The 61,635-nt window shown below is 41.9% G+C and overlaps 1 protein-coding gene, 1 long non-coding RNA gene and 2 pseudogenes across 2 annotated transcripts; 1 reads left to right on the forward strand and 3 right to left on the reverse strand.

Moving 5' to 3' along the window:
• Nucleotides 1-29,020: 29,020 nt before the first annotated feature.
• On the reverse strand, nucleotides 29,021-30,091 carry LOC115178063 (histone H2B-like; annotated as a pseudogene).
• An 81-nt stretch (nucleotides 30,092-30,172) lies between these two features.
• On the reverse strand, nucleotides 30,173-31,179 carry LOC115178064 (histone H4-like; annotated as a pseudogene).
• Nucleotides 31,180-33,964: 2,785 nt separating this feature from the next.
• On the reverse strand, nucleotides 33,965-46,224 carry LOC115178065 (uncharacterized). Its single transcript, XR_003872544.1, has 2 exons — nucleotides 45,669-46,224; nucleotides 33,965-35,469 (listed from the first exon to the last, which is right to left on the reverse strand). It is a non-coding gene; the product is annotated as an uncharacterized LOC115178065 (long non-coding RNA).
• On the forward strand, nucleotides 45,222-60,594 carry LOC115178062 (zinc finger protein OZF). The gene is made up of 2 exons (XM_029739090.1): nucleotides 45,222-45,501; nucleotides 58,581-60,594. The coding sequence occupies exons 1-2, from the start codon at nucleotides 45,336-45,338 to the stop codon at nucleotides 59,906-59,908; spliced, it is 1,494 nt and encodes a 497-aa protein (XP_029594950.1). The 5' UTR covers nucleotides 45,222-45,335; the 3' UTR covers nucleotides 59,909-60,594.
• Nucleotides 60,595-61,635: the final 1,041 nt, after the last annotated feature.

Genomic DNA, 61,635 nt, shown 5'->3' on the forward strand with positions numbered 1-61,635 from the left:
AGACCTAATGGTTCTATCAAAAGTCCTGAAAGAAATTATTCTGGGATCCTAGAGGAAATTACCAGTAGGACATGGACAAAGGAAAATACAGCACACACATAGAGATCAATAGCAAGTACACACAGATTGTAATTGAATCAGAGTTTTATAAATTAAAGCACATAGAATAAAAGAGAGTTTAAGGTTCTCACGAATAATCCTTCTAAAATTCTAGATTGGGAGAAGAAGCAGAATAAATACGAGTGTACTTTAACAACATGGGTAGTAAATCCTCTAAGGAGATCCCGGTATTGACGGGAGATGAATGTTTTATGCTGGGAAAAGATAAGAGGAACATTTTATTTTGGGCCGAAATGGAGGAAGAAATACGATTTTGATGGATGTTTAAATGTTGAAAGATTGGAATTAATGGTAAAACAAATACATAGGGTCTGTGGGGATAAGACAGAAAAGCAGCGCACAGAAGGCCTTGACACTGCTCGTGTTTGGCTGGCAGAAGCTAGGAAGAGAGCGGAGGGGGCCAGGGATAAGGGCGTTGCTAACAATGATTTGGGTAGCCAGGAGCAGACAGAGAGGACTCCCACGGCTCCCACAGAGACACCATCTAAACCCAAATTATACCCCTCCCTGGCTGACCAGGGGTGGCGGGAGAACCCAGATAACGAGGTAGTGGTAGTGAGACGGAGGCTACCACATCAAGTGCCGCCCGTACCAATACCCCCTCCCCCATATGCTGGTCCTCAGGGAGCCGAGGGAGGTAGAGAGGAAGAAACACAGGGAGGAGGACAGGATTTAGCCACTTTATTGAAAAAGTGGATAGAAACGGAGGGAGAGAGAAAGATGAGAACTAGGGGAAGAGAGCTTGTTCGTGGTGCTGCACAACCCAGAGCCCTCAGTAGACTCGTTTACCATAACCAAAGTCCGGATAGGAATAGACAAAAGAAAGGGGGAGATGGATGCTTTAACTGTAACAAACCGGGTCATTTTGCTAGAGAATGTGAGGTTCTGTGTAAACACTGCAATAAAATAGGTTGAAACTGTAAAAAGAGTGAATCGGTTGAGATAGAGCATCTAACAGTAACTGTCGGGGTAACAGAGTACCTGATAGCAACCCTAGGAGAAATAGCGGGGAGGAGCAGAGACTCTGTAGACAGAAGGGGAAAAACAGGGAGACGCACTGACAGAGACGGAGAGAAGCAGTGTTTCAATTGTCACAAGCTAGGACACCTTGCTAGACAGTCTAAAGCACCGTGTAACCGCTGCAGGGAGGGAAACCATTCTGGTAGAGATTGTAACAAACACAGAGACAAGCAAGGCCAGAGAGGGAGTAGAGACACATACAAAGAGAAGAAGGTCAGGCACCCCCAGCCAGACTCGGAGGAGGAGGAGGATGGGGCATGACTAACTATGGAGAGCGGGGGAGCAGACACTAGTGAGGCAAAGGACGATTTTCAGAATTTAGTTATAAACAGCGATTGTGAAGTTCTTGAATTGGCTACAATTGATTTGGCATTACAACAAGAACAGAAACCCTATTTGACACTAACAGTAATGGGAGAGAGAATCCGATTTCTGTGTGATATTGGGGCGTGTCTTGTTTTCGGAGTTTTAATTAAGCACGTGAAATTCTTTTGATAGGGAATGTTCTGGGAACCTGGGATACAAAATGTAGATAAAGTTCTTAGCCTTCATTTGTCTAATGTAGTAAGAAACACGGTTCTGAAAGGGTGGTATGACCTTTGACCCCTCTGGTGACTTTTCCTGTGTGGTCTGATCAGCCACATTGAAAAGCCATTTGGATGGTGAATTTAAGGTCATTGGTGATATTGATTGTAAGGGAATTTGTAGAACTGATAATTATGATGGAGTTAAAGTTCTTAGACACAATTGATAATTTGAACCAATGAGAAGAATAAAAGGGCAAAGCCTTAGACTAAGGGTAGGCTTCCTTAACCTCTTACATCTAGATGTTCCGCTAGCGGAATGTCTGCTCCAATATCCAATGATGGGCGGGGCGCGAAATACAAACTCCTCTAAAATCCGAAAAACTTCCACTTTTCAAACATATGACTATTTTACAGCTATTTAAAGACAAGACTCTCGTTAATCTAACCACACTGTCCGATTTCAAAAAGGCTTTACAGCGAAAGCAAAACATTAGATTATGTCAGCAGAGTACCCAGCCAGAAATAATCAGACACCCATTTTTCAAGCTAGCATATAATGTCACAAAAAACAAAACCACAGCTAAATGCAGCACTAACCTTTTGATGATCTTCATCAGATGACACACCTAGGACATTATGTTATACAATACATGCATGTCTGTTCAATCAAGTTCATATTTATATCAAAAACCAGCTTTTTACATTAGCATGTGACGTTCAGAACTAGCATACCCACCGAAAACATCCGGAAATTTACTAACAATTTACTAAATTACTCACGATAAACGTTCACAAAAAGCATAACAATTATTTTAAGAATTATAGATACAGAACTCCTCTATGCACTCGATATGTCCGATTTTAAAATAGCTTTTCGGATGAAGCACATTTTGCAATATTCTAAGTACATAGCCCGGCATCACAGGGCTAGCTATTTAGACACCCAACCAGTTTAGCCTTCACCAAAATCACATTTCCTATAAGAAAAATGGTCTTACCTTTCCTGTTCTTCGTCAGAATGCACTCCCAGGACTTCTACTTCAATAACAAATGTAGGTTTGGTCCCAAATAATCCATCGTTATGTTCCATCAACGACGTTTTGTTTGTGCGTTCTAGACACTATCCCAATGGTAAATCACGGTCGTGCGAATGGCGCAGAACGTGACAAAAAATGTCTAAATATTCCATTACCGTACTTCGAAGCATGTCAACCGCTGTTTAAAACCAATTTTTATGCAATTTATCTCGTAGAAAAGCGATAATATTCCGACCGGGAATCTGCATGTCTGTAAACTGAGGGAAAAACCGAAAGACGGGGGCGGGACAGGTCGCGAGCCTAAGCAATTCTCCACTGATTGCCCACTTAGCTTTTGCTCTCGTGTGCTTCAGCCAGGGCTTTGAATTACGTCATTCCTGTTTTTCCCGGGCTCTGAGAGCCCATTGGAGACGTGGGAAGTGTCACGTAAGAGCAGAGATCCCTTGTAATAGATAGAGAGAATCAACAAGGGCAAGAAATGTTCAGACAGGGTACTTCCTGAACAGAACCTTCTCAGGTTTTTGCCTGCCATAGGAGTTCTGTTATACTCACAGACACCATTCAAACAGTTTTAGAAACTTTGGAGTGTTTTCTATCCAAAGCTAATACTAGCTAATTACATGCATATTCTAGTTTCTGGGCAGGACTAATAATCAGATTAAATCGGGTACGTTTTTTATCCAGCCGTGAAAATACTGCCCCCTAGTCATAAGAGGTTAAGTCTATTTTCCTAGAACAATAAGGGTACAATAATTTCTCTTGCTGGAGTAAATTAGATTAGTCATTTTGATCTGAATATGTTATTTGAAAATATTTTGACCAGTAGCAGGGGTATTTTTTACATGATCTAGATAAGTTTATTTTCCCTTAGGAAGTCAGCTGTGGTTGAAAGCAGTGTAAGAGATTCAACACAACAAGGCTGTGGAATTGATATAATAGTATTATATTTTTTTGTGAATAAGTTTAATAATGGTAGTCTTAGGTCAAAAGGACAGGGATATATGACATCTGTAGGTGATCTAGGATCATTGAGGGTATTGTGATACATTTAAGTAGATATGCAATATCTAGACAGGTTGATTTTTCGAAAGTTCAGGAGTGCAACCAAGGAGACAATGAGACATTTAGTCAATATTTGGAAACAACCCATATTATGAGAAAAAGCTGGAGACAGATAATAGAAAGGCAGACGGAGAAATTCTCCCCTGCACTGCTGAAACCTTGAGGGTTGGGGAGTAGCAGGAAGAAAGGAGGGGGGCCAGCAGGAGTAGATAGGAAGAGAATTTGGTTCACTTAGCTCTAGGATATTAATTAATGGAGAGACTATCGGCTCCATTGGCAGGCATGTATTTTAGTTTTGATTTTAAGTTTATGTTTGGTAAATTCGCTAGGAGGAGATATGATCATTTTGTTGAAAGTAATTGTTACCCTAACTAAAAGGGCAATGAAAGCTTAGTTGGTTTCAGGTGTTAGACACTGAACCATTGCCCAGACACTATTCTGCACAGTAGGCCGAAATAGTAGCATTGACTAGAACCGGTGAAATAAGAAAGGAGAGAAAAGTTGCTATTTACACAGACAAGCACATAGACATTTAAAACCATACAAAGCAGCATAGATAAATCTTAAAGACGATAAGAAACTTGACAGAGGATTGTTAAATGATAGCCAAGGATGAAGGCCCCAGGGAGAATTGGACATGTGGAAAATGAAAGGGGGCATCCTACAAGAGAAGGTCTGACATAAGGATAATTTACTTATCCTAACAAAGACATTGTATGGATATGCAGCAATATTGATACATAGGCTAAGCAATGTATCAAGGGGAGGGAAGTATAGTAGAGTAGTTAGGAAAGAGTGATGGCCTAGAGGATAATTACTTAAACAAAAAAAATTGTAAGAAGATCCATTCCAACATTTGGAATTGGACTTATTGAAATATTCCGAAATGAGGGGAAGAAGGGGTGTTTAACAATAATAGATAAGTATAGCAAATGTGTAGAAGCGTTCCCAACTTACTTGGTGGACATGATTATGGTAGCTAAAACATGAGGTCAAGATATGATCCCTAGAGTTGGTTTACTAGAAGCCATCTTTTTAAATGATGGATGACATTTTAGCTAATCGGGTTGAATAAATAGAATGCCAGAGTTAGAGATACCAGAACAGGTAGACATAGAAGTTGAAGAAATACTAGCAGAACACATGAGAAGACTGTTTGTTAACCAAACCCGTATGTCCAAGATTTTGTGTCCAACAGGTGAATTACAGGAGAAGGGGATTCACTCGATCCAACCAGGAGACTGGGTGTGGATCCAGTCCCTGAGGAGAAAAGACTGGAAGCAGCCCCGTGGGGAAGGCCCATACCAGGTTCTGTTAAACCACGGCCTTTGCCATTAGAAAAGCTGAAAGAGTAATTTGGGTCCACGTTACCCACTGCAAGAAGGTATGTACACATATGAGCACTGCTGATCACACACAGAGTTAGGAGAAGAACCGAGTACCAACAGGGTCCGGGGGTCACCTCCTTAACGGAGATTTCCTATCCCGACCGTTCATCACTGTGTGTGCTCCTAGAGGTGTGACTATGGGGTGGTACCTAGCAGATCGACTAAGGGCAGGAGAGGATTGGCGGTTTTTGGGAAGAGTAGAGACTGAGCTGCATCATAGTCTAATCTTTCTGATACATTCAGATCCACCACCTTCCGGTACTAATCATACGATACCGTTGTCATTGAGAAGAAGTAGAAGATAAACTATATAATACACTGATGAGTGACTTACAGAATAAGGAGTCAAAGAAGATCAAGATGTAGGATTTAAGGTAAACATTAAACAACTTCCTGGGAAAGCAGACAACTGTACAGGGACTGGGTGGGTCAGATTGAGGTACTCGGCCAACCCACCTAGGTTCACTTAAATTCCTGATGAGCACCAGTGTTATAGATACAAGAATGGCACCGAGAACTTGGATGATTTTAATAGCTGGAAAGTAATTGTTAATGTGACTGACTTAGGTTTGAAAGATGAATAGAAAATTCTTAACCTCACAGCACCTATAACTGATGTAGAGTGGGCTAGTACCAGCAAAGGACGCATATGACAGAAATTACCACAAAGGGTGGTTAGGAACTTGCGCCCTGGGGTTATAGGTCCAACCAGTTCGAGTTAGTCATCAGAGGCCAGTTATAGGAGGCTAAAGTAGGCACAGGAGGAGTTTGGACCAGGATGGGAGTAGCTTTGTCTAGATGGATGCTATTGGCATCCTCAGGGAAGTTCCAGATGAATACAAAGCTATGAATCAAATATGTGAAGGCTTTAACCTCTCTGGCGCATGTGGGACGAACTCGTCCCACCTACGTAACAGCCACTGAAATCCAGTGGCGCGATTTTTGAATCGTTAGAAATACTATTACTTCAATTTCTCAAACATATGACTATTTTACAGCTATTTAAAGACAAGAATCTCGTTAATCTAAACCCACTGTGCGATTTCAAAAAGGCTTTACAACGAAAGCAAAACATTAGATTATGTCAGCAGAGTGCCCAGCCAGAAATAATCAGACACCCATTTTTCAAGCTAGCATATCATGTCACATAAACCCAAACCACAGCTAAATGCAGCACTAACCTTTTATGATCTTCATCAGATGACACACCTAGGACATTGTGTTATACAATACATGCATGTCTGTTCAATCAAGTTCATATTTATATCAAAAAACAGCTTTTTACATTAGCATGTGACGTTCAGAAAAAGCATAACCCCCGGGGAACTTCCGGGGAATTTACTAACAGTTTGCTAAATTACTCACGATAAACGTTCACAAAAAGCATAACAATTATTTTAAGAATTATAGATACATTACTCCTCTATGCACTCGATATGTCCGATTTTAAAATAGCTTTTCGGATGAAGCACATTTTGCAATAATCTAAGTACATAGCCCGGCATCACAGGGCTAGCTATTTAGATACCCACCCAGGTCAGCCTCCACCAAAATCACATTTCCTATAAGAAAAATGTTCTTACCTTGCTTGTTCTTCGTCAGAATTCCATGCCAGGACTTCTACTTCAATAACAAATGTTGGTTTGGTCCCAAATAATCCATCGTTATATCCAAACAGCGACGTTTTGTTCGTGAGTTCTAGACACTATCAGAATGCTTCATCACGGTGTCGCGCATGGCGCATTGGCGTGACAAAAATGTCTAAATATTCCATTACCGTACTTCGAAGCATGTCAACCGCTGTTTAAAACCAATTTTTATGCCATTTATCTCGTAGATAAGTGATAATATTCCGACCGGGAATATGCATTGAGCCTAAACAGCCGAATTAAATTTCTCCTCAGGAGCGAATCGTGCACGCGCCTCATTCAAAGGTCCTCTGAGCCGCCACTTACCAAAGCCGATAATGTGTTTCAGCCTGAGGCTCCCTCGTCAACCTTCAGTTATTTCCCGGGTTCTGAGAGCCTATCGGAGCCCTGGGAATTGTCACGTTACAGCTAAGATCTTTACTTTTCAATAAACAGATGCAAGACGCACGACTCCTTGTCAGACAGGGTACTTCCTGCTTGAAACCTTGTCAGGTTTTTGCCTGCCATAGGAGTTCTCATATACTCAAAGACACCATTCAAACAGTTAAAAATGGGCACATATTTTTTCCAAAATTCTCAATACTGCCCCCTATCCCAAACAGGTTAACACTACATTATTTTGGTGGTTGACAATAAATCAAAATGTGGATGGGATTAATGACATCTTTTATAATCAACAGAGATTCATGAATGAAAACGGGGATGCAGTAAAGAGGTTCTCTGAGCAATTATCCGCCACCTCCCTCATGACCTGGTAAAATAGACTGACTCTCGATATGTTATTGGCAGAAGAGGGCGGCGTAGGTAGAATGATTAGGTTCATCGCTGCACGTACATTCCTGATCACACATCCCATGTTTGGGAAATGGAAAAGGGTTGTAAGAACTGTATTATGGGCTGCTTTTACCTGTATGAGTGTGTTTGTGTTGTGTGGATGTTGTCTCGTTCCATGTGTGAGAGGTTTAATCACCAGGACTCTAGAGAGATCGATGACGCAGCAGATGGTGAGATATGAACCAATTCTGAGCTCCGATCAGTGGGAGGACGAAAGCGGGCCTCCAGGCCAGGAAGATGGCTCCGTTTTATTTTAATCATGAGATGCCAATGTTTGATGAAACAATTTTCAACGTTTAGATTCAATTTTCAACGTTTAGATTGACTGTTCCTTTAATGAAAATGATGATGAAAATCCTGAATCGAAGTGTCATAATTGGAAATAGGCCTAGGACTGTCATTGATGGGTATAGGAGGAATATTCATGTATTGGTATTGTTTAATCCTTGTATCACAATTGTGTTTCCATATAGCGTGTGATTATTTGTGTTTCCATATAGCGTGTGATTATTTGTGTTTGCATATAGCGTGTGATTATGTGTGATTACATAAAGCATGTGATTAGTAGGGTTCTCATATAGCATTTGATCATCATGGTGAATTATTTAATCATTTAAGGGTGGAATTGATAAGAAAATGATCTAATAAAGGTAAATGAATCAATAAACCATGATGAATTATTAGTCATACAGCATGGTTAATGAATAATCAATGTAATGTTCAATGTAGTGATTGATTGGTCTGATTAGTCCCAGAAAGTCCAGGAACCACTGGAGAGGGAAAGAAATGTGTGTATGTAATTAGTGTAGAGAGCAGGGGACAGATGGTAAAGGGAGTAAAACTTCAAAGGGTTCCTAACCTTGAGGGAAAGGAACAGGCTGAGCTAGGTAGTGATGAAGTGTGGGAATGGGGGGTGCAGGTCACCAACAGTTTGTGTGTAAATGCATGTGCGAAAGTAAGCAAGAACTATATAATGACTGTTTTGTTATCCTGACCTCAGAACATTCTCATGAATAAAGCTACAGAAACCTTTTGCAGAAAGCTGAGTCCTTGCCTAATTATTTAACCCATTGTCTTACAAACCTTGGGCATTAGTCAAGGCGAATTGAATATTGATTATTATCATCAAGATATAAAATTCCTTTAACAGATCCGCAGACGGCGAGTGGGAAATCTGCCCTTACCATCAATATTACTTGCCAACGTACAATCATTGGACAATGAATTAGACGAGGTACGATCACGAATATCCTACCAACCGGACATAAAAATCTGTAATATCTTATGTTTCACCAAATCGTGGCTGAATGATGACATGGATAACATTCAGCTGGCGGGATATATGCTGCACCAGCTAGATAGAACAGCACACTCCAGTACGACGAGGGGGGTTGGTCTGTGTTTATTTGTAAACAACAGCTGGTGCACAAAATCTAAGGAAGTCTAGATTTTGCTCGCCTGAAGTAGAGTATCTTACGATAAGCTGTAGACCACACTACTTGCCAAGAGTTTTGATACGTTTTTTTCGTGGCTGTTTATTTACCACCACAGACAGACGCTTGCACTAAGACGGCACTGAGTCAGCTGTATAAGGAAATAAGCAAACAAGAAACTACACACCCAGAGGCAGCACTCCTAGTGGCCGGGACTTTAATGCAGGGAAACTTAAGAAAACCTGCAGTAGGTATATGGTAGTATATAGAAGTTGTACATAGCAGCTGCTCAAAAATATTTAGCTAACTTTTCCCCAAAAAGAAAATATAAAATAGCTTGAGTAGAACAGAAATCTTATTTTCTCATGCGTCTTCCCTCACAGAATGTTAGGGGCAAAGCATCGTATTAGTGGAAACCAAGACTGTTCTGAGGGCAGGCCTGGTTGTAGATAGGTATGAGTTGCTTCGGGCACAATTTTAGCTTTCCCTAACCTTTACCTAATTATCCTAACCTGCCACGTTAATTATCCTAACATGCTGGATTAATTATTGTAATCAGCTACAAAAAGTAACTTCTGCTAGTGAAAACCGGCAGACCTGCCCTGAGAACCATCTTGGTTTCAACTATGCGATACAGCGCTCTTTCTCTCATACACACCACAGACAGTTTAACGCCGCCAACTACAGCAGCATTCGGGTACTACTGTAAAGAAATACAATAAGCCCTTTACAGGAGACTTACAATTAATAACAATATTTTTCTGCATTTTACCCACAATCTACAGCATTAATGCTGTAAAACACATCGAGGTATTTCCCTGTGCATTCTACGGTGTTTTACTGTTGAAATTACAGAAAAGCCTTAGTGTACTCAAACCCATCAGCTCCCCTGTAGACAAAAAAACATGACTACACAGGACTGAGTATGGAATATTTTTATAATAACATTTCACAAAGACACGTGTTTCTGTTTGTATTACAAATAAAAGTGGTAGATTATTAATATTGACATTACCAGTCTATTTGCATGGAACTGTAAGGGACCATATGCTTTCCAAGCATCTCCTCCCCTAGGGTGTTGGCAGTGTGGCAAAGGATGTCACTGTAGGAGTGCGGCTCATTCCTCTCAAAAGCATGGTCCTCATTCCAGGGAGGTAATACTTGCCTTGACCTCATCTAGTCGCTGCAGGACATCCTGGGCATATACCTGTATTAGCCAGCGGTGCTATGGCACAGATGTCATGTCACCGGCAGGGTCATTCAGAGGTCGAGACAGCAGGTGCGGTAGAGAGAGAGAGGGTAAAAAACAGCAAGTCTGGGACAAGGTAGCACGTCCGGGGAACAGGTCAAGGTTCCATAGCCGCAGGCAGAACAGTTGAAACTGGAACAGCAGCACGACCAGGTGGACTAGGGACAGCCAGGAGTCATCAGGCCTGAGTCATGGTCCTAGGGCTGAGATCCTCCGGGAGGGGAGGGACAGAAAGAGAATTAGAGGGATATTACCTAAAATCACACAGAACACCAGATAAGACAGGAGAATTACAACAGATATAACAGACTGACCATAGCCCCCCGACACATAGACTAAATGATTGCCTCGCCTGGTTTACCAACTACTTCTCTGATAGAGTTCAGTGTGTCAAATCGGAGGGCCTGTTGTCCGGACCTCTGGCAATCTCTGGCAATGGGGGTGCCACAGGTTTCAATTCTTGGGCCGACTCTTCTCTGTATACATCAATGACGTCGCTCTTGCTGCTGGTGATTCTCTGGTCAACCTCTACGCAGACACCATTCTGTATACTTCTGGCCCCTCTTTGGACACTGTGTTAACTAACCTCCAGACGAGCTTCAATGCCATACAACTCTCCTTCCGTGGCAACTGCTCTTAAATGCAAGTAAAACTAAATTCATGCTATTCAATCGATCACTGCCCACACCTGCCCGCCCGTCCAGCATCACTACTCTGGACGGCTCTGACTTAGAATACATGGACAACTACTAATACCTAGGTGTCTGGTTAGACTGTAAACTCTCCTTCCAGACTCACATTAAGCATTTCCATTCCAAAATTAAATCTAGAATCGGCTTCCTATTTCGCAACAAAGCATCCTTCACTCATGCTGCCAAACATACCCTCGTAAAACTGACCATCCTACTGATCCTCGACTTCGGCGATGTCATCTATAAAATAGCCTCCAACACTCTACTCAACAAATTGGATGCAGTCTATCACAGTGCCATCCGTTTTGTCACCAAAACCCCATACACTACCCACCACTGCGACCTGTACGCTCTCATTGGTTGGCCATCGCTTCAAACTCGCCGCCAAACACACTGGCTACAGGTTATCTACACGTCTCAGCTAGGTAAAGCCCCGCCTTATCTCAGCTCACTGGTCACCATAGCAGCACCCACTCGTAGCATGCGCTCCAGCAGGTATATCTCACAGGTCACCCCCAAAGCCAATTCCCCCTTTGGTCGCCTTTCCTTCCAGTTCTCTGCTGCCATTGACTGGAACAAACTGCAAAAATCACTGGAGCTGGAGACTCATATCTCCCTCACTAGCTTTAAGCAGCAGCTGTTAGAGCACCTCACAGATCACTGCACCTGTACATAGCCCATCTGTAAACAGCCCATCTATCTACCTCATCCCCATACTGTATTTATTTATTTATCTTGCTCCTTTGCACTCCAGTATCTCTACTTGCACATTCATCTTCTGCACATCTACCATTCCAGTGTTCAATTGCTATATTGTAATTACTTCGCCACCATGGCCTATTTATTGCTTTACCTCCCTCATCTTACCTCATTTGCACTCACTGTATATAGACTTTTTGTTTTCTTTTGTTCTACTGTGTTATTGACTGTATGTTTTGTTTATTCCATGTGTAACTCTGTGTTGTATGTGTCGAATTGCTATGCTTTATCTTGGCCAGGTTGCAGTTGCAAATGAGAACTTGTTCTCAACTAGCCTACTTGGTTAAATAAAGGTGAAATAAATAAAATAAAATAAATAAAGAATCCCCGTGTTGTGCGCAGGCATGCAGGAAACCGGGGTTCAATTCCCCGATGGGGAGGAAAAAGTAGGCTGTCCTTCTAAATAAGAATTTGTTCCTAACTGATTCCGTATGTGTTATTTCATAGTTGTGATGTCTTCACTATTATTGTAGAAAATAGTAAAAATAAAGAAAAACTCTGGAATGAGTAGGTGTGTCCAAACTTTTGAGGCCATCAAGACGTTTTGGCTATAGAAATTGCAGCATACAGTGAATTTGGAAAGTATTCAGACCCCTTGACTTTTCCCACATTTTGTTACGTTATAGCCTTTCTAAAATGGATTAAATAAAACAATTTACTCAGCAATCTACACACAATACACCATAATTACATTGCAAAAACAGGTTTAGAAATTTGTGCAAATTTACTACAAATACATTTAAAAAAAAACGTATTTACATAAGTATTCATACCATTTGCTATGTGGCTCAAAATTAATTCCATCTATCATCCTTGATATGTTTCTACAACTTGGAGTCCACCTGTGGTAAATGTTATTGATTGGACATGATTTGGAAAGGCACACACAGTTGACAGTGCAAGGACCCACAGTTGACAGTGCAAGTCAGAGCAAAAACCAAGTCATGAGGTCGAAGGAATTGTCCGTATAGCTCCGAGACAGGATTGTGCCGAGGCACATATCTGGGGAAGGGTGCCAAAAACATTTCTGCAGCATTGAAGGTCCCCAAGAACACAGTGGCCTCCATCATTCTTAAATTAAAGGAGTTTAGAACCACCAAGACTCTTCCTAGAGCCACCCGGCCAAACTGAACAATTGGGGGAGAAGGGCCTTGGTCAGGGAGGTGACCAAGAAGCCGATGGTCACTCTGACAGAGCTCTAAAGTTCCTCTGTGGAGATGGGAGAACCTTCCAGAAGGACAACCATCTCTGCAGCCTCCACCTGGAGTGGTAAAGCATAGTGGTGGAAGCATCATGCTGTGGGGAAGTTTTTCAGTGGCAGGGACTGGGAGAATAGTCAGGATCCTTGATGAAAACCTGCTCCAGAGTGCTCGGGACCTCAGACTGGGGTGAAGGTTTACCTTCCAACAGGGCAACGACCCTAAGCACACAGCCAAGGCAACGCAGGAATGGCTTCAGGGACAAGTCTCTGAATGTCCTTGAGTGGCCCAGCCAGATCCCGAACTTGAATCCGATCGAACATCTCTGGAGAAACCTGAAAATAGATATGGAGCAACGCTCCCCATTCAACCTGACAGAGCTTGAGAGGATCTGCAGAGAAAAAGTATGGGAGAAACTCCACAAATACAGGTGTGCCAAGCTTGAAATGGAATCGCTGCCAAATGTGCTTCAACAAAGTACTAAGTAAAGGGTCTGAATACTTACGTAAATGTGATATTTCAGTTTTTTGCAAAAATGTCTGAAAACCTGTTTTTGCTTTGTCATTATGGAGTATTGTGTGTAGATTGATGAGAAATAAAAATATTTAATCAATTTTAGAATAAGGCCGTAACTTAACAAAATGTGAAAAAAATCAAGGGGTCTGAATACTTTCCGAAGGCACTGCATAGCGCGTATGTTATCGTGTGTGTGTATGCATGTGTCTGTGCCTATGTTTGTGTTGTTTCACAGTCCTTGATGTTCCATAAGGTGTAAATCTGATTCTACTGCTTGCATCAGTTACCTGATGTGGAATATAGTTCCATGTAGTCATGGCTCTCTGTAGTACTGTGAGACTCCCATAGTCTTTTGGAGACTGTGGAGAGACCTCAGAACAGACAGCTCAGTGCTTTCAATATGTCAATACCTCTCACAAATACAAGTAGTGATGAAGTCAATCTCTCCTCCGCTTTGAGCCATGATAGATTCACATGCATGTTATTGTTTGCTCTCTGTGTACATCCAAGGGCCATCCGTGTTGCCCTGTTCTGAGACAATTGCAATTTGCCTATGTCCCTCTTTGTGGCACCTGACCACACGACTGAACAGTAGTCCAGGTGTGACAAAACTAAAGCCTGTAGGACCTGCCTTTTTGATAGTGCTGTTAAGAAGATAGAGCAGCGTGTTGTTATGGACACACTTCTTCCCATCTTAGCTACTGTTGTATCATGACAGTTTACAATCCAGGGTTACTCCAAGCAGTTTAGTCACCTCAACTTGCTCAATTTCCACATTATTTATTACAGGATTTAGTTTAGGTTTAGGGTTTAGTGAATGATTTGTCCCAAACTAACTGCAGCTCTTTGTTTAGTGTTGCAGTGATTTCACTCATTGTAGTATCTGACATGTATAGCATTGAGTCATCCCCATACATAGACACACTGGCTTTACTCAAAGCACCGTCAGTAAAGATACTTTTTTCTAAGGGGCCTAGACAGCTTCCCTGGGGTATTCCTGATTCTACCTGGATTATTTTGGAGATGCTTCCATCTTGTGTTAGAATTCAACTCTTTATCCACAATATAGATTGGGATGTAAAGCCATAACACATACGTTTTTCCAGCAGCAGACTATGATCGATAATGTCAAAAACCAAACTGAAGTTTAACAAAACAGCCCCCACAATTTTATCATAACTTTCTCTTAGCCAATCATCAGTCATTTGTGTAAGTGCTGTGCTTGTTGAATGTCCTTCCATATAAGCATGCTGAAAGTCTGTTGTCAATTTGTTTACTGTAAAATAGCATTGCATCTGGTTGAAACCCATTTTTTCCAAAGCTTTACTAGGGGTTGGTAACAGGCTGATTGGTCAGCTATTTGAGCCAGTAAAAGAGTGTGGAAATTCTAACTAAGAGGAAGAGAGAGACTGTAGATTCTTCAAACAGCAACTTTATTATAAGTTTTGCAAAAATGGAGCAATCAATAATCTCTCAAATAGTGTAAAGTTAAAAGCCCAACGAACAGAGTTGTCTCTCTGCTTATAGAAAGTACAACCTCTTTGTTAACGTGGCAGTTTAGCAGACGTGTTGAAAAAAGGGCAGAACATAGTGTGTAAAAGGCGATTGGTTTGTCTGTGCAGATTAAGAAAGCCTGAGGTTGATAACATGAGGGCTCCACCATCTAACTGCGTTTTGTCACAGTTCACACTATTATGTGCTCCTTCCTGCAAGATTCCATACAACGGACTTCCTGCAGATAGTAAAACCACGGGATGTCTCACATGCTGCGGTCGCACTCAAACGGATCTTAGTCATAAGACTGGGTGTATAGCTAAGTCACACAAAGACAAGTTTCTATCAGGTTAGAAAAAAACTAGCATATAACAAGAGACAATTCTTTAAGTAGTAAAACACGGGAGAGCATGACTAATTTTGTAAGTTTCCCCAACAGGGGGCTTTGCTATTCTTAGGTAGTGGAATTATTTTTGCTTCCCTCCAGGCCTGAGGGCAGGCACTTACTAGTTGGCTTAAATTGAAGATATTGCAAATAGGAGTGGCAATATCGTTCGCTATTATCCTCAGTAATTTTCTATCCAAGTTGTCAGACCCCGGTCACTTGTCATTGTTGACAGACAATTTTCTCAGCTCTTCCACACTCACTTTATGGAATTCAAAATTACAATTCTTGCCTTTCATAGTTTAGTCAGATATACTTGGATGTGTATTATCAGCATTTGTTGATACCATGTCATGAAAAAAAATCATTAAATTGAGATCCTCAGTTAGGTGGTTAACCAATTAACCTGGGGGCAAAGTGGACACTTGCAAAGTCAATCTGTGGAATCCCATTGCATGACCACGTGAACAATGTTTTGGACACCCAGGCACATTTGGCAAAGTGCATTGCCATCCCTTTGGAAGGTATATGTCTCTCCCTGATATCCAAATACAATATACCCACATGTGAAATAAAGCATTGCTAAATTCCCCAAAGAACAGGTCATCACATATTACATAATACAAACTGTGTAGGCCTATTACATAATTTCAAATGTAAGTCATCAGTATATACGCTTGTGGCGGATGAATCAGAATTAGTTGGGTAACATAGAGAATTAAGATGTTTTATTTGCATAATATGCTTATGTAAGATACTTGTCATATGTGAATGTATCTGTTAAACCATGTGAAGGGATGGCGTGATTAATGGGGAACCAATTACTTGTGTCCACAATGTCTGTGCGCAAGTCACTCCCTCCTTTGGCATTGGGGGAAGGTGTATGGCAGTGCACTTATCTTGGGATAGTGTATGACCTAGAGGCTCACTCCCCTCAGTGAGCTTGTCCAGGAGTGGAGTCAAGAGGGGGTTTACTTGAGATGGGAGTATCTAGAGTTGTCAATTGATTTATGCCATTGGATGAGCTAATGGTTCTGTTCTATATCGTACCAAGGAGAGACGGTTCCAGTTTGGGGTAGGAGGACCAGATACTGGTCTATACAATGAACACTGTTGATACAGCAGTTTCTGTCTGCTATGTTTTATAGATATCTTTCATACAAAACTTAACCTTGTGACCCATTCTATGTATCTGTGGTTCGTCATGTAAGTTGAGAGGGGTGTATCTTGGCTATAAAAGATCTTTGTACTTTTGTGTAATCACAAAAGCTCTTAATTATTAAAGATGTAGTTATAAGTATAACTCTGACTGGTGTGTGAAGTTTGTAACTCTCCTCATTTGGTAATGCAGAAATTAGTCACCACACGCTTCAAACAAACACACATAGAATGAAACTTAGAGGTGGAGCATTGTGAGTACTAAAAGGTAATACACTCACTTGATTCTTTTTACTCCATTGGTCGTGGCACGTCTGACTCCTGTGACTCGTGCTGCTCTACTGCCATAAGGGGATCACCATCATCAGGCTCAGAGGCTGGAAGGGCTGAAAAGTAGAAATTTGAAAGAAATTAGGCTAGAGGGTAGGAGGGATTGATGTTGGGGTTTTGTGACACCTCATGCCCGGTCAAAAATTATATGCAGCAGAGGATACTTTTTAACTTTTAGTAGTTGTGATTGGAATGTCCTTTGTAACAGAGACTTTTTGCTGCCCAAAAACTCTAGCATACAAAAGTGGACACTGGAATAATATTGCTAACATCTGAATGTGGGGAATGATGAGAGATGGTCAATGAAAAACTAATGTCGATTTTGTGATGTCATTAAAAATGTTATAACAAAAATCTTTTAACTTGTATGTCAGGTTTTCATCCTTTGCATTGTGAAGGAAATATCAAAGATGAAGAGAATTATTTTGTTAAGACAGAAAACTAAAATCACATTCCTAATGAGATCATGGTTTTAAGTAAGTAGCCCCGCCCGCGGGAGCTCAGAGAGCGTGTCATCATGATGGAAATGCCCCCTTTTTTACCAGAGTGTATAAAGGATGAGTTGAAAATTAACACATCAGACCAGAAGGACTCAAGCTGCAGCTTAGGTCTCTATTGGTTACAATGCTGAAAATCAACACGAGATGAAGATGACATAGTAGCCTCTCTAACAACAAATGTTGCAGCTGAGTAGCTGTTCTAAGTACTGTATCTAACAAAGTGAATTTAACCTGTTGGGGATAGGGGGCAGTATTTGCACAGCCGGATAAAAAACGTACCCGATTTAATCTGGTTATTACTCCTGCCCAGTAACTAGAATATGCATATAATTGTTTGATTTGGATAGAAAACACCCTAAAGTTTCTAAAACTGTTTGAATGGTGTCTGTGAGTATAACAGAACTCATTTGGCAGGCCAAAACCTGAGAAGATTCCAAACAGGAAGCGCTCTCTCTGACTATTTCTTGGCCTTCTTGATCATCTCTAACCAAAACAGGGGATCTCTGGCATAATGTGACATTTTCTAACGCTCCCATAGGCTCTCAGAAGGCGCCAGAACAATGAATGGTGACTTTGCAGGCCATGGCTGAAAAACAGTAGCGCATTTGGATAGTGGTCGATCTGAGGTCAATGAGACTGAGGCGCGTGCACGAGGCGACACCATGTTTTAATTTTTTCGTCTTTGAACTAAAACAGGGTTTCCCGGTTGGAATATTATCGCTATTTTACGAGAAAAATTGCATAAAAATTGATTTTAAACAGCGTTTGACATGCTTCGAAGCACGGTAATGGAATATTTTGACATTTTTGGGCACGAAACGCGTCAGGCGCGTCACCCTTCTTTACCCTTCGGATAGTGTCTTGAACGCACAAAAAAAACGCCGCTATTTGGATATAACTATGGATTATTTTGAACCAAATCAACATTTGTTATTGAAGTAGAAGTCCTGGGAGTGCATTCTGACAAAGAACAGCAAAGGTAATCCAATTTTTCTTATAGTAAATCTTAGTTTGGTGAGTGACACACTTGGTGGGTGTCAAAATAGCTAGCCTGTGATGCCGGGCTATCTACTCAGAATATTGCAAAATGTGCTTTCACCGAAAAGCTATTTTAAAATCGGACATAGCGATTGCATAAAGGAGTGCTGTATCTATAATTCTTAAAATAATTGTTATGTTTTTTGTGAACGTTTATCATGAGTAATTTAGTAAATTCACCGGAAGTGTTCGGTGGGAATGCTAGTCACATGCTAGTCACATGCTAATGTAAAAAGCTGGTTTTTGATATAAATATGAACTTGATTGAACAAAACATGCATGTATTGTGTAACATAATGTCCTAGGTGTGTCATCTGATGAAGATCATCAAAGGTTAGTGCTGCATTTAGCTGTGGTTTTGTTTTTTGTGACATTATATGCTAGCTTGAAAAATGGGTGTCTGAATATTTCTGGCTGGGTACTCTGCTGACATAATCTAATGTTTTGCTTTCGTTGTAAAGCCTTTTTGAAATCGGACAGTGTGGTTAGATTAACGAGAGTCTTGTCTTTAAAATGGTGTAAAATAGTCATATGTTTGAGAAATTGAAGTAATAGCATTTCTAAGGTATTTGAAAATCGCGCCACGGGATTCCACTGGCTGTTGAGTAGGTTGGACGCTTGCGTCCCACCTAGCCCATAGAGGTTAAGTAGGACCATCCGGTTACTCTTCAAACCATCGTTTACTACACGGCTCTCATCACCCCACTGGGGATCATCGACACAGCTGACTAGCTGTCTTCAGAGCACCACTCTTCCAGATCGAGGGAAAGTAAACACCACCTTGTTAGTCTGCTTCAAACTACAGGACAAGGCATTGAAGCCACGAACAACTAAGAAGGACATCGTGATCTCTTGTGGACACTTAAGAGCTCTGATTAAGACCCAATTTACCCTTTTCACGAAGGCCTGGGTCCAACAGAGATAAACGACGAAGGAAGACATTCAAACACATTATTTCTTACCCCAAATGGGCGGTGGCTTGGGTGCAAAATTATTATGATTACTGTCAGCGTAGTTCCAAGTATAGATGTTGTCTTTCTTTCTCCCTTTTCCCCTCTCTACTCCTCCCCCTTTTGATAAACAAGTAGTCATGTTTGTGTTAGTCCACTAAGGACCTGTTTTCATCATATTAAGTTTCTAATCAGTAACCTATACTGCGTGCGTGTCCTGTATTATCATGTAGTTAGTAAATAAATAATTACATCAATTTGTGTGGTACAGAATGATCAGTAAAGCTGGGGTTTGTGCAGATGCAAGGAGTACGCGACGTTCATAATTATGAGACTGATATGAGGTAATGATTAATAATTGACTGTTATCGATATAAAACTAATATATCTTCTAGAGTTTAATTCGGGATATGGTAACTCGTTTAACAACTTCTTCCGTGGCGGCCCAAATTCTAATGAACTAATTGTTACATGATTAATTTAATCGAGTAACTATTAAACATAGTTAGTTGATTCGATACATAACAGTGATCAGATTAATGAAAGTCATGTCACGACACAAGTAGATTATGTATTTCCAGCATTGTCAGCACTGCTTCATTCCAATCTCCATCAAATACCTAAACAGCAATAAGTAAAGATGAGCACTGTGTTAGTATGCCAATGTGGCTATATGAGAAGTGTACAATGTGTATGATAAGGGTAACATCCAATGTAAACTCAGCAAAAAAAGACACACCCTCTCACTGTTAACTGCATTAATTTTCAGCAAACTTAACATGTGTAAATATTTGTTTGAACATAACAAGATTCAACAGACATAAACTGAACAAGTTCCACAGACATGTGACTAACATAAATGGAATAATGTGTCCCTGAACAAAGGGGGTGTCAAAATCAAAAGTAACAGTCAGTATCTGGTGTGGCCACCAGCTGCATTAAGTACTGCAGTGCATCTCCTCCTCATGGACCACCAGATTTGCCAGTTCCTTTTGTGAGATGTTACCCCCCTCTTCCACCAAGGCACCTGCAAGTTCCCAGACATTTCTGGGGGGAATGGCCCTAGCCCTCACCCTCCGATCCAACAGGTCCCAGACGTGCTCAATGGGATTGAGATCCGGGCTCTTCGCTGGCCATGGCAGAACATTGACATTCATGTCTTGCAGGGAATCACTCACAGAACAAGCAGTGTGGCTGGTGGCATTGTCATGCTGGAGGGTCATGTCAGGATGAGCCTGCAGAAAGGGTACCACATGAGGGAGGAGGATGTCTTCCCTGTAACGCACAGCATCGAGATTGCCTGCAATGACAACAAGCTCAGTCTGATGATGCTGTGACACACTGCCCCAGACCATGACGGACCCTCCACCTCCAAATTGATCCTGCTCCAGAGTACAGGCCTCAGTGTAATGCTCATTCCTTCGACAATAAACACGAATTCGACCATCACCCCCGGTGAGACAAAACCGCGACTCGTCAGTGAAGAGCACTTTTTGCCAGTCCCGTCTGGTCCAGCGATGGTGGGTTTGTGCCCATAGGCAACGTTGTTGCCGGTGATGTCTGGTGAAGACCTGCCTTACAACAGGCCTACAAGTCCAGCCTCTCTCAGCCTATTGTGGACAGTCTGAGCACTGATGGAGGGATTGTGCGTTCCTGGTGTAACTCGGGCAGTTATTGTTGCCATCCTGTACCTGTCCCACAGGTGTGAAGTTCGGATGTACCGATCCTGTGCAGGTGTTGTTACACATGGTCTGCCACTGCGAGGACGATCAGCTGTAAATGTTTACTTTGTCTGAAGGAGTTATAAAGCATGTTTTAACAAAATGTGTCAATACATTTTACCTAATCTTAATCATTATATGTGTAGTGTAGGTCTGTGCTATAATGTCCAACACATGTTGATGGTTTCACTGCCTTGAAAGCATAATCAGTCTTTCATATAAATGGGACAAATTAAAACTAATTGCAAATACATTTTGCATCAATCTTTCATCAACTATGTTCTATAACTAGGCTTAACACCACCAAACAGTAATAGGTTGCTATCAATAAGATGTCACAATAAGGTGTAGAGCATGCAATTTGCCTGCTGTGGGGCAAGGAGACCCCCAGCTCTGCCAAAAACATTAACAACGGTGTGCCTTTTAAGAGATTGCTAAATAAATGTTATAACTATGTGGGTTAAATATCCTCACCTCTTGAAGAGCATAGTCAGAACTACACATTTTAAACAGTGAGTAACTGCATGCTTTTCATGATCAGTAAACATCAATTGATGATGTAATTTCAGATATGTGAGGGTAGCCTTGTCATCCCTCTCAATATTGGCCACCATTAATTTGATGTTTGAGTGATATGAAATAAAAGTGAACTATACCTGACAAGTATTAGTGGTTTAGGTTAATTTCCCCATCCGATGTGGGCTCTGCCTGCCAAGCAGCAGAAGGGTGCATTTGCTATATGTACTGTTAGTTGATAATGATTACTTTCCAAGCTACCAATAGAAACTTTGTACAGTTGGCTAAACATAGTGGTAAGTAGACCTAATGTACTTTTTTTTCTCCAACCAATTTAAGCCTACCTAGTGAAATTAGCTAACAAATCCCATTTCCAACATATATTTTGAAGAGTGTTGAACCACGTTCGCTGCTGATAGGCTACATTGATTGATGGACCATGTCAAATTGGCTAGCTAAGGTTAGTTAATAACAGATTACGTCAATATGGCTAGTTAACAAGCTAACTTTCAGGGGATAAACTAGATTGCTATATCCAAATATTGTTTGATTTGCTTGCCATCTATAGTGGTAGTGACAGTAGTCCAACTGCCAACTTTAACAGGATGAGGACTTGCTGATGTCAAGCTCTTTCCAAAATGCTACTTTCTGATGAAACAAGCTAAATAACACATTGTTTGCTTGGATAGCTAGTTAGCTACATGCCAAATGGATCGCCTACCCTCACGTACCTTAAAATACATGAGGTGCACTGTTCATGAAAAGCTTGCAGTTACTTGCTGTATAACTCTGATAGAGCTAAATGTGGAAAAATTGGAAATGTGTCGTTCTGAATATGCTCTTCAAGAGGGGATGATAATAAAACCAAATATTTATAACATGTATTTAACAATCCCTTGAAAATGGAAAGTAGTTGTCAATGGTGTTAGTAGATCCGGAGATTTGCACGCCAGAAGCCAAATTGAACCATCTGCACCATATTGTGACATTTTATTGATAATGACCTACAATCCAAAATCAGCCAAATTGTAGAGTTTCTAGAAATGAAGTCAAATCAAATTTTATTTGTCACATGCGCCAAATAAAACAGCTGTAGACCTTACAGTGAAATGCTTACTTATAAGCCCTTAATAACCAACAATGCAGTGAAGAAAAAATAGCATCAGAAAAAAGGTTAAAAAAAAAGAAAAAAGTAACAAATAATTAAAGAGCAGCAGAAAAATAACAATAGCGAGGCTATATACATGGGGGACCGGTACAGAGTCAATGTACGGGGGCACCGGTTAGTTGAGGTAATTTAGGTAATACAGTTGAAGTTGGAGGTTTACATACACTTAGGTTGGAGTCATTAAACCTGTTTTTCAAACACTCCACAAATTTCTTGCTAGCAAACTATAGTTTTGGCAAGTCGGTTAGGACATCTACCGTGTGCATGACACAAGTCATTTTTCCAACAATTGTTTACAGACAGATTATTTCACTGTATCACAATTCCAGTGGGTCAGAAGTTTACATACACTAAGTTGACTGCTTTTAAACAGCTTGGAAAATTCCAGAAAATGATGTCATGGCTTTAGAAGCTTCTGATAGGCTTATTGACATCCTTTGAGTCAATTGGAGGTGTACCTGTGGATGTATTTCAAGGCCTACTGTCAAACTCAGTGCCTCTATGCTTGACATCATGGGATAATCAATAGAAAATCAGCCAAGATCTCAGAAACAAATTGTAGACCTCCACAACTCTGATCCATCCTTGGGAGCAATTTCCAAACACCTGCAGGTACCATGTTCATCTGTACAAGCAATAGTACGCAAGTATAAACACCATGGGACCACACAGCCGTCACACCGCTCAGGAAGGAGATGCGTTCTGTCTCCTAGAGATGAACGTACTTTGGTGCGAAAATTGCAAATCAATCCCACGACAACAGCAAAAGACCTTGTGAAGATGCTGGAGGAAACAGGTACAAAAGTATCTATATCCACAGTAAAACAAGTCCTGTATCGACATAACCTGAAAGGCCGCTCAGCAAGGAAGAAGCCACTACTCCAAAACCTCCATAAAAAAGCCAGATTACGGTTTGCAACTGCAAAAAGATTGAACTTTTTGGAGAAATGTCCTCTGGTCTGATGAAACAAAAATAGAACTGTTTGGCCATAATGACCATTGTTGTGTTTGGAGGAAAAGGGGGATGCTTGCAAGCCGAAGAACACCATCCCAACCTTGAAGCACGGGGGTGGCAGCATCATGTTGTGGGGTGCTTTGCTGCAGGAGGGACTGGTGCACTTCACAAAATAGATTGCATCATGAGGAAAGAAAATGATGTGGATATATTGAAGCAACATCTCAAGACATCAGTCAGGAAGTTAAAGCTTGGTCGCAAATGGGTCTTCCAAATGGACAATGACCCCAAGCATATTTCCAAAGTTGTGGCAAAATGGCTTAAGGACAACAAAGTCAAGGTATTGGAGTGGCTATCACAAAGCCCCAACCTCAATCCTATAGACAATTTGTGGGCAGAACTGAAAAAGCATGTGCGAGCAAGGAGGCCTGCAAACCTGACTCGGTTACACCAGCTCTGTCAGGAGGAATGGGCCAAAATTCTCCCAACTTATTTTAGGAAGCTTGTGGAACGTTTGACCCAAGTTAAACAATTTAAAGGCAATACTACCGAATACTAATTGAGTGTACAGTCGTGGCCAAAAGTTTTGAGAATAAAACAAATATTAATTTTCACAAAGTCTGCTGCCTCAGTTTGTATGACGGCAATTTGCATATACTCCAGAATGTTATGAAACGTGATCAGATGAATTGCAATTAATTGCAATGTCCCTCTTTGCCATGCAAATTAACTGAATCCCCAAAAAACATTTGCACTGCATTTCAGCCCTCCCACAAAAGGAGCAGCTGACATCATGTCAGTGATTCTCTCATTAACACAGGTATGAGTGTTGACGAGGACAAGGCTGGAGATCACTCTGTAATGCTGATTGAGTTCAAATAACAGACTGGAAGATTCAAAAGGAGGCTGGTGCTTGGAATCAATGTTCTTCCTCTGTCAACCATGGTTAAATTTAAGGCAACACGTGCCGTCATCATTGCTTTGAACAAAAAGGGCTTCACAGGCAAGGATATTGCTGCCAGTAAGATTGCACCTAAATCAACCATTTATCGGATCAAGAACATCAAGGAGAGCGGTTCAATTGTTGTGAAGAAGGCTTCAGGGCACCCAAGAAAGTCCAGCAAGCGCCAGGAATGGCTCCTAAAGTTGATTCAGCTGCGGGATCGGGGCACCACCAGTACAGAGCTTGCTCAAGAATGGCAGCAGGCAGGTGTGAGTGCATCTGCACGCACAGTGAGGCGTAGACTTTTGGAGGATGGCCTGGTGTCAAGAAGGGCAGCAAAGAAGCCACTTCTCTCCAGGAAAAACATCAGGGACAGACTGATATTCTGCAAAAGGTACAGGGATTGGACTGCTGAGGACTGGGGTAAAGTCATTTTCTCTGATGAATCCCCTTTCCGATTGTTTGGGGCATCCGGAAAAAAGCTTGTCCGGAGAAGACAAGGTGAGCGCTACCATCAGTCCTGTGTCATGCCAACAGTAAAGCATCCTGAGACCATTCATGTGTGAGGTTGCTTCTCAGCCAAGGGACTGGGCTCACTCACAATTTTGCCTAAGAACACAGCCATGAATAAAGAATGGTACCAACACATCCTCCGAGAGCAACTTCTCCCAACCATCCAGGAACAGTTTGGTGACAAACAATGCCTTTTCCAGCATGATGGAGCACCTTGCCATAAAGTAAAAGTGATAACTAAGTGGCTCGGGGAACAAAACATCGATATTTTGGGTCCATGGCTAGGAAACTCCCCAGACCTTAATCCCATTGAGAATTTGTGGTCAATCCTCAAGAGGCAGGTGGACAAACAAAAACCCACAAATTCTGACAAACTCCAAGCATTGATTATGCAAGAATGGGCTGCCATCAGTCAGGATGTGGCCCAGAAGTTAATTGACAGCATGCCAGGGCGGATTGCAGAGGTCTTGAAAAAGAAGGGTCAACACTGCAAATAGGACTCTTTGCATCAGCTTCATGTAATTGTCAATAAAAGCCTTTGACACGTATGAAATGCTTGTATTTATACTTCACTATTCCATAGTAACATCTGACAAAAATATCTAAAGACACTTAAGCAGCAAACTTTGTGGATATTAATATTTGTGTCATTCTCAAAACTTTTGGCCACGACTGTATGTAAACTTCTGACCCACTGGGAATGTGATGAAAGAAGTAAAAGCTCAAATAAATCATTTTCTACTATTATTCTGACATTTCACATTCTTAAAATAAAGTGGTGATCCTAACTGACCTAAGACAGGTAATTTTTACTGGGATTAAATGTCAGGAATTGTGAAAAACTGAGTTTAAATGTATTTGGCTAAGGTGTATGTAAACTTCTGACATCAACTGTATGTGTTGGTTTCTCTTCTAATCATGTCATCTTCAGCTTGACTATCAGTGTCTTCGATGTCATACAGGTCAAACAGATTAGTGAAAATATTTTTGGGTTACAACATCAGCTCACCCAAACTCTCACTCATGATTGTAATACTCTGTGCTCTTGTAGCATCAACACTAATTCCGTTGTGCATGCGATGTGTCGTGCCTAAGAACAGCCCTAAGCCGTGCTATATTCTCCATATACCACACTCCCTCGTTAAGGCAGATAAATCCAAATAATTATACCTAAGATCCGAAACTATTACCAACCATTGGCAAGCTGCAGGCATACCTTATAGCAAGCATAACTTTCAATGCAGACCAGTATTTAGGCTATTTTGATGTGAGAAATACTGGATATAAAAAGGAAAACATACATGACACAGCTCCCATATTTGTTTAGATTATCTGCGCTGTTCATACTTCATTTTGTTATCATTTGTAGTTATCAAAGGCAGAATAATTTGTGTGGCAGTCACAATATGTCTGGTCATAGACAAGAGTATTAGATTGACAATCAAAGCATGTATGCTTAGGTCAGTTAGAATTGATTCCATCAATTAAAGCCATAAAACCTACCAATGGCCAAGTAAAGCAATACATTCTTACAGGTTTCTTTTGGAAGTGCCCTGTAAAGCTATCATAGGCCGATGAAAAAGTTAAGCAGAAAACTGTGAATATTTCAATTAAACTATTCATATATTGTTAAGCAAGATTGTGAGGAGAAAGCTTAATGTTGCAAGCACATGTGCTTAAGTGTAAGCTAATATTGCCCTAGTTATTCCCAGACTGCAGTTAACTGCTGTCATAAATCTTGGTGAATTTAATCATTCAGGTGTAAGTTCAACTCCAAAGTCTATTTATTTGTTTGGAACAAGTATATTAATTTAAGCGTATAGCTTTGATCAGAAAGAAACATGGTTAATCAGCTCAGCTCATAGTGAAGTCGATAGTCTGAATTTAAAGTTATCGTTTACAGTGTGGGCATGGCAAGCAATGCTAAAATGTCTGTCAATGTAATTTGAAGTATTGTTGAATGATATGTCATAATACGTACCATGCCAACAAGTCACTTTAACAGTCTTCACACAGGCCAACGTTTGATATGTGGGACAAGAGGTTGAGAGTCATCTTCGCTGTAGCAATTGGACCGTGACAAAAAAACTGTGACAAGCTAGTGTCAATGGACTACATAAAGGGTAAGTGACATGTGAATGCAGTCAATGTCAACCATATCTTAGGTGCAAAAGTATATTCCATACATTAGTTTGCCAATTGTGTTTAAAAGCCATGAATGTGAAGGGCATTATATCCAATAGTTATAGTTCAGGCTACTTGAAGACAAGCCATGTCAAGCTTATACGAAGGAGTGTGTAAATAAGATCGATAAACACATAAAACGTCATGATGGTGTAGTGATTTCGGGAAAAGCCTATAACCTACCATACTGCGCTATAGCTACCCAGTGAAGTGTGTTGGTTGTCGAGGATTCATTTTATTAGGAAGTGCATTTGTGAAGTAACTTCCATCTCTTTCAGGAAAATGACTTGCACTGTGTATAGTTGTGTCAAATGATGTGAAATTGTAATCTGGTTGGGTGAAAAAGGACGCTATCATGTGTAAAAGTCCCCAAAAAAAGTAAAGTAAATCTTAACTGCAGCCTTCAACCATTTGCACTCTAGAGCTGCATATATACAGGCAGCCCACTTTTCTTTCTTTTTTTTAATGCCATATTAATTAGGTTTTCATGTAGTCCTACCTGAATGATGGCTTTATTCCTGAAACCTAACAATGGTGTGAAATTTCACCGACCAATTTGGGCAAATTTGTGCCCTAATGTGCAGCTTCAAAAGACTACTCATGAAGAGTCAATAGGAAATACATTTGTAACTAAAACAGCAAACTGTTGCAGTCAAGTTGCGGGCAAGTGTTTACTGTGTAGATTAATTACTGTGAAATGGTAGGCTAATTTCACAGTAATTAATCTACACAGTAAACACTTGCCCGCAACTTGACTGCAACAGTTGGCTGTTTTAGTTACAAATGTATTTCCTAGTGACTCTTCATGAGTAGTCTTTTGAAGCTGTTTGAAAATGGGTTTATGTCATGGTGTGTAAACAGAAAATGACATTCCTCCAATGCGATACCATGTCCATGTTTGTCAGGCTACTATTTTCTAAGCATTTGTTCTGTTTACCCAGGTTGGTTAGTATGGGGAATGTTTGATTCTGGGTTTATGGCAATGGTGAGAATCCCGGCAGATGCATGTAGTTCAGAAGGCTCATTGCCGCTTATTTTCTTCCCAATGTAGTTATTGGAAGGGGATTCCACTACTGCTCCAATGACAAGGCCCACTGACTCACTCACTGTGTTCTACTGAGACTTGGGGCCTACACACATTCATATAGGCCTACTCTTATTCTTCTGACACTGGATTATTCATCGCCCTTTTATTCATGCCATTCCTCTTTTCATCATCGGGTAGCATGTTGCATCATTAAGATTGAGTGAATAAATGGGACTCTATCCGTCTCCTACTTATTCAGGAAGTCACCTCAAACAACGGCCATTTCGGCCCTGTCTTCACCCTTTGCCATTTCACATTCCACTCACTTATTCCACTATGGACGGCCTTCAACTGGAATGGAGGCCAACCCTGTTTGTCATGTCATTCAGAGAAACGTCTGTTGCTATCTTACATTCGTCAGACAACGACAGCACGCAAAACCCCTACACTTCAAATGGAAAAGGATACAAAGTAGCCACTCTCCAACCCGGCCCACAGCGCCCATAAACAAGGACACAATGGAACAGTGCTACAATGGACACAGCCTACCTACATACACATTCATTCGGTTGCGATGGAATTGCTTTTTTACTGACAGGGTGGGTGGCTCTTAAAAGAGCCTTTGGGTTAGTAGAGCAGTCCAAATGCGCTGTTTACTTGGAGCTGGTGTACTTGGTTATGGCCTTGCTGCCCTCAGACACTGCGTGCTTGGCCAGCTCACCAGGGAGCAGCAAGCGCACGGCGGTCTGGATCTCCCTGGAGGTGATGGTAGAATTCTTGTTGTAGTGGGCCAGGCGAGAGGACTCTCCGGCGAAACTGTCACGAGAATTTTCAATCCCAATGATGATAACTAAACAATTATTTAAGCTTTGACCAATCCCCGAGGTTTGTAAGACCCTGGGTTGAATAATAATTAGGCAAAGACTCAGCTTCTGCAAAAGGTCCGTAAAGTTTATTCAGAGAACGTTCTAAAGTCAAAAAATGCAAAGACGTCTTTTTATAACTCTCACCCCCACCTACTTCCACGCACACACAGACACACAAACAGTAGGTGGGCTGTATCTTTCCCCACAGTCCGCATTCCTTGTTTATCACTACCAAGCTGGCAGTTCTATCCTCCCGAGATTAGAGGGACCTTGACAGGACTCCCTTTCCTGTCGTAAGTTTCTTAGAGTTCCAACCAGGTCAGGTCATGAATAGTTTAATTGTCCTCTGTATTTTCTTAGTCACACACTTCTCACCCTTAACTTGTCTCGACCAAACCTTATTGGACTTTAGTCTAATCACATTTATTCATTTTACTTTACATAGTCTAATAATTACGTTAGTCTAATTATTCATAATACATGTTACATAATCTAATAATTACATTTCAGGGTGGAATTCTTTAGTCATTACCTTAAACATATACATTTCCTTATCAGATACGCTCGAAGATGTCGTTCACGAACGAGTTCCTGATTCCCATGGCCTTGGAGGAGATGCCTGTGTCGGAGTGGACCTGCTTCAAGACTGTACACGTAAATGGCGTAGCTCTCCTTCCTGGACTTTCGGCACTTCTTGCCGCCCTTCCCTGCGGTCTTGGTGACAGCTTTCTTGGAGTCCTTCTTGGGCGCAGACTTTGCTGGCTCGGGCATGATGCTGATGTCTCATTGCTTCTCAGAAATGAATAACATTTACATTACATTTTAGTCATTTAGCAGACTCTTATCCAGAGTCACTTACAGTAGTGAATGCATACATTTCATTTCATTTCACGCATTTTTTGTTTGTTTGTACTCAACCCTGTACACAACCCTGGCGTTGCACACACCATGCTGGCGTTGCAAACACCATGCTCTACCAACTGAGCCACAGGGAAGCAGGGGTGGAGGGCGCTTACTCGTCTTATGAAGAGGAAGCTAACCAAATTCAGCGGCCGTGGACACCCCTGCTTTCTCATAGGACCAGTGGAGCTCTTAGCACTCAAAAGAGCCTTCCCCTCAGAGGCGGGCTTCCCGAACAAAGACAATTGCGTGCGATGCCTTCCCCTCCCCTCCCTCTTCTCTATAGCCTACATTATGTGACGGATGGGGAATTGTGTGTTTCAAAAAGTGTGTCACACATAAGCCTCACTCTGTGCGCAAAGGCTGCACTGAACAGAGTCCTGTCATTAATACTCCCTGTCCACTCGGAGTGGCTCATGCTTTCCTACCAAATAGCATACCTAAACAATATTCCAATAACATACCAACCATTATACGGAATTGGCCCTTCCGAAAACAGTGTGTTTAACTGCCGAAACCGTACAGGGTGCGTCCCTGGCGTTTCAGAGCGTAGACCACGTCCATAGCGGTAACGGTCTTCTTCTCGGCATGCTCGGTGTAGGTGACGGCGTCACGTTCTCCAGGATCACGTTCTCCAGGAACACCTTCAGGACACGGCGGGTCTCCTCGTAGATCAGACAGGAGATACGCTTCACACCGATAGCGGGTTTGGTGATTCCCTGGATGTTTTCACTGAGAACTTTGCGGTGGCGCTTGGCACCTCCTTTTCCGAGTTCCTTGCCGCCTTTGCCTCTTCCAGACATTATGTGTTCACTAGTGGAGTTGAAGTGAGTGAATGACGTGAGCGCGACAATAGACAATGGGCCTGATCGGACAGCTCAGAGCTTCTGCTCTTTTCTGTCCATGAAAACAAATGGATTAGTGGAAGAGGTAGGGCAGGCCAGGAGCAAGGAAGGAGGGTGGGGTCAAGCAAGGCACCCCCCCCCCGAGTCTAAATGCATTAAGGTTTTATCATAACAGGCATAGATTCGTTGCTCTATTTTCCTTCCCGACTGTACTTAAAACCAACTTTATTACAATTATAGCTCATAGCTGTACGGGGGAAAGGGGGGGGGGGGTGTGAAGGAATGCATCGACATATATACACACATTTTTATGCAAATGTATTTTGTATTATTTTTTTATTTTATTGTATTTTTTTTATTTTTAAATGCTCTTTTTATGTTGGAAAATAAACTGTGTAATTAAAGTCAGTCTTGCATGATTATGTTTTAGATGGGGGATATTTTAGGTCAGTTTCAGCATTATGTACATGGGCGTGTCTGTGGCCCATTTGGCCTGTCCCACAGCTTCCTTCAATGATGGATTATGAGTGGCTCTGTTGATGAACTTCTGGCCAATGATTGACTGTCTATTGTTGATTGATTGTTGATTGATGTGAGTCCGGATATGCTGTGAATGTAGTGATTGCTGATGTATCTTGGTAGTCTGTAAGCCATTTCTATTGCCATGTTTTGGATTATCTGTAGCCGATTCATCTGCTGTGGTGAAGCTGTTATCCAGGCTGGTAGGGCGTATCCAAAGAGAGATCAGATGTAGTTGATAGACTTTCAACACTGTCTGAGGTGAAGCTCCGTATTTTCTTCCGCACAGCGTTTTTAACTTTTTAGGGTATAGGGGGCAGAATTTTCGATTTCGGATGAAAAGCATGCCCAGAGTAAACTGCCTAATACTCGGGCCCAGAGTAAAATATGTGCATATTTGGATAGAAAACACTCTGAAGTTTCTAAAACTGTTTGAATGATGTCTGTGAGTATAGCAGAACTCATATGGCAGGCAAAAACCTGAGAAAAATCCAACCAGGAAGTGTGGAAATCTGAGAATTGTATTTCTTCTTTTGAATCCCTATCAAAACTACAGTGTCTGCGGGGTCACGTTGCACTTCCTAAGGCTTCCATTGGCTGTCAACAGCCTTCAAAAAGTTTTTTCATCATTCTCCTGTTACTGGGCAGAGAATAGTAGCTCAGTCAATGAGTGGACTGCCTATGGACAAAGGGCTTGGTGATGTGCGATCCCGCGAGCGCACCGTTCCTTCTTTTTCTCCTGGATTGAATACGCTATTGTCCGGTTGGAATATTATCGACGTTTTATGTTAAAAATACCCTAAGGATGGATTGTAAACAACATTTGACATGCTTCTACGACCGGTAATGGAACATTTTGACTTTTCGTCTCTGGATCTGCGCTCGCGTGTTATGCCTTTGGATAGTGATCTGAACGCACAAACAAAACGGAGGTATTTGGACATAAATATGGAGTATTTCAAACAAAATGAACATTTCTTGTGGAAGTAGGAGTCCTCGGAGTGCATTCTGACGAAGATCAGCAAAGGTAAGAGAATATTTATAATACTAATTCAGAGTTTTGTTGATGCCAGAACTTGGCGGGTAGCTGTATAGCTTGCTTCGATGGCTGAGCTATGTACTCAGAATATTGAACAATGTTCTTTCTCTGTAAAGTTATTTTGAAATCTGACAAAGCGGTTGCGTCAAGGAGTAGTGTATCTATAATTCTTTCAATAACTGTTGTAAATTTTATCAACGTTTATGATGAGTATTTTTGTAAATTGATGTGCACATTCACCGGCAGTTTTGGTGGGAAAACATTTTCTGAACATCACGCGCCAATGTAAAATGCTGTTTTTGGATATAAATATGAACTTTATTGAGCAAAACATACATGTATTGTATAACATGAAGTCCTATGAGTGCCATCTGATGAAGATCATCAAAGGTTAGTGAATATTTTAGCTGTACTTTTGGTTTTTGTGATGCTTGGAAAATGGCTGTGTGGATTTTCATGTGAAGTTTGTCTTAACATAATCTAATTTTATGCTTTCGCCGTAAAGCCTTTTTGAAATCGGACAATGTGGTTAGATTAATGAGAGTCTTATCTTTAAAAAATAGTTGATTGTTTGAGAAAATAAAATTGAGATTTTTGCTGTTTTGTATTTCGCGCCATGCTATTTCACTGGCTGTTGAATAGTGTGGGATGGTCACGTCCCACCTAGCCCAGAGAAGTTCAGTGGTTTAGTCTTTTTTCGTCCCTCTCTCTCTCTATGTTCACTATATGGGTTCTCCAATGCATGTTCTTCTGTAAGGTGACTCCAAAGAATTTAGCTTCTTTTTCTACTTTCATTGTTTCGCCGTAAAGTCTGAGATCTATGGGTTTCCTGTTTTGTTTTTTTGCTGGTGCTTCTTGTAAAGAGAACACATTGAGTCTTTTGTGGGTTCAGTTATACTCATCACATGTTACATTTACATTTACATTTAAGTCATTTAGCAGACGCTCTTATCCAGAGCGACTTACAAATTGGTGCATTCACCTTATGATGTTAGACCATGTCTCAATCTTTTCAATAGATTGCTGGAGTATTTTTGCAGCAAGTTGAGGACATTTGGAGCTGCACCAGTAGCAAAGGTCATCGGCAAACTGTGAGACTTGGCCTATGGTGGGTAACAAATGTCTGATATGTATAGTAGAAAAAGTAGTGGGCTTAGGAATGCCCCCTATGTCAGGGGTAAATGGTGGGGATATTGCTGTGGAGACCTTCACTTTAATTGTACGGTTGTGGAGAAAGCTAGTGATAATGTTTCTGATGGAGATTGGTAGTTTGAGATTGGCGTCTGCAAGCCGGTAGCACAACCCATTGTGCCACATCTTATCAAATGCTTTTTCTATATCAAAGAAAACCTCCAGGGTAAGTTATTTTTTTCTTGAAGTTCCGAAGGATGTATCAGACCACCACAAAAACGACTCCCACCACATATCCTCAGTCTCATCAAGCAGAAGAGAAAGGTCCGGAGAGATTTTATAAGAACAAGAGCACCGAACTTGAAAACAGAAGTTAATTGGTTACAGGATCATATCAGATATCAACTCACCCTGCCTTTTATCACCAGCTAGATACAGACACTAACCCCCGGACCTTCTGGCAAAAAAATCAAAGCAATTAACGGAGACAAAACCAATAATATCATACCTGTGCTGAAGTCTCAAGACCAATTCATTGAAGACAACAAAACAAAAGCTATATTATTTAGAAACCACCTACAAAATGTTCATTCTTGTCCCAATTAATCCCTCTATGGCAAAGAATGGAAAAACATTGTCGACAGAGAAATACAGAAAACAGTATATACTTCAAGTCTGACACCAGTAGACCATCCCCTCACCCGCTCTGTTACTATTGAAGAAATTAAGACTCATCTGAAAAAAACGAAAAACAAAGCATCTGGGGAAGACAACATTGACAGCACACTCATCAAGCAAGCACCTGATGAATACCTGCACCTCCTTTCTAACCTCTTCACCACATGTCTCATGGATGGCCATTTTCCCCTACCTTGGAAATCTGCAGTTGTCACAATGATTCACAAACCTGGTAAAGACCCACACAACATCACAAGTTATAGACCAATCAGCCTCCACAGTCATGTTGGGAAGCTGTTTGAGAGAGTACTCACCCAAAGACTGAGGAGCCACACTGAGGAAATGGGCCTCCTTGGAATCCACCAAGCTGGCTTCAGAGAAACAAGATAAACTACCGATAACATTCTAAGACGCTATTATCTGTGTTTGGTGGACCTGATTGAGGCCAGTGGCACAGCAAGCGTGCGCTTTTGCCTGGCCTCTGTTGCAAAGGGGAGTGCACTCGTTCGTGGGAACTAGGGAGGAGCAATAGTGGGTTCAGAAAAGACGAAATGAAAGCAACTAACATGCACAGGGAACATACTCAAATACTCATATAGGCTAGGCCAAACTGTGACAACTGGGGGATCAACATTGTTGTTGTTGCACCTGATTCAACTCATTGAGAACTTGGTGATTAGTTGACAAGTATGTTGAATCAGGTGTGCCTGTCCAGGGCTACAACACAAATGGGTATTGTTGGGGGTAGGCTACTCTTACCACTGGAGTTAGGAAACACTGAACTAGTATGATTCACCCCACTGCAGTTGCCCCTCACACGTTGAAACCCTCTAATAGAGATGGGACCTCTTCGAGTTCTTTAGGCCTAAGTAGAGAGGAGAAAACAAGGTGACTCTCCCACACACAAAATAACAACAACTAACACACCAAACCTTCATTGGAAAGGTAAAGGGGCCCCATCATGTCACCTTGTGGAAGGCCATGTCATCTTGCAGCGGTAGCATATTGACTGTCATTAATAACATCATTCTTCTTCTTTCTTCCCTAGACAGGATCCAGCCTGACAGTCAGGGGGCCAAGAGGACCTGAGGTGCCAATAGGAGGGGTGGTGATACCTCTGTTAGCTGAAACACAGTAAAACATTCCTCAGACACCCACCCACCCACACAATGAACAGATTGTTTTCCTAAGAATACAGAGGTGATAGGGATGTGCTAATATTGTATTAACAAAGTGTCTTATTATGGGATTATTGGTATGATGTTGCTCATTTCTGGCCCAGATGACACTATGCCCACAAGATGGCCTCAGATGTAGCATAAAACGATGGCCACAGAAGGAGGGCCCATCTCAACTGTTCATTTCAAAAGGGACAAATGGGGTGGACCCATTGACGCCATAAGGGTCCAAGAGCACATACTGGCACTTTATCATTCAGTGCAGTCTAACATCTCAGATGTGACTAGCTTTAATCTAGCAAATTATTGTTTCCATAATGGTCTCTTACCTGTACTTACTGGCTGCCAGCCCTTGGTTTAGTAATATAGAAATAAATATAATAGAAATAAATAGTACATCAAGGAACAGCGCTTGCTTTTTAGGATATGAAAAGGGTTAGGGTTACCGAAAATGTCACTTCCGGTCGTAGCTGTACTCCATCTAGTCACAATCAACTTACAAGTCATCACACAGAGAGCAGACTAAGCACAACTGCACTGTCTGGAAGACTGCACCGGACTGAATTGGAATCCCTCAAACAGCACACTAACTACATTCCACTTTATGATGTCATAGTCAGCCCCTCAGAACACTGGCCCCCAACATTCTCAAACACCTTGGATACCAAAGCCAAACGTTCTCAAATCACTCACATGCCCAAGTCAACTAGGGAGAAGGCTGGGGAGAATATAGGGAGAATATACTTTGACTACAGTGACATTGCTAGTAAGTAGCCTACAGTATAATGGATAGCTCCCCAACTAGGACAAAAAGTGGAAATGGAAGGTGGACACACACTGAGGAAAACTCCTACCAACATGAAATCTAATCCAATCACCCATCAAATCAAATCCTATTTGCCACATACACGTGTTTAGCAGATGTTATTGCGAGTGTAGTGAAATGCTTGTGTTTCTAGCTCCAACAGTGCAGTAATGTCTAACAAGTAATATCTATCAATTTCACAACAACACACACAAGACACACCAATCTAACATAGGCAATGGAATTACAATATATACATGTATGGGCGAGCAACATCGGAGCGGCATAGACTAAGATACAGTACAATAGAGTAGAATACAGTATATACATATGACATAAGTAATGCAAAATATGGAAACATTATTCAAGTGACTGCTGATCCGTTATGAAAGTGGCTAGTGATTGCCGAGAAAAAAAAGCACACCTTAGAGGAACCCACGTGGCAAGACAGGAAGGAAGACATGCAGAGGGACTAATGAAGAGGACATGAAGAAGACCGGAATTATCTCGAATTAAGTGAAGAAAAGGGCTCAGAACAGGGTTCAGCCGAGATGCACTGTTGACACCCTATGCCTCATTTAGGAGCTCAAAGGAATAAGTCAACTCGTGTAAGGAGGGATTTCACCACCACCTACTGGACCAGAAGGCATGTGGCCAACACTCTGCTTAAAATCATTAGGAGCTATAAGGAGTCAGACAACTAACTGGTCAGTCAAGTCATATAGGGAGGGATTTCATTGCCTCCTGCTGGATCAGAAGTCATATTGCCAACACTGGCCTTAAATTCATTAGGAGCTATAAGGAATAAGTCAACTCATCATTCAAGCCACGTAGGGAGGCATTTGAGCACCATCTGCTGGATCTGAAGTACTATTCACAATGGCCACAGAGAGCCATCATCCCTCAACTGGTGCCATTTCCCCAAGTATGTGGTAAAAAAGAAAATAACAACAGATCAGCAAATAGGCAGTGCTTTCAAAACTCCAAACACATTTTCAAGTAGAGTACACCAAATCATACAGTTACTTTTTCACCCAACTTAATCAGTGTTTCATCTACAAATAAATGCTGCACATTGCAATTCGTTTTTTTATAAAGTCTTTGCTTTCCACAATGCAATGCTCACATTACATTTGATATGATATTCTATTTCATTTGTTAAAATGTATTTCACTATTACTTAATCTGACTGCTCTGAAATCAGAATCACTTAACCATTTGGTGTTGACCTGCACATTTTCAGCTGGTTTTTGTCTACTGCAGATTTGGAACACTACGTCATGACAATGTATGTTTGTGAAGTATAAAATGAGGGTCACTTCAAATGGTACTACTTGATTAAAAATGGATTGCAACTGTTTTCTCTAACCTAGTGCATTCTTTTTCTGTACGCTCTCCTACTGGTATATGGATTGTAAAAAAAAACATTTGAGATGCCATTACATTATATATCCTATATAACTTCTTCTCAAGGACTATATATATTACATCAATGCACCTCCACAATTGTTTTGTTGCAGTGACGTGGTGGAGTGGAGATGCCACAGATGACCAGGGAAAGTGGAGGAAATAAAGTGGTTTCTGTGAGAATTACAGGGGGGGAGGGGGTGTTATATAGATGCTGGGGTCTATTGGATGAGGGGTGTACTGAACTGTGCCTATAGCATGTCAAAATTGCCTCAAACGGGAAATAGCCCTTGCCAACTGGGCAGAGGCGCTGGCCATTTCAGCACCACGATTACTATGAAAATATTTAGTTCCTTATGAAGTCTATGCAGCAACCAGGACGTACCTTCAATGTTGATAGCAATTCTGTTAATAAGAGCTGTTTTGCAAACCGTTGATGTTTAAATCAATGGATTCCTGCTGTCCTAATACCTTTTCTGTTAAGGGAACTCTGATCTAGTAAATCCAAAGGTAAAATGTGAACCTTTCTGACTTGGTCTAAATGTATTTATAAAGCCTTTCTTACATCAGCTTTCTTACATCAGATATCACAAAGTGCTGTACAGAATTCATTAATGTCAAATAACATGGATCGAGTTCATTCAACTTAATATGATTCCCATGGCCTTGGAGGAGATGCTGGTGTCGGGGTGGACCTGCTTCAGGACTTTGTACATGTAAATGGCATAGCTCTCCTTCCTGGGCATTCGGCGCTTCTTGCCGCCCTTCCCTGCGGTCTTGGTGACAGCTTTCTTGGAGCCCTTCTTGGGCACGGACTTTGCTGGCTCGGGCATGATGTTGATGTCTCGTTGCTTCTCAGAAACAAATGAGGGGGTGGAGGGCGCTTACCTGTCTTATGAAGAGGAAGCTAAGCAAATTCAGCTGCCATGGACACACCCTTGCTTTCTCATAGGCGCCCCTGCCATTTGCCCAGTGGAGCTCTTGCGCTCAAAAGAGCCTTCCACTCAGAGGCGGGCTTCCCGAACAAAGACAATTCCCCGTAGCTCAGTTGGTAGAGCATGGTTGGTAGAGCATGGTTGGTAGAGCATGGTTGGTAGAGCATTCCCCGTAGCTCAGTTGGTAGAGCATGGTGTTTGCAACACCAGGGTTGTGGGTTCGATTCCCACGGGGGGCCAAGTACGAAGAAAAAAAAATGTATGAAATGAAAATGAAATGTATGCATTCACTACTGTAAGTCGCTCTGGATAAGAGCGTCTGCTAAATGACTAAAATGTAAAAAATGTGTGCACGGTACCTTTGCCTCCCCCTTCTCTATAGCCTACATTCTGTGACGGATGGGGAATTGTGTGTTTCAAAAAGTGTGGGGGGGCATGATTGCTGCTCCAAATAACGCTGATCCTAGAATTGCCCACTTTGGCACTGTCACACATAGGCCTCGCTCTGTGCGTAAAGGCTGCACTGAACAGAGTCCTGTCATTAATGCTCCCTGTCCACTCGGATTTGCTCATGCTTTCCTACCAAATAGCATACCTAAACAATATTCCAATAACATACCAACCACTATATGGAATTGGCCCTTTTGAAGCGGATGTGGGTGGCTCTTAAGAGCTTTTAGTTTCAAGTTAGGATGTTGAAATGCCGAAAACAGTGCGTTTAACTGCCAAAACCATACAGGGTGCGTCCCTGGCGATTCAGAGCATAGACCACGTCCATGGCGGTAACGGTCTTCCTCTAGGCATGCTTGGTGTAGGTGACGGCGTCATGGATCACGTTCTCCAGGAACACCTTCAGGACATGGCGGGTCTCCTCATAGATCAGACCGGAGATACGCTTCACACCGATAATGGTCTTCCTCGTGGTATGCTTGTTTTTAGGGGCAGAGTCACGGATTTCTAAATAAATAATACTTTAATATATTGAACTGGCTTCTTACCAAGGAGCTGCTGCTTTTCCTTCAAGACTGTTTTGGACATTGAGGATCTCTTGAACCACACGACCACTGCTGATTCGGGCTGCCCATTTATCAATGGAAGTTATTTTGTAGATTTTCTGGTCTGCCAGATTCAATGTGTGCTCAAAGCATCCTATTTTTAGGATGTGTAGCCTCTTGATGGCAACATCCATATTGCCAGCATTATCAAGTCACAGCTACAATCTTTGCTCTGCTCTATCTCAAACTCTTCTAGAATGTCTGAGATCTCCTGCCACTACTTCGCCAGTTTGCGAATTTGACACTGCCCTGGTGTGGAGGACCTTCTGTTTTACACTGCCCTGTCTTGTGTAGTGCACTGTAACAGTGAGATGGTGGTCCTGACAGAGGCTGGTCCACCCGTCTGATGTGATGGCCAGCTTTGGCACGTCCTTCAGCTCAGTGATCACATTGGCCTTGCCTACACCACACCAGGTAGGAATTAATGTGTCACTGATGTAACTGCTTGGGGGAGGGGTATATTTGGGGTTGAGTGTCTTGCTCATCTCCCTACAGTAAAAAATATAGTTTTCATGTGTTGAATTATCATTATTGCGTATTGTATTGTGGAGTGATGGGACTAACATACAACCCTTTTATACTACTATATCCTAAAAATTGATACAACTCAATAAATACTGACAGACTGTTACCTAAAGCCCTTGGACTCCACTGTTGCAAAGGGGTGTAGGCCTTTCACTACAAACTTGGTCACAGTTAGGTGGCACTCATTCACCCTCTCCTCAGTCTTCCTCCCACTAGCTGCCAGAGTGAAGGGGCTTTGGGCTTGTCTGTCTTGGACCAGCAGTATTAGAGGGAGAAGTGGGTTGCTTCATTGTAGCTGCAACTTTAACAAACAAGTTGCAAAATCTTTAAATGGGTGATTGAATTTATGAACGCACCCATAGCTAAACAATCAGCTGGCTAGTGGTTACTTTGATCATGAACCCATGTTCACATAATTTAGTTAACTCTGTGTGGGCTCTAGGCTCCTAGCATACATACCTAATGTTGATCGGGCAACGAGAGATGAACTACGAGCTATGCAGTCAAACTACATTTCTCTGCCTGTACATGACGCACTTTCGATAGATGTTTGGACAGATTGCTCGTGTTTCCGCCCTTACAAGCAAAAGTGTTGTTGCACTTGTGGCAACGAGCATTGTCAGCATCAACTCTAGTGACGTGTAACCACACTTTTGAACGTTTAGTTCTCTCCGCCATCGTCACTAATTAAGAGCAGGGTCTTGTGTGTGTGTGTGTGTGTGTGTGTGTGTGTGTGTGTGTGTGTGTGTGTGTGTGTGTGTGTGTGTGTGTGTGTGTGTGCGTGCGTGCTGTAGCGTGTGAGAGACACAGGCTCCGCGTGAGAGATCTCTCTTCTGGATTGGGAATAGCTAAAATGCATCATAGACGAATGTCTTAATCTTATTGCAAATTAGAAACGGTTGGTGAGATAAAATGTGCAAGATAATGTTTAGGTTAGCAATAATAAATAGGACATGTATTTTCTTAATTTCTCCAGTCCTGAAATCAGAACTGATAACATCGGAGCTTATCGATACTACAGTCTTTCATAATTTAGCCCCGGGGCCCGTTTAATACCGGGTTTCGGTACCCATCCCTACACTCCATTCTCCTGCTTCCTGTTTACAAAGATGCGCAAAATACTGAGGTGGTCGGAGGAACTAGACGCGATGCTACAAGACTGTTTTGCTAGTACAGACTGGGATATGTTGCGGGGTTCATCCAATTGCATTTAGGAGTTTACCACAACAGTCACGGGCTTCATCAATAAGTGCATAGATGATGTCGTCCCCACAGTGACTATAAGAACGTATCCAAACCAAAAACCATGGTTTACAGGAAATATCAGTCTAAAGGCTAGAGCAAGGGTGCCCAGACTTCAGTTAGATAGGATCTACTTTTCCCACCCTTTTCCTAATGCGGTCTACCCCCCGCCCCCTACCCTAGCCAATATTAAATAACATTTCACCTTATTGATTGGATGATTTGCACTGCATGCTGTCAGCAAGCTTTGTATAGTCTGGGTTGTAGCTACTGATTGCTATCTTCAAGCAGGTGTCCAGGTGATCATCTGTTAGAGTGGACCGGTATTTTGACTTGATCTTCATGTCTGAAAATGTTGACTCGCAAAGGTAGGTAGATCCAAAAAAACGCTGTCAAGTACATGGCAACTTTTCTCATGTTTGGATATTTTTCCTCCATGATAAAGATTCCGAAAGTGATCCCCTGATGCCCTCAATTTGATTTGGAGGTCGCTTTACAGAGTCAAAATTTCACTCTCGACGGCTGATGCCTCCATGTGAAGAAATTATGCAATTTCTTTTGCAATTTCATCAACATCAACCAAACATAAAGCACATAAATGTTGCCACAGGTTCCAAGATCGCAAAGTCTTGAAAGCATCGGTCAAAGTCTGTGATAATGTTCAACGTATCGACCACAGTCACAAAGTGCTAGTGCTTTTCCCTGACTTTCAAGCTCTGACATATTTTTGAAATTCCTCAGTTCATGTCACTGCGATTGTGAGGACAGCAATTTCAATTTTTGTTTAAAAGCTGTCATAAAGCTAATAATTTAAACAATATTTGTGTATTTTCCTTGCAGCTCGACATTGAGCTCATTCAGCTGAACAGTTACGTTGGTCAAAAAAGCTAAATTTAACAGCCACACTTTGTCTTGCAACTGCTCATATTTTGCATCTTTTGAGGCCAGAAACTCCTTGATTTCAAATAACAGATCCCTAAATCTCTGCAGGAATTTACCTCTACTAAGCCACCTTACGTCTGTCGACACGTCAAATTGAAGTGTAAAGAACACTTACTCATTTATGTTCTTAAGGTGCTCCCTCAAATCCTCATCCATCATTTCACAGCACCACAGGTTCCAGGATCACCTGGACACCTTTAAATACGGGACAGGGACATGGATGCATACAAGAAAGCCTGCTACGACCTCCGACGAGAAATCAAAAGGACAATATAGGAGGAAGGTGGAATCCTATTACACCGTGGAATACTATTACAAAACACCATCATCCCAGACACTGTAGACCCACTCAAATTCGCATACCTCCCCAACAGATCCCCAGATGATGCGATCTAACATTATGGGCTATTGTGTGTAGGCATGTGACACAAAATCGCAATTTAATTCCATTTTAAATTCAGGCTTTAACACAACAAAATGCTTTTAAATAGCAATTTTTTAACTGTGTCCAGCAAAACTCCACCAATCAGGCCTTTATGTTAGAGTGGCCAGACGGAAGCCAATCTTCAGTAAAAGGCACATGACAGCCCGTTTGGAGTTTGCCAAAAGGCACCTAAAGAAACAAGATTCTCTGGTCTGATGAAACCAAGATTGAAATCTTTGGCCTGAATGCCAAGCATCACGTCTGGAGGAAACCTGGCACCATCCCTACGTTGAAGCATGGAGGTGGCAGCATCATGCTGTGGGGGTGTTTTTCAGTGGCAGGGACTGGGAGACTAGTCAGGATCGATGGAAAGATGAACGGAGCAACCTGCTCAGGACCTGGGGTGAAGGTTCACCTTCCAACAGGACAACAACCCTAAGCACACAGCCAAGACAATGCAGGAATGGCTTCGGGACAAGTCTCTGAATGCCCTTGAGTAGCCCAGCCAGAGCCTGGACTTGAACCCGATCTAACATCTCTGGAGAGACCTGAAAATAGCTGTGCAGCAGAGTTCCCCATCCAACCTGACAGAGCTTGAGAGGATCTGCAGAGAAGAATGTGAGAAACTCCTCAAATATAGGTGTTCCAACCTTGTAGCGTCATACCCAAGAAGACTTAATGCTGTAATCGGTGCCAAAGGTGCTTCAACAAAGTACTGAGTACTTATATAAATGGGATATTTCAGGTTTTTATTTTTATAAATTAGCGAACATTTATAAAAACCTGTTTCTGCTTTGTCATTATGGGGTATTGTGTGTAGATTGATGAGGGGAAAAAACAATATAATCAATTTTAGAATAAGGGTGTAATGTAACAAAATGTGGAAAAAGTCACATAGTCTGAATACTTTTCGAAGGCACTCTGTTAGGGGCCTCGCCTTTACCTACATAACTCAGCTGGGCCCGGTACTGGCCAAAATGGCCAGAAATGGGAGCCATGATGGTAAGGGTTGGCTAATCACTGTGGGAGATAAGGAAGGTGGACCACAGCTTACTGGCCTCGTCCTGACATTGTGTGTTCACTAGTTGAGTTCAAGTGAATGAATTGCCATCCCCAGCCTCTTTGTAGGCCCTGTGGTAAGGTACTCCTCAAACATCGTGTAGCACCCACCTGGGTGATGCTGGATATGGCTCCAAAGGGTCACTGCACCTCAGTTACAGGAAAAGTCCACCTTGGAGTAACCACTCGGGAGATCTGTGCCATTTCCAAGCCAATTCTTCTGTTCTTGTTAAAATAAAAACAATAGCTAACTAGCTAGTTAACTAGCCTCTTAGTTGTCTTAGCAAACCAACTGACTAGCCAGTCTAGGATGTTATGATAACCACTGTTTGCCTGGATTTAATTAGTTTTCCTTTACTACTGGTCTGGCTGCTTTGTACATTAGTAAACCCAATCCAACTGGCGGCGCTGTTGCACATTTCCGGGTGCACCAGCCGCTGTTAAACACAAAAGAAGACGAAAACCACAAAACTAGATTTAGTTTAGAAGAAGAGAATGGCCAAGGAGCAAAATGTTTTAATTGCCCTTACAAAAAAAGAATCCTGCAGATAGTCATCAATTAAATCTGCAGGATTTTTTCCTGAAGGACCACCTGCAGGAATTGGCCCCAAAATACAGTGGGATATCCTGTAGGTAAGATTCCTGTAGGTAATTCCACAAGATTTTCAGGGCCATTGTCCTCTGGACAACCTGCAGGATCCCTTCCTCATCCTTCAGAGAGAATTTCCTGTAGAATAATTCACTTTCTTTCAAAGGAATGGACAGAAAGCACAAGATATCAGATTGCATGGCAATTATATTATTCAATGCAGCAACAGAGGACGTGTTTGATTATCCATTTAACTTGCACTGCATAAAAGATGATTCCTAGGAGAAAGAAAATATGAGTTTTTGAATAAATTTGGTAAAAGCATATGTTGTAACGAGTGAGTAATGGTGACATCACATGACCAGCTTATGTGTATTTGTGTTAAGGAAAATGGATTTCTGCCATGGTAAACTTGTTAATAGTTGTATGGCTGGTATACCAACAACATCTGGGAGTATGCATGTGTGTTACTGTCTTGTGCAGTCCCACCCACTCAGGCCCCAGAGACTGAGCAGGGTATTTGAGTTTGCGAATGACTGAATGAATGGGAATGTGTATATTTTTTATTAATACTTTTTGGAGAGTTTGTGTGAATTAATCTTAATTTTCCCTTCCCCTATGGAGTTTACTTTTGTTTTGTAAAAGTTTCACCCCTGTCCATTTGGTAGCGACAATACGCATTTTGCGTGTCGTTCGCCATGAAACCCAAAGAAGAAGAGAAAGGAAGTAGATTTGGAGACTAGTTTGTTTTGGTTATGAACATTCCTTGCGGATTCAAGACCTACTGACTGGACGGAATAGGCCGACTACCCGCCTCACTCAGTCGAAAATGTCTAAACTACAGTCGTTTCGTGTGTTTTTAAATGAACGTTTAACGGCGGCTGCCCTGGAGATTTTCGCGGCAGTTGAGAAAACGGTGGCAGAGTACAAGGAGGAGAATGATCGGCTACGGAGACTGCTGCAGATCACACCGAAGATAAAACTAAGTAGAATTGGTTAGTATGTAGCTAGTAGATATCTACCAGGGGATCTAGGGTTATGTAATTATGTAAGGGATAAACGCCCGACAATTTTTCCCCAAGCTGGTAATGTACAGAACTCAGGCCTTTATCCTGTTTATATACCGCAGTTGCCAAGTAAAACAATACTAAAGTACACTTACCGGAATTTTTTTTACAAGATAATGAATACTTTCTCATCTTTTGGTTGCTAGACGCGACCCAGTCGTTCGTTTAGTTCGATATTCATGGACGCTGCCCAGTTCGTTCTATAGCTATGTTCCATGGTCGCTGGCAACGTTCTTGCCCCTTGCTTGCTAGCTAGCCAACTAGCTACGGCTAATACAGTCACGACCTCTGCAGCCAGTAGCTACATTTGCGTGTGTTTAAGCTTCTTTCTATTGACATTAATTGGATACATCCATACCAATGAACGGATGTTGCCCGATGTTTCCTGGCATAGCTAGAAGAGTTTGCATTGTCAGGGCTGCCAACTTTTGAAAAAAGCTTGAGATTTGCGATGTGAATTTCATTGCCCCCTGGCACAACCCCTCGACTGGGGACTAGCGAATATTTAACTTTTTTACAGCGAATTTCCTGCCATTCTACGTATTTTGACACAGGCCTAAACTATGACCAGGGTGGGAAATAAAAACCATAGGTCAGGTGTATTCAGGATGTTTTGAACATTTAAATGAGCACTCAAACTTCGACGACTTTGTTACTTGTAGATTTTTGAGGGATGAAATTGACACTTCTAGGTTCACAAGCTGTACAACACACTTATTTTTATAGTTACAAATCAGGTCACCTTACAAAACGTCCCTGTTAAAACACACTGTAGATCTGTCTGCTGCTTTTAAGTTGTCACAGCCTAAATGACAATCACCAAATGAGGGGACTAATGTGATTAAATCGACTTTAGTACATGCTGTCAAAAGGCTGCATTTTGCAATAAGGATGGGAGTACCAGCAACCTAATTAGGTGACAACATTGTACATGCTCCTTTTAGTTAAATAAATTCAGCGGAGAACATTCTCTCTCTCCATTCAGCTCCACTCTAATCTTGAGGTGTGTTTCTTTAAAACATGCATCCAATCCTGTTGATCCCTTACATAACTATAGAAAAAAAATGTTAACCTTCGTTTAACTAGGCAAGTCAGTAAGGAACAAATTCTTATTTACAATGACGGTCTAGGAACAGTGGGTGAACTGCCTTGTTCAGGGACAGAACAACAGATTTACACCTTGTGAGCTCCGGAATTTGATCTAGCAACCTTTCGGTTACTGGCCCAATGCTCTAACCACTAGGTTACCTGCCACACCTAGACCAATGAAATGCTTCAATGTGTCACGGTTCAAAGTGCCGTGGCAAGACAGGACAATTAGAGGTTTCGCTCGTGATGTTAAGTTGCCGGCGCAGATGAGATCGCATGCTCCGATTTCAAAACTATTTGGAGGACAGTTGAAAAATGTATGTGCTCACTATACAGTGGACAAATTAGAAAAATAAAAGCAGTATTTTTAATGCGTGAGATATGAGGTGTGCTGTGAGAGCGTGAGAAGAGGGTCAAAGGAGTGTGTCTCACAGCCAATGCGTGAGACTTCCGAGGAGATCGCATTGCATATCAAACACTAGGCTAGAAGCCAGCTAAATACACTACATATACAAAAGTAAGTGGACACCCCTTAAAATGAGTGGATTTGGCTATTTCAGCCACTCCTGTTGCTGACAGGTGTATAAAATCGAGCACACAGCCATGCAGTCTCCATAGACAACATTGGCAGTAGAATGGTCTTACTGAAAGAGCTCAGTGACTTTCAACATGGCACTGTCATAGGATGCCACCTTTCCAACAAGTCAGTTTGTCAAATTGCTGCCCTGCTAGAGCTTCCCCGGTGAACTGTAAGTGTTGTTATTGTGAAGTGGACACATCTAGGTGCAACAACGGCTCAGCTGCGAAGTGGTAGGCCACACAAGCTCACAGAACGGGATCGCCGAGTGCTGAAAGCACATAAAATTCCAAACTGTCTCTGGAAGCAACGTCAACACAAGAACTGTTTTTGTCGGGAGCTTCGTGAAATGGGTTTCCATGGCTAGGCAGCCGCACACATGCCTAAGATCACTATGTGCAATGCCAAGCGTCGGCTGGAGTGGTGTAAAGATCGCCGCCATTGGCCTCTGGAGCAGTGGAAACCCGTTCTCTGGAGTGATGAAGTACGCTTCAGCATCTGGAAGTCCGACGGACTAATCTGGTTTTGGCAGATGCCAGGAGAACGCTACCTGCCCCAATGCATAGTGCCAACTGTAAAGTTTGGTGGAGGAGGAATAATTATCTGGGGCTGTTTTTCATGGTTCGGGCTAGGCCCCGTAGTTCCAGTGAAGGGAAAGTGGAAAGCCTTCCCAGAAGAGTGGAGGCTCTTGTACCAGCAAAGGGGGAACCGACTCCATATTAATGCCCATGATTTTGGAATGAGTTGTTTGACGAGCAGGTGTCAGCTTAATCATGGCCGGGAAGACAGAAAAATAATTAATTTGTACACTGCAAATTGACCAACTAAGCTAAAAAAATTATTTACTTTTAACAAGGCATACCTATTAATTGAAATGCATTCCAGGTGACTACCTCGTGAAGCTGGTTGAGAGAATGCCAAGAGTGTGCAAAGCTGTCAAGGTAAAGGGTAGTTACTTTGAAGAATCTCATATAAAATATATTTTGATTTCTTCCAAATCTTCCAATCCAAGATGGCGTAGCAGTCAGACGTCTTTGTCCTTCGTCTTGTCGTGTCCCGTGTGTGTGTGTGTGTGTGTGTGTATATATATATATATATATATAATCTTTTCTTCACATATCTTTTTATATATTTTTTTCTAAAAACTCAACCTCAAAACACTCCTGCAACCCGCCTCACCAATTAAAAAAAAAAAAAAAAAGTATTATTTACCTCATCTGAAATCCTCAATGGAAGCTAGCCAGAAGTTGGCCAGCTCACTGGCTAATGTTGGAGTTCAGATAGCCACGGTTGGCGGTCATCAGCTATCCCTTAACTCGAAAAGCTATCGCCAGTTTTGAAAAGCGCGACTCAGACCAGAGCATACCGGACCTATTTTCTCTCCATATCCACGGATTTCTTCCGCAGGCTCTGGACATTTACACCTGGATCTTGCAGCTAGCTAGCTGCTACCCGAGTGACTATTGGCTAACGTCGGTCCCGGAGCTAACATCAATTATTCTGGAGCTAGCCAGCTGAAGAGTTCCAACAGCCACTCCTGGGCTACAATCACCTATCCGGACCCGTTTTACTGCCGATGCGGAGCCCCATCGGGCCTTCACGACTGGACTACCGACGTTATCTGCCCGAGGGAGTTATCCAACTGGCCCCTCCGTCGCGATGTAACCTGAACGCCCATCTGCGGCCTGCTAATCGTTAGCTGTCTTATCGGCTGCTATCTGAATAGGTCTATTGGACAATTTTCTTGGGCCACTATAACTATAACTATTTTGCCAATTGGACTGGTCCCCTACCACACGGAACCCCACTAATCTACAGACGGAAACGCACAAGGTGGCTAAAAACAGACCTCCCTCAATCTTCTGCCAGCTTGCAACCTATGGCCCTGCTCGCTGTCTGAATCTCACAGGACCCTTATGATCACTCGGCTAAGCATGCCTCTCCTTAATGTCAATATGCCTTGTCCATTGCTGTTCTGGTTAGTGTTTATTGGCTTATTTCACTGTAGAGCCTCTAGCCCTGCTCATTATACCTTATCCACCCTTTCAGTTCCACCACCCACACATGCTATGACATCTTCTGGTTTCAATGATGTTTCTTGAGACAATATCTCTCTCATCATCACTCGATGCCTAGGTTTACCTCCACTGTATTCACATCCTACCATACCTTTGTCTGTACATTATACCTTGAAGCTATTTTATCGCCCCCAGAAACCTTGCTCCTTTTACTCTATTCTGGACGTCAGACGATCAATTCTCATAGCTTTTAGCCGTACCCTTATTCTACTCCTCTGGTGATGTAGAGGTGAATCCAGGCCCTGCAGTGCCTAGCTCCCCTCCTATCCCCAGGTGCTCTCTTTTGATGACTTCTGTAACCGTAATAGCCTTGGTTTCATGCATGTTAACATTAGAAGCCTTCTCCCTAAGTTTGTTTTATTCACTGCTTTAGCACACTCTGCCAACCCGGATGTCCTAGCCGTGTCTGAATCCTGGCTTAGGAAGTCCACCAAAAACTCTGAAATCTTCATCCCTAACTACAACATTTTCAGATAAGATAGAACGGCCAAAGGGGCCGGTGTTGCAATCTACTGCAGAGAGAGCCTGCAGAGTTCTGTCCTACTATCCAGGTCTGTACCCAAACAATTTGAACTTCTACTTTTAAAAATCCATCTCTCAAAAAACAAGTCTCTCACCGTTGCCACCTGCTATAGACCACCCTCTGCCCACAGCTGTGCTTTGGACACCATATGTGAACTGATTGCCCCCATCTATCTTCAGAGCTCGTGCTGCTAGGTGACCTAAACTGGGACATGCTTAACACCCCAGCCATCCTACAATCTAAGCTTGATGCCCTCAATCTCACACAAATTATCAATGAACCTACCAGGTACCACCCCATAGCCGTAAACACGGGCACCCTCATAGATATCATCCTAACCAACTTGCCCTCTAAATACACCTCTGCTGTTTTCAACCAAGATCTCAGCGATCACTGCCTCATTGCCTGCAGCCGTAATGGGTCAGCGGTCAAACGACCTCCACTCATCACTATCAAACGCTCCCTGAAACATTTCAGCGAGCTAGCCTTTCTAATCGACCTGGCCCGGGTATCCTGGAAGGATATTGACCTCATCCCGTCAGTAGAGGATGCCTGGTTATTTTTATTTTTTTTACTGCCTTCCTCTCCATCTTAAATAAGCATGCCCCATTCAAAAAATGTAGAACCAGGAACATATATAGCCCTTGGTTCTCTCCAGACCTGACTGCCCTTAACCAACACAAAAACATCCTGTGGCGTTCTGCATTAGCATCGAACAGCCCCCGTGATATACAACTTTTCAGGCAAGTTAGAAACCAATATACACAGGCAGTTAGAAAAGCCAAGGCTAGCTTTTTCAAGCAGCTGCCCACTGCACTGAGGATAGGAAACTCTGTCACCTCCGATAAATCCACTATAATTGAGAATTTCAATAAGCATTTTTGTACGGCTGGCCATGCTTTCCACCTGGCTACCCCTACCGCGGTCAACAGCACTGCACCCCCCACAGCTACTCGCCCAAGCCTTCCCCATTTCTCCTTTTCCCAAATCCAGTCAGCTGATGTTCTGAAAGAGCCGCAAAATCTGGACCCCTACAAATCAGCCGGGCTAGACAATCTGGACCCTTTCTTTCTAAAATTATCTGCCGAAATTGTTGCAACTCCTATTACTAGCCTGTTCAACTTCTCTTTCGTGTCGTCTGAGATTCCAAAAGATTGGAAAGCAGCTGCTGTCATCCCCCTCTTCAAAGGAGGGGACACTCTTTACCCAAACTGCTGCAGACCTATATCTATCCCACCCTGCCTTTCTAAGGTCTTCGAAAGCCAAGTCAACAAACAAATTACCGACCATTTCGAATCCCACCGCACCTTCTCCGCTATGCAATCTGGTTTCGGAGCTGGTCATGGGTGCACCTCAGCCACGCTCAAGGTCCTAAACGATATCGTAACCGCCATTGATAAGAAACAATACTGTGCTGCCGTATTCATTGACCTGGCCAAGGCTTTCGACTCTGTCAATCACCACATCCTCATCGGCAGACTCAATAGCCTTGGTTTCTCAAATGATTGCCTCGCCTGGTTCACCAACTACTTCTCTGATAGATTTCAATGTGTCAAATTGGAGGGCCTGTTGTCCGGGCCTCTGGTAGTCTCTATGGGGGTGCCACAGGATTCAGTTCTTGGGCCAACGCTTTTCTCTGTATACATCAATGATGTCGCTCTTGCTGCTGGTGAGTCTCTGATCCACCTCTATGCAGACGACACCATTCTGTATACTTCTGGCCCTTCTTTGGACACTGTGTTAATAACCCTCCAGACGAGCTTCAATGCCATACAACTCTCCTTCCGTGGCCTCCAACTGCTCTTAAATACAAGTAAAACTAAATGCATGCTCTTCAACTGATCGCTGCCCGCACCTGCCCGCCCTTCCAGCATCACTACTCTGGACGGTTCTTGCTTAGAATATGTGGACAACTACGAATACCTCGGTGTCTGGTTAGACTGTAAGCTCTCCTTCCTGACTCACATCAAACATCTCCAATCCAAAGTTAAATCTAGAATTGGCTTCCTATTTCGCAACAAAGCATCCTTCACTCATGCTGCCAAACATACCCTCGTAAAACTGACCATCCTACCAATCCTCGACTTCGGCGATGTCATTTACAAAATAGCCTCTAATACCTTACTCAATAAACTGGATGCAGTCTATCACAGTGCCATCCGTTTTGTCACCAAAGCCCCATATATTACCCACCACTGCGACCTGTACTCTCTCGTTGGCTGGCCCTCGCTTCATACTCGTCGCCAAACCCACTGGCTCCAGGTCATCTACAAGACCCTGCTAGGTAAAGTCCCCCCTTATCTCAGCTCACTGGTCACTGTAGCAGCACCCACCTGTAGCACGCGCTCCAGCAGGTATATCTCTCTAGTCACCCCCAAAACCAATTCCTCCTTTGGCCGTCTCTCCTTCCAGTTCTCTGCTGCCAATGACTGGAACGAACTACAAAAATCACTGAAACTGGAAACACTTATCTCCCTCACTAGCTTTAAGCACCAACTGTCAGAGCAGCTCACAGATCACTGCACCTATACATAGCCCATCTATAATTTAGCACAAACAACTACCTCTTCCCCGACTGTATTTATTTATTTATTTTGCTCCTTTGCACCCCATTTATTTCTATTTCTACTTTGCACTTTCTTCCACTACAAATCTACCATTCCAGTATTTTGCTTGCTATATTGTATTTACTTTGCCACCATGGCCTTTTTTGCCTTTACCTCCCTTATCTCACCTCATTTGCTCACATTGTATATAGACTTATTTTTCTACTGTATTATTGACTGTATGTTTGTTTTACTCCATGTGTAACTCTGTGTTGTTGTATGTGTCGAACTGCTTTGCTTTATCTTGGCCAGGTCGCAATTGTAAATGAGAACTTGTTCTCAACCTGCCTACCTGGTTAAAATAAAGGTGAAATAAAATAAATAAATACATTTGTTTAACACTTTTTTTGGTTACTACATGATTCCATATGTGGTATTTCATAGTTTTGATGTCTTCACTATTATTCTACAATGTGGAAAATAGTACAAATAAAGAAAAACCCCAGAATGAGTAGGTGTGTCCAAACTTTTGACTGGTACTGTATATTTTTCAAATCCTAGCCTAAAACCATCAAGTGCAAGCTCTCATCTGCAGGCTTGGGGAACATTTTGGACGTCTACCTTCTCATCGCTAAAATAATGATTATGATCACTTCCTCAATTCAGATATTATGGCGACACTATACCATAGATGGTTTGATATGGCTTAGAAACTTGTGAGCCAAGCTCGAGTTATCAGTGTAGCCTGCTATTGCCTGGACATGTTGAAATATCTTCTAATTCCTCGAATAATAACCTCCAGGCTTCTGCATAATGATCAATTTATTTTTAAAAAAAAGTAAAATTACAGGGGCCAGTTTTGAACAAACTAATCCCGTCCAAATCGTCCTCTGGAATAAGGACATTCTGGGGTAATCGTTGCATCACCAACGTTCTCTGGTTATACTACTCCTGTGCAAATAGGGCTTTAAACATTTTATTTGATCTCTCTCTGATCCAGGGCGTTCCATTGAGGGCTCTAGGGATAGTGTCCCGCTCAACAGCATCCCGTGTAGGGCGTTCAATTCCAATAAATAATCATAATATTAAACATTCATGAACATACTTCTTATATCATTTAAAAGCTTAAATTCTTGTTAATCTAACTGCGTTGTCCGATTTACAATAGGTTTTACAGCGAAAGCATACCATGCGATTGTATGAGGACGGTGCCCCACATCAACATATTTTTCAACCAGCACAGGCTTCATAAAATCACAAATAGCGATTAAATAAATCACTTACTTTTGGAAAATCTTCCTCTGTTTGCAATCCCAAGGGTCCCAGCTACAACATGAATGTTTGTTTTGTTAGATATAATCCTTCTTTATATCCCAAAAGGTCTGTTTAGTTGGCGCCATCGATTTTCAGTAATCCACTCGTTCAAAATGCAGTCCAAAAAGCTACCGCTAAACTTTGTTCAAACAAGTCGACCTACATTTCTATGTAATCCTAAGGTATCCTAAAATGTAAATAAACTATAATATTTCATACGGAAAGAAGTATGTTCAATAGAAAAGTAAATTTAGTAAGTGCGCAGTCTATTGGCGTGCTCTTCACCGCACGCCAACAGACTGATTTTGAACCGGGAGTCTTTGTACAAAAACTCAATTCTTGCTCGTTTTTGAAGAAACAAGCCTAAAACAATGAACAGACTGTTGGCATCTAGTGGAAGCCATAGGAATTGCAATCTGGGAGCTGGAATTACATAGAACCCATAGCTTTCCATTATAAAAGCCTGGGAGCGAAAAGGGGAAAAAAATCTGGTTTGTTTTTCTTTGGAATTTCACCTACTATATCAATGGTGTTAGTCTCATACATTATTTTAACATTTCTAGAAACTTCAGTGTTTTCTATCCAATGCTACCAATTATATGCATATCCTGGCTTCTGGGCCTGAGTAACAGGCAGTTTACTTTGGGCATGTCAGTCAGGTGGAAATTTAGGAAAATAGACCCTAGTTTTTTAATTTACTTTACCAGATGCCTTTTATGAGGATTTTTGTCATAAGAAAATAAAAACGCAATCAAAAATCTTCAAAGGCATTTGTTAGACGTAAATTCATCCATAAAAATAAATATCATTTGATCTTAAATGACCTCTGCGCGTTTTCATGAATTTCGTTATCTTGAAGCCAATTCTCAACAATATGGGAAAGGATATGGAAGTGAAGCAGAAGGGTCATCACTTTCACCAAAGATTTGTGATTATATTGACAAGATGGTCGGCTGACCGCTCTAACAATGGAAATACATGTCCGCAAAAGGCAGGCGGCGAGATCAGGTGGGAACATTCTAGCCAATGAGAGACCAGATACGCGTGTGAACAACAGGCGCAACTCCGATATAAAATACTTTTGCGCAGAGTTGCTGGAATGTCACGTGCATTACACTTATATCAGTACATGCGTAACAACCTAAGCGTTATGGAACTTATATTAGATCAAACCTATCAAAATAGCAATTCACTTTTATCTTGACCAAATTTGACACTCGTTCCCCCCCCATACAAACACTCTTGGTCTGCCTAACGCTTGATTTCGCACAGACAGATTTTGGGCAGAGTCGACCCTCTCGCTTCGCCTCTACATCTTTGCTCGTATAGCTGTCGCAAAAAAATTGATAATGCTAGTGTTTCCCTGGTCAGAAGTTGCTGATGCATGTCAGATGCCTGGATTTGTATTTTACGTATCAGCACTGGCAATCTACTCCAATATAAGAATACTGTGGTTTGAGGGTGCCACAGCGCAGAATAATTGAGGAATATATGAACGACCTAGTACCCAGTTGTTATGACAGGTATCAGTAAACATCGGCAAAAGAAACGTAATTACGTTGTTGCCAGAGTAACGCCGTTAAGAATGTGCCGTAAGCTCACTGCAGCTAGCTTGAAATGTCGTGGATGGAGCCATCCAACAGGTACCTTTTTGACTGGCTCAACCTGTTGGAACGTTATCAAGGAGTGCGGGCACAAGGTTTGCGAAGCAGAGGATCACTGGTTCGAGCCCAGTATGGGGCAGTAGGACAGTGGAAGAAGCTAAGCTTTTAGCAGCACACTGACCTCTGTTACAGTGATGCCTGTGACCCGGATCGTCAGTTAGAGTCAGATCAATGGCCGGGGTAGCTCGCTGTGTAGAGAGTTTAGAAGGGGTGAGTGTAGCAGAGTTAAGAATGCGCACCGTAAGCTCACTCCACAGCCAGCTTGAAATATCCTGGATGGAGCCATCCGATACATTTTTGTGTGGCTCAACCGTTGCAACATTGTCAAGTTTCATAGTTTGCCACTAACCCTCTTGAGAACATGAAAACACTCTAACCAGATCTGCTAGGACGAGTAAAATGGTCAGAGTGAGGTATTCTCTCATTTGTGCCTAGAAGTAGCTGTTAGCTTGGGTGTTTGACTGCCGTTTTGAGGTCAGAACGCTCTGATCGATCCTACTCCTCAGCCAGAGGGTCCAGTGTGCACTCTGAGACCGAAAAGCTCAGAATTTACGAACGGACAATCTGACCATGCTCTGAATTTACTGATAGTCCAGAACACACTCTGACACTCGAGAGTGAATTTATGAATAGAGCACCCTATATTAAATAGCAATCTGCTGCCCTATGGCTCAGTCAAAGCTGGTCACGCAACCATTGATTGATGCTTGCAATGTCTGAGCAAGGGAACACAACCGAAGATGTCTATACTGTCTCTGGCTGGTGGTGGCACGAAAGGGCTGGGTTTTGATGAATAAATAAGTTGAGGGTGTGACGAGGGCTTGATCACTCACTCGTTCTCCTTGGCTTATGACTGCATGCTGTTGTGTAGGATTTTGATGGTCTTTGCGTTATCATCCACTCCAATTTGGCTGGAGGGCTTTGGAATATTCTCGTCCTAGTCTGGTGTAGGTTGTAGGTTATTGATGGTCTTTGCGTTATCAACTCCAATTCGGCTGGAGGGCACAGAATATTCTCTTCATAGCCCATTGTAAATTGATAGCGTTTATTAAATAGCATGCCGTGACGAATAATAGCAACAGTTAAATGAATCCAGTTTTGCTTAATATGTTTGTCATGTTTACAGTCTACAATGTTCTGTTTGGCTTCAACATGTAGGCCTAAATGCCTTTGCGCATCACATTTGCACTCTAGAAATTTGGCACTGTTGGTTTGTAATTTGAAATACTTGCTACACCAGAAGTTAATGTTTATATATAGGAGGAATGTATATGTTTGGGTCAATTAAGGGTGGATATGAGCCATGGGCTTAGAGTGCCTTTTCCCTTACTTAGTAAATCACATGGTTGTGGTCACTGATAAGTGAGGAATGGGGGCAGAGGTCAGGTCAGGTCACATGAAGGGACAAGGAACTGTTTATTACCCACGTCCTGCCTAGCAACAAAGATGTCATGAGACCTCACCTAAATAAATACTTGTGCTGGTGGGAACATGTCTTTGTCTTATGCAGCTGTGTGACCCAGTGGGTGAATAAACTTGGTTTGAGCTTTACTAGTCGTCTGAGTTTTTACTCCGTTTATTTAGAACCTAACAGCACGTTTTCAATAGCAAAGATATATTTGCCGTTGATATGGAATTATAGCACTGAATAATTTAAATAAGTTTGGAGGAGTGCTTATTTGGTAATCAGACAAGACGCATTCTTTGAAAATGGGATGGATAATTGAACAAGCAAAATGAACTATGCAGGTAACTATGTGATTTGTGAATTATGCAAAAATCTCATATTTCAAGGTATTCTTACGAGTACACCATTTAAAAACCTTCCATTGATGGGCTACTTGGCTAATGCATGGCCAGGATAAAAGACACTGACGCATTGCTGTTAAACCAGACTTCATTATAGTATTCTAAAATTGATTGAGACATTTTTTTCCCTCATCAATCTATACACAATACCCCATAATGACAAAGAAAAAAATGGTTTTTAGAAATTTTAGCAAATGGAAACATAAGTATTCAGACCCTTGACTCAGTACTTTGTTGAAGCACCTTTGACAGAGATTACAGCCTCGAGTCTTCTTGGGTATGATGCTACAAACTTGGCACGCCTGTATTTGGGGAGTTTCTTCTATTATTCTCTGTAGATCCTCTCAAGCTCTGTCAGGTTGGATGGGGAGCGTTGCTGCACAGTTATTTTCAGGTCTCTCCAGAGATGTTAGATCAGGTCCGGGCTCTGGCTGGGCCACTCAAGGACATTTAGAGACATGTCCTGAAGCCACTCCTGCATTGTCTTGGCTGTGTGATTAGGGTCTTTTTCCTGTTGAAAGGTGAACCTTCACCCCCAGTCTGAGGTCCTGAGTGCTCTGGAGCAGATGTTCAAGGATCTCTCTGTACTTCGCTCCATTCATCTCTCCCTCGATCCTGACTAGGAAGAGTCTTGGTGCTTCCAAACTTCCATTTAAGAATTATGGAGGCCACTGTGTTCTTGTGGACCTTCAATGCTGCAAGCATTTTTTGGTACCCTTCCCCAGATCTGTGCCTCGACACAATCCTGTCTCGGCGCTCTACGGACAATTCCTTCGACCTCATGACTTGGTTTTTGCTCTTAACATGCACTGTCAACTGTGGGACCTTATATAGACAGGAGTGTGCCTTTCCAAATAATGTTCAATCAATTGAATGTACCACAGATGGACTCCAATCAAGTTGTAGAAACATCTCAAGGATAATCAATAGAAACAGGATGCACCTGAGCTCAATTTCAAGTCTCATAGCAAAGGGTCTGAATACTTATCTAAATAAGGTATGTTTTTTTGTTTTGAATACATTTGCTAAAATTTCTAAAAACCTGTTTTCGCTTTGTCGTTATGGGGTATTGTTTATAGATTGAGGAAACATTCATTTGATCAATTTTAGAATAAGGCTGTAACGAAACAAAATGTGGAAAAAGTGAAGGGGTCTGAATACAAGTATCTTGTCATAGTGGACTTTTGAAGTTGCTTTGAAACAGGATTTTGGGGGGTACGTGTAAGACTAAGAAGAGATGCAAAGAATGTAGCAAAGAAGTAATTGAAAATGGATTCAAGTTATTATTTTTTGGGAATTGGAATTTCTGTTTACTTCCTGAATTTACTGACTTCAATTCAAATTGACCCCAACCCTGATGTCTAAAGGCTGTATAGATAATATCTGCTCCTTTCTTTTTCCCTCCAGACTCCCTGCAGCTCTCTCTTGCTGTCTCTGAAGAGGTTCCCTTTGAGCAGCAGCACTGTGAGCAGGAGTGGAGCACGAGACTGGGGCAGGAGGATCCAGAGCCCACACAGATGAAAGAGGAACAGGAGGAACTCTGTACCAGTCAGGAGAAAGAGAAGCTTCAAGGGATGGAGGCTGATATCATAGAGTTCAAATTCACTCCTTGTGTGAAAAGTGAATGTGATCAGGAGGACCCACTTCAGTCCTTGACTCTTCCCCAAACCCAGACTGTGGAGAACAGAGATCGTGACTCTAAACTAGTGGATCTCAAACCTTTTAGCAATGTGACCCACCTAAATAATCAAAACAATGACTCCAGCCACACCACGCCTATAAAAACTCAACGCTGCCGTGACTGTTGTGAAACATTTGCTCTGAAAGCTGACCTGCAGAGGCATTTGACTCTCACTAAGATGAGACCCAGGGAATGCAGATTCTGCAAAAAACACTACAACTCCACCTGTAAACTGAAGGCCCATGTCCGACTCTGTCACGTGGATAAACCCTGCTCCATTTGTGGCAAGACCTTCAAATACAAAGGGGTTCTGTCCAGGCACATGAGGACTCATACAGCAGAGACAGGAGAGAAACCATTTAGTTGTGGTGACTGCGGGAAAAGCTTCAAACGCAAACAGCATCTAACCAACCATGTACGGACTCACACAGGAGAAAAACCATTCAGCTGTGGAGACTGTGGTAAAAGCTTCATTCAGAAGGGACATCTAACCGAACATATTCGAACCCATACAGGAGAGAAACCATTTAGCTGTGGTGACTGTGGGAAAAAAAGCTTTAATCAGAAGTGGCTCCTAACCGAACATATACGGACTCACACAGGGGAGAAACCATTTAACTGTAGTGACTGTGGGAAAAGCTTTAGTTACAAGGGGGACTTAAGGAGGCATATGCTGACTCACACAGGAGAGAAACCATTTAGCTGTGGTGACTGCGGAAGATGTTTCAATCATAAGGGGCACCTAAGGAAGCATATATTGACTCACACAGGAGTGAAACCATTTAGCTGTGGTGACTGTGGGAAAAGCTTCAATCAGAAGGCAGCCCTAAAGACGCACATACTGACTCACACAGGAGTGAAACCATTTAGCTGTGGTGATTGCGGGAAAAGCTTCTATCAGAAGGGACACCTAAATGAACATATTCGGACTCACACAGGAGAGAAACAACATGTCTGCTCAGTATGTGGTAAAGGATTCACTCAGAAGGCTCATCTGGTGAGGCATGTAAATAACGTCCACAAAGAAGGAAAACAGGACGAAAACAGGAAATAAGAAAGAAATTAGGAGAAAGATCTTTTGTCAGATGATGGGAACAAAAAGGCAGGATGTGGACAGGACAACACTCCTAGGAAAACACAAAGAAAAGCAAAATAAGTGTGGGTCATTCATGCTGTAGGTTTCAGATAAATAGAGGAATGATATTCTGTAGACCTACAATTGGGGTAAGTGTAGCAACCATAGTACCACCACTACCAACCTTGTTAGCCTAATCGTTTTGGACCTCTGGTGTAATATTTGAGGGGTTTGACTGATAGTCACAGGAACTAGGGTTTGAGTCCTGGTATTTTTTTTACCATGTCATTCTTCATCCAGCCCTGCCCTAGGTCTTTGGTGGCTCAGATTGCTTATCTAGCTAAATATATTGTTCTAAACGGTTTGATTTGTCTTCCTAATCATGTTTCTTTAACTTAAAATATATATGATTTATAACCACAGTAAGGAAAGGTGATAGATAGCCTATGGATATTTTGCTCCGAATTTGCCACCCAAAGCAATTTTAGTCCTGTTTTAGGCCTCTCAAATATGTACAAATGCATCATACAAGGGAGCATATGTATTCCATTCTCTGTATAGTGAACAGAAGATTGCTGTTCAAGGTCATGTATATTAAAATGTAAAGGAAAATAAAGTTCTTGCTATATGCTGAACTGCTGAATAAAGATACCCTGTTAATTCTATCCATTTTAGTGAGCCTAAAACACGATATACTCTAAAAGCATTTGTCTAATTCAATTTGTGCAATCAAAACAGTTTTTACTCTTAACTATTATCCATGAGGGCTGTAGCTATGTGTAGCCTGGTTCGTTCTGCGTTGTGTACTGTTAATCAGGACACTGCCACAACTGGAATTATGATGGTTGAATCATGTTTATTGGTCCTGCACACGAAGAGACAACACACAATAGGTTAGCCCTCGGTGCAGTCACAGCTCTCGGGCACCTTGCTAGCTGAAGGTCCGGCAAAAGAGAACGATAAAAGGGTCCGTAAGTACGGATAACCCGCGATGGACCAAACCAAAATATACAAACTTTTACTATTAGGTGTATTTACAATATAGATATCAAAAAATGTTTGTACACCGAAAAAAAACATTAACTATGCTGCTGTAATTAAATAAAGAAAACACATTGAATTATTATTATTGTTATTAACTTATTAACATCCCCTCTTGCCCTGGCCTACTTGAACTGTCCTTGCGTGCAACTTGGTGCATAATCTAGGGGAACAACATCACTCTACTACATATGCATAGGTATTCCTGTGATAAACATTACAGCAGCAATTTGGTATAGACTTAATTTTATCTGATTTCAAGGGCAGAAGCAAACCAAAAATGTTTTTTTTTTTTAATTGTCTGCCATGTAGCCTGCCAGTAATTGCATTGAAACGAATTATTCAGATCCATGATTAGTTGAGTCCAGGGTTAAAAATAATGACTCGATGTATCTACAGTTGAAGTCGGAAGTTTACATCCACTTAGGTTGGAGTCATTAAAACTCATTTTTCAACCACTCCACAAATTTCTTGTTAACAAACTATAGTTTTGGCAAGTCGGTTAGGACATCTACTTTTTCCAACAATTGTTTACAGACAGATTATTTCACTTATAATTCACTGTATCACAATTCCAGTGGGTCAGAAGTTTACATACACTAAGTTGACTGTGCCTTTAAACCGCGTGGAATATTCCAGAAAATGATGTCATGGCTTTAGAAGCT

This window comes from Salmo trutta, chromosome 38 (genome assembly GCF_901001165.1).
Source record: "Salmo trutta chromosome 38, fSalTru1.1, whole genome shotgun sequence".
Classification (NCBI taxonomy): domain Eukaryota; kingdom Metazoa; phylum Chordata; class Actinopteri; order Salmoniformes; family Salmonidae; genus Salmo; species Salmo trutta.

Coding starts and splice junctions, on each gene's coding strand:
- LOC115178062 (XM_029739090.1), top strand. CDS start 45,336: ATGTCTAAACTACAGTCGTTTCGTGTGTTTTTAAATGAACGTTTAACG. Junction 45,502..58,580: donor GATAAAACTAAGTAGAATTG/GTTAGTATGTAG, acceptor TTTTCCCTCCAG/ACTCCCTGCAGCTCTCTCTT.